Here is a 72,089-nt window from a genome sequence, read left to right as displayed (position 1 = left end):
ATATCACTATAACTTCATACCTAGGAGAAGCAGCCTGTTCCATTGCAAAACTCAATTCACATGAAATTTCACCACAAACTCTAGTTATTAAATGTCATATTATAGACAAACCTATAATATGACATAGAGCCTTAAACTAGTGTCCTCCCAATGTGATATTTACTGCATACTGTTATCACAAATCAAGTCTGCTTTAAAGTCCCACTCTGTGTGTAACAGGTAAAAACAACGCTTTTTTGGCTTGTTTCCAGATCATGGGTGAATGAAGTTTGTAATACTGTAAATCACTGCAAGCATATGGTATAACTCTCAGCAACATTAAGTAGCTTATGATTTATTATTACAATTATCAGATTGCTCCTCAGGCAGATCTCCTGTGTCCATGAGACTATCACAGCTGAAATGATGTCCATGTGTGCGCCATTAGTTGTCACACAGAGTTCAATGGGTGAAGCCCCCTTGAGTATTTTTACTCCTCCAATCCGCCCTTTAACCATCATTTACTGCATGTGCCTGTCATTATTTCAGCAAGACCTCTTAGTGGATATCGTTTTCTGGGAAAATGTCACTTGGTTTGTTCTGTTCTAGATGCTATTATTATTCTCATCCCCACTCATTGTAAAGCAAATGTGTCAGCAAGCAAATTCTTTAAACAAGTTGCTTCATTATTGTTTTCGGTGGCTGAAATTAAGTCCTACATATTTTACTTAGGTTAATCATGTTAATCATTTTATATATATATATATATATATATATATATTTATATATATTTATATATATAATTTACTATTTACCTTAGTATGAATAAGCATATCTGAATTGATGTTTTATGGTTTCTCTATCACAATATGCAGTATTTGCTTTCTCTTGGTTGTTCTCATCTGAAGTGTTTATAACGTTCTTGCCAACTTTGCCAGCATGATGGCCGGGGGAGGTAGCTCAATCATGGGGGCGTGGCCACGTGAATCGTGTTGGTAGGCCCTGCCCCATGTCAAGTATTATCAACATTGGTCTATCACAGCAATGTGTCATCCTGGACGCATTTCGCCTCCACTTCACCAACTAACAGGACAGGATTCGGGAGGTTGGTCTCCTCTCCAGAAAGTACAGGTGAACTCTCGAAAATTCGGGAGCCTCCCGGACATTTCAGGAGAGTAGGTAACTATGATTTATAAATGTGCACAAATACCTTTAGCACCCAATCAGATTCCAGCAGTTATGAGAGCAAATATCAAATTGGCAGCTAAGGGATACAGCAAATTTGTGTACATGACACCATTTTATCAATAAGCCCAACTTTCTTCAGAGGGATGGACTGGAAGTTTAAATAAATAAATAAATACTCCTGTTCTGTTCTTCACATTAAACTGCAGTTCCCTCCCAAAAGTGGCTCCTGACAGGATAATTCACTGACATAACCTTGCAAAATTGTATGATATAAACTCACTCTCCACTTGTCAGGTGTGTGTGCTTCTTAGGACAAGAGCTACCTCCTATCTTTCTCTTGTAATATATAACATAAACTGGGCTATAGTTATCCATGTCCTTCTAGACTGTGGATTGGCTGATTGTCCAGTATCATTCTTAGTTGAATACTCGTTCCCTAACCTTTGAAAAGCGAACTTCATAAAGTGCCAAATGACTATACTTCAGTACATCTTATCCCAACTAATATATAAACTCACAGGCTCCATACCTAATTCCTTGCATGTATTCCCTTGCACATCCTATGTATTATTCAACTATTACACACATTTAAGGTTTCTGTGTGCTGGGAATAGTGTTGTTACTGACATAAGCTTTTCACCCCCTGCACCTGTCAGAATGGTGGATGCCGGCAGCCACACTCCACTTTCATTCATCAATGTGATTACTGGATCCACGGTTACTTATTAAGACACTATTTCTGAGTTTGTAACGGATGGAAGAAGTAATGTTTTGACAAGAATACCAGGAGATCCCGTGGTCACATTAGTAAATAGAAGTGAAGTGTGTCAGCAGATTTTGATGGGTAGGAGGAGCCTCATTTACAGGATGAAGCAGTGGGGACCCGGGCCCTTAGTGTGGATAGCAGCCCATGTACCATAATGCCACTGATTACACTATTTTCAAACATATGACACTACACCTATTTAATATAAACTGAGCAGTGGGCATAATCATAATACAATTGTATTACACTCCGTAAATACATAAAATAGTGCACATACTCAACAGTAGCCAATGACTGGACATTATCATAATAACATACTATTATACTCTTTACAAATACAGGCAGCACAGTGGCCTAGTGGTTAGCACTTCTGCCTCACAGCGCTGGGGTCATGAGTTCGATTCCCGACCATGGCCTTATCTGTGTGGAGTTTGTATGTTCTCCCTGTGTTTGCGTGGGCTTCCTCCAAGTACTCCGGTTTCCTACCACACTCCAAAAACATACTAGTAGGTTAATTGGCTGCTAGCAAAAATTGACCCTAGTCTCTGTCTGTCTGTGTGTATGTTAGGGAATTTACACTGTAAGCTCCAATGGGGCAGGGACTGATGTGAATGAGTTCTCTGTACAGCGCTGCGGAATTAGTATATAAATAGATGATGATGATGATGAAATACCTACACAATATAATTCCACTGTGTGATCATAATACAATATTATTACACCAAACATAAGCAGAGGACACTACACCTAAACAACAGGATCTAACCAACGGACATGATCAGATCCACTTTTAGATACAACACTTTATTAAATATTAACTTATACAGCGTAGAGGATAAAAGCTAGACTTGAGAATTGCATCCGAAATATATCACTAGGCTATTAATAAATATGAAAAAAAACTACAGACTTTGTTAGGAACATAAATTCCCAGAAGAGGTATTGAAAAACCAGAGCTGTCCCTGGATGATGGAGACAATGTACACCAAGTAAAGTAAATGTAATGTAATTAAACGTAACAGAACAAGTTTAATAAACTTAAGCAATCCCTCCGCCTGCCAGTCATTACTGCTTCATCTATGTCAGCCTCTGTGGACAGCTCAGTGGCCTGAAAAAATGTTCTAATTGAGAAATAATGGAATAGTTGTTTGATACACATTGCAATATTATGTTCCCTGTGCTGTGGAAAAACATGTTTTCATTTATTATACTGTCCCATAAGGTAATCTATACTAACCTTAGATGAGGCTTTTCACTTTGGATCATGGTCCCTGAAAGCTTGTCAAGTCCTCCCAGAATTCAGATCAATACTAAGGAAATGGATGTTGTCAGTGCAACTTCTTTTATCAATACTACGTATCTTGGGGTATATATGTGGTTGTCCTTTGACCTGCGTGGGTTTTTCTCACTGTTTATACTTTATGTAAGAAGACATGGGGCCTGATTCATTAAGGATCTTAAATTAAGAAGTATCTTATTTAAGTCTCCTGGACAAAACCATGTTACAATGCAAGGGGTGCAAATTAGTTTTCTGTTTTGCACATAAGTTAAATACTGACTGTTTTTTCATGTAGCACACAAATATCAACTTTAAATTTCAGTGTACAAATAAGCTGTCAGGTATTTGTGTGCTACATGAAAAAACAGTCAGTATTTAACTTATGCGCAAACCAGAATACTAATTTGCACCCCTTGCATTGTAACATGGTTTTGTCCAGGAGACTGAAATAAGAAGTTTCTCAAGTTAAGATCCTTAATGAATCAGGCCCATTGTGTACAATGTGCTGCACAAGCATCCTGATTATTTATCACTCAGAGACTTTATTTTAAATAAAAGCTATAAAAATAGATGCCCTTCACTACAAGATATCATTGTTCTAGATCTATTGGAAACACAAGATAATCATAAGTTAACCTTTATGGGACAGAAATCAAATGCTGGAGCTCATTTTTTTCAGTTGCTGGAGCTACTGAATATAAAATAGGGGTCCATTGGGTCCCAAATTTTCCCAGAACAATTTTATTTATCTGTATCTATGAATAACTATTTTCCCAAGATGCATCTGGATTAGTGTACATTGGAATCTGTAACTTTTCTACTATCCTTTGAAAATAAAAGGAAGCAAGGAACAGCAATTTTAGACTGAGGCAATATTATTTATTTATTAACAGTACTTTATATAGTGCCTACTACTACACAAGGCTTTACAGAGAATATTCAGTCATTCACTCTATTCCCGGCCCTAGTGAAGCTTACAATGTATATTATTATATTACACACAGACACACATACTAGGGTTATTTTTGTCAGGAGCCATTTAACCTAGTAGTATGTCTTTGGAGTATGGGAACACGGGAAGAACATACAAACACCACACAGCTAGGGCTAGTTGGAACCCTTGACCCCAGTGGCGTCAGGCAGCAATGTTAACCACTATGGGTTTTTTCAGAAGAAGAAAAAAAAAAGAATACTGGAAATTCCCAGCATTCCTGTGAATGTTTAATATTCTTCAACTTGAAGTCTTTAGAAATGTGTGAAAGGTAAACAACAGGTGATGTAATTAGATCACGTCTATCTGTGCTGTCATGCACCAGATGTATAGTATCTATGGTTTACTGATCAAGACTCCATTCTGGAAATGCACAATGTAGAACAAGATCTACCATTATAATCGGATTACTGCTCTTGTCAATTTGGGTATTGAAATAGGTAAGATTTAAATATATATATATATATATATATATATATATATACACACACACACATATGTGTGCCTAGTTACACATTCTGCCCCCTAGGCAGGGTCTGTTAATGCTTGGTTATTACTATTTTTATTGGCCAGCTGCACAATCTACATTGCAGGAAAGGGACAGTGGCCCATACTCTGCTGACTTTGCATATGATTGATTTTTATTTGTTATTTTATTTTGTTTATTACTAGCTTAATATTTCTATATTATAACCATTTATTGGCCTAATTGTTTCTTCAACCAGTTTATTTTATACTTGCTGCTTCAGGCAGTGAAGGTTGGGTCCTTGAAGAGCTGCAGTGAATGGTGAGAGGATTTGCACTGGCAAATGAAAAGCGAGGAAAAGGAGGAAAAAGTCCAGGGTGTATATTTACTAAACTGCGGGTGTGAAAAAGTGGAGATGTTGCCTATAGCAACCAATCAGATTCTAGTTATCATTTATTTAGTACATGCTACAAAATGATAGCTGGAATCTGATTGGTTGCTATAGGCAACAGCACCACTTTTGCAAACTCGCAGTTTAGTAAATATACCCCCAGGTCTATGACTATAGGATACAATATTTCCACAGAGTACACTGCTCATGTCTTGGTTTGATTCACCTGCAGCAACGTGTCCTGGAAATAGTATTCAAAGTGTGACCACATATCACAAATTAGTGTTAAATAGCTCCTGATTCTTATTTTAAAGAATGAATAAACCTTATTTTTTATTTTACATAAAAAGCTACTAATACTATATATGTATATACACATAAATATATAAATAAATAAATATATATATATACATATATATATATATATGTATTCAAACTATTCAGTAACTAATTATAGTTGAGACAAGGCAGTATAAGGCTGTAATTGTAGGGTACGTATTATTTACAAGCAGCCTTCCTGTCTAAGCCTGTTCAACAAAGCATCGAGGACCATTGTTTTTCACTACGCTAAATACCAAAGATAAAGACAATTGCGAGATATTAAGTTCTGTCAAAGTATGAGAGTATTTACATATATATTGTAAAATGTTACACAATACCTTTTCATATAATATCTGAAAATACTGTGCCTCACGCCCCGTTAGATCTGTCTGTAACCTGCGCCTCACCTCGTCTCTGTTAACCAGCTCTCCCTCCAGCCTACAAGTCTCCCGCACTTATGGAATCTCCCATCACGCATGATAGACTCTTCCGCAACCTTAAATCTTTAAACCATCTTTGAAAACCTGTCTCTTTATTAGAGCTAACCCTGCTCCCACATATACTACTCACACTGGTACAATCTCCACTCTGAGACACACTCACTTCTCTTGTCTCAACATTAATAATTGTGTGTCATTTTGTATTTTATATTCAATGGCTTGTCAGTTTTACCTACGACAACTTGGGCTTCTTAGGTATATGGTAGACATTCCTTTTCTTTTGTTTGTTTCTTATGAATATATTTAAAGTTGTTCTCTAGCTAAACATTTTATTTTAAAAATCTTACCTGTAGAGTGTCCTCTCACCACAATTAGTTGCTCGCTGGCTGACCTCTTTCCTGGTGTAATCCTATGTTGTTTTGACCATTACATCCCTATTACAGCCACACATAACTGCTGCGGCTGGTCACTGGGAGCTGTACTCAACACTAAGCTTAGGATCACCCTTTAGCAGAGTAGTTCTAACTACACAGATGCTTTGAAATAGTTACCATGCAAAGTATAAGATACTATATAGGTGATTTATAAGGTAGGTATGGGCAGCACGGTGGCTAAGTGGTTGGCACTTCTGCCTCACAGCACTAGGGGCCTTGAGTTCAATTCCCGACCACGGCCTTATCTGAGTGGAGTTTAAATGTTCTCCCCGTGCTTTTGTGGGTTTCCTTTGGGTGCTCTGGTTTCCTCCCACACTCCAAAAATATACTAGTAGGTTAATTGGCTGCTATCAAAAATTGACCCTAGTCTCCCTCTCTCTCTCTCTCTGTCTGTCTGTGTGGTGTTAGGGAATTTAAACTGTAAGCTTCAATAGGGCAGGGACTGATGTGAATGAGTTCTCTGTACATCGCTGCGGAATCAGTGGCGCTATATAAATAAATGATGATGATGATGTAGGTAGAGGAAAGTAATGCTTTTGGGTTCCTGTGGGAGCCTGTACAAGACAAAAAATAAAACTAGGTGTGAGTGCAGAATTTACCAACTGATTTGCTTATCATTTTATGTAAGGGCATTCATCTAGAAAAGTGATTTATCTAGACAGCTTGACCTCATATTCAGTTACTATATAAGATAGTAGATTTATATAGTAGTCACTTGAGAGAACTTCAGAGTTTGGCATTACACAGTTGTACATCATTACAATGGTATGTTTGACCTCTGAGTTTGTGTACTAGTATTTTTATTTACCTGCCTTTGCTGGGACACTGGTAAGTACTTATCTTACCTGACCTATTAAAATATTATGGCATTTCTAAGGCAAGCATGAGTAACCTTTGACATTCCAACTATTGCTGAATTTTATATACCCATAATACTTAGCCAGTACATCGGCTGTTGAGTATTATGGGAGCACAGCTGGAGTACTGGAGGATACCCATCTCTTTTTAGTTTATAATTGTAAAGACATAAATTGGCCGGTTATGGCAGCAATAAGGGTATTTTACTGTTGTATCCCCATCTGGATTTTTAGACAATTGTGTGCAGTGGAATAAGGATTAATCAAACTTGTTAGGGCTCTGAGAGGGAAATATTATATGGCTATTTCCTCTGAAATGTTCTGTTCACAGGGATGATGAGCTAACTCAACTGGAACAATGATGGTTCATTGCAATTTGAAGTTTATCTGAGAATTAAATGGTCACAATTTCACGTTACAATTTCATTCAATGTCACACTGAGCTATACTGGATGGCTTCACAGCGTTTGTTGCTCACATAATATACAGTGACTGAAAGACATTGTTGGTCAGGTTTGTCTGATTTTTTCCTACCAAGCTCACAGGAGAGACCAATACTCATAGGGATCCCAAAGATAACAGAGTGAGCAGTGACTCAGGGTCTTCTTCAGGGTGTAAGCTGTGGAATTGTTTTTAGTTCCGTAGGATAGAACAAATTAGGGTAATAATGGACTCCAACTAGTTTTATCATTTTGAATATTCTTCTTTGAAAGAAGGTGATATTGTATGGGGCGCTGTACTTGGGGTACTCCAGATCTAGATATATATTCCTGGAATTACCAAAAGAGGTATATTAGGCTAGGGTCCTCATGTCGTGAAAGTTTAATAATGTTGTGCCCCTAAGTATGTATACATGCACCATATATGTCTATATATACATATATATATTTACATCTGTATTAACTCATGCTATTAAAAAATCTAGTAGAATTTTAATTGAGAAATATAGCATCATGATGCATGTGGTTACATCAAATGGAGTATATATTAGGAAATCCAACAGGGGTTGCAGTAGCTATTAGTGGATCTTGTGCCAACTTACCACCCACATCTAATAATTGTAAGACTGGACTTACTTATTTTGAGTGTAACAAGCAGTGGGTCATTAAGGGTATCCAAAATAACTGAGACAGCTGCCTAATAAGGTTCCTTTAACACTGTGAACTATGCTACCTCTCTTCATAGGTCACCCTGTTTTTATATCTCCTGTTTAATGTCACTACCCGCTGGCTTGCAGTAGCATTTTTTAATATTAGTAAAAATGCCACTGAAAACACACGTGAAACACAAATCTTTTTCTTAATAACATTTTCAATAGGTCCCGCTAGGTTTTCGCAGCAGATCATTGCTCTTGTTTCATCACACCCATGACCACTCTTAGTAGTATTGTAGCAGTGTAGAACTCATTTTGCCATCCAAACACGTTTACCATCGGATGACTTCTACAGTTCCACAATGTTAGTGGCTATAGTGACACTAGAAACAATGATGTAAAAAACCCTAGTAAAATGTATGTAATTAGCACCAGTGTGTATTAGGCCAATGCACAGTGGGAGATTTGTTTTTAGGAGTAGATTCATATGGTTGCTTGTAACAAGACCCACTCAAGGCCTGTGAAGTGTTCAGGAAAACGTCAATGTGCGTTGACATTATATCACTATAGTGCTCTGTGGTCTCTCTTTCGACTGTCACTCAAGATGATACTCAGGCTGGATGTACTACAGAGGCAAAGCAAGTACCCGTGTGTCTGAGCCCCAGTTGTGGAGTTTTCATGTGAGTGAATTCCATTATATTAGATTGTTCATTTGGCCAGGGCCTTCATGTGCAGTGCTACGCAGTATGTCAGGGCTTTATAAATAAATGATAACAATAATATTGTTAGCTGAGGAGAATGTGCGGTACAACACTAAAAACTCCTGGTGGTGAGTAGAGAGTTTAAACAACCACTTCAAAGCAATGTATTGGACTCTCCTTTGCCTATACTAGACACTTTCAATTTCAACAGTTTCCTGGAAAATACATACTTTGTAGGAAAAGCAGCAGATTTAGTTCTTTAAGGTTCTATGCTATCTGTAATAGCATTGATTATCTCTTTACAAAGGGGTTGCATATATTAGGCAGCATGTGGACAGTAAGTTCTTGAAGTTGATGTGTTGGAGGCAGGCACGATCGGCAATGGTAATGATCTGAGCAACTTTGGCAAGAGCCAAATTGTGATAGCTAGATAACTGGGTCAGAACATCTCCAAAACGGCAAATCTTGTAGGGAGATCCCAGTAAATTCCATATGCTTCCCCATAGCAAATGCTTTTGTACGTAATTTTGTACATAGCAAATGCAACCCATGACCTCAGTAATTAGAATAATTTTTATTAGGATGGAAGTTGACTATATGAATGAGGATGTGAATTCTGATCAGATTTGCTATTCCTTGCTACTCTCAATACTATGATACCAGATGATGAAATAAATTCTCTCTAAGCTTCAAGTGACATAAACAAGTACAGTCAGACGTCAATTGAATTTTATTTCAAGATTATTATTTTGTAGGCATGTTTTACTATAGGCATTCAATGCACTCAGCACTCTCCTGATCAGTCTGTCTGTCTATATGCACTCAATAAACATTTATTTTAGATTTTGTATCTAAAACTGGAATCCAAAACTATATCTTTGAAAATAGGCAGCGCCTACTAACCTGATTCCCTGTGACTGCCGCTAAGCCGCTCTTTGTGTATGCTCTGTATATATGGACATGTAGCGTACAGAGGACACGTCACATGTCCACACAGGAAATTGGCAAGCCTCCAGCTTATTCTGGGAGTTTGAATAATTTAATTCACATTACTGTATGTAGTACTAAAAAAGGATATTTTTTTGCTGTGACTAATTCTACAACTGCACCTCTTTATATATTTACTTCTGTTCCACTTTTCGGATCTACAGTTAAATCTGTATTTAACCTAATAATGTGCAGGTTAAGTTGGCTTATAAAATGTGCAAGGTGTAAATAAACTTACAGATCCACTAGGATAATTAATCTTTCTAGCCAAGCCACAGTTTCCTTCTTATAGTCCCCAATTGGTCTACTATAACAACTTATATCAGCCCACAGCTGCTGCTGTGTGTGAACAGGGTTTTTAGTTTAAACTACTACTGCCCCCAGTGTCCATTAAAGTTATTACCAACACTACAGTGATAATTGCAGTGCAAGCATTGAGAAAATGCAGGTGTTACAAATATAGAAAGACTCTAGAGATCATTTTCCAAGCACAAAGTGACCGCTATGAGCACAAATGCAGCTTTGGACTCGACGTGCACTTCTGTTTGCTCCACTGGATTAGATTTCCATCGAGGCGCATAAGTTTTGTTTGTTTTTTCTAACTTTTCTTTTATTCAGGCAGAATAGCAATACACATCAGTCACAGCATATGCAAACAAGCATAGACATATCAGTAATAATATGGGCCTGATTCATTTGGCATCTTAAATTAAGAAGTTTCTTATTTAAGTCTCCTGGACAAAACCATGTTACAATGCAAGGGGTGCAAATTAGTATTCCGTTTTGCACATAAGTTAAATACTGACTGTTTTTTCATGTAGCACACAAATATCAACTTCAATATCAAGTATTTGTGTGCTACATGAAAAAACAGTCAGTATTTAACTTATGTGCAAAACAGAAAACTAATTTGCACCCCTTGCATTGTAACATGGTTTTGTCCAGGAGACTTCAATAAGAAACTTCTAAATTTAAGATCCTTAATGAATCAGGCCCATAGTGTTTAAACATGTTATTATTAGAATGACTTCACAGCTGTACAGTCTACCAAGTTTGTGGAGTAAGGTGATCACATGTGCAGAACAGTAGTAGTTTGCACAGGGAGAGGGGGGAGTTGAGTAGAGTGACAGCATTCCTAGTCAAGTACAAAGTCAGTGCATCAGTGCGTTTCATCTTTATGGAGCAGTGCAGACACTAGATTTATGGTGTGCGATTATTGTAATGAGATGAAGAGCTGGAGGAGAAAAGATCTCATGCTGTACGTTTAATGAGACAAAACAGTCGCCATGCACACTGCACTTGTTAAAGGTTAAAAAAGAAATATAGAAAAAGTGGGGAGCATGCCCCCCATGCCAAATCATCATCCATTCCCAGTGCTGTTTCCACTATGACCACCAGCTTGGTGAACACCAGACCCAGGCTGGTCAATGACCAATTTGCCATCCATCCCAAAGGCTACTAGTCTTGTGATCAAAATAAATAATAATGAAACTGGATTTTGGAACCCCTGGAGTGGAACCTTTCCAACCTCAGTGGTTCCATTAAAATAGACACAGTTTGAAAATAAACTTTAATTGAATAAAAGGTTTGTTTGTGAAAATGATTCTTGTTAATTACTCAGGTCCCTACAATTCATAAAGGGGTCTGGAAGAGCCCCAGCACTTTATAGCACAGGGTTGGTAGACTATGGAAGAGGAGGATGCATTACCATTTTGCAGTACCTTCTCCTCTGTAGAGACACTAGTCCTGCTTTGACCAGTCTGGGGATGGGTTTCATTATGTTGGTCAAGCCCATGATCACAGTCTCCCTGATGTAGTGGAAACAGCCTAAACTGTCTAGCAATAGGGCTAGATGAGGATTTGTAAAAGGGGGGTAGGTATTTTGAAGAGTGTTGTCATGATTATGGCCTAATCAGGAATTAGAAAATTAATATGAAATGGTGGTCAAGATTGCTCCCACAGATATGAGTACAGGTGAAGCCCCTTTGTTTAAGGGGTTAATGAATACATCAAAACAATAGTATTTGTAATTCATTTTTGAGAAGGCTGACCCTCCAGCCTTCCCCAGTGACAGAATTACACAAAATGTTTGTGAGTATGCTATGACAATTTATATTGTTATTCTTTACTTTAAGAAAACTTTTTTGTATTTATATTGTCTGTATGTCAATTTGTTATCATGTTTTATATAATAAACGTTGTGACTTTTTTTGTCATATTAAACTCCATTTAATAATATTCTGTTTTTGTATTCTTAAGATATCAGTGTGCCAAATAGGCTTGCTTTCTTTATTTATAATGCTTCATTTATATGCAGGGAATTGTTTGGTGTACAGTATCTCTAATTAACTTAGGTTGAGACTGTAGTTTGAGATAAGTCGGAGAGTAACCGAAGATTCCCTTCAAGAGTTAACTGTTGAATTAAATCTTTGTTGTGGCAGAACTGGGTGCTTTATAGTTTGGGGGGAGTGTAGTCATTTTTAAACAGACTTGGTAGTTCTGTTTTTATAAACCCTTTCACACCCACACAACACATATACTTAGGTGAGGCTTGTGCCTTGGGTGAGCTTTGAAAAGGACCTTCTCTTGGTTACCTCAATGATTTATTTTAGAAAGTTATACAATTTCTCTGTAAATAGAAAGGAGAAAATTGTTGCACAATACACTTTCTATTACAGTTTTATAAAATGAATGTAGTGTAGTTTATATGTAGTTATTTTGGGAAAGTTAAAAAGCAGCCTTTGTGCTTCCTCCATTTCTATCCATTTTATTTAAAGGTATCAATCACTGCCACTTGTATCACATGACACATTGTTATAGTGTTCCATAATGGAATGCAAGTATTTCAGGGAAGGCAAAACATACCCGAATATGAGGATCACATCAGGCCAGCTTCTAATGTACAAAGTTTAGCAGGAAAGCTGCAATGTATACTCTTGCAGGGAAAAATCTGCCCACCCAAGATGCTTGCAACTATTCTGCTGTCCACATACAGAACAGAGCTGTTGAGTATTGCGTTTCTCTAATCAGAACGAATTGTATGGAGTAGAGATTTGCATGCGAACCACTACAAAGTGCTGCCAGTACTGTTTTCTTAGTTCATGAAAGCACTTCTTATGACGAATAAAAATGACTTTGCTTTTAGGTTTAGTACCCTAGAGATTTTCTGATACAATAAGATACATTACTTTTGGGCTTTGCAATGTCTTAGAAGACCCTGCGGCTGTCAGAGATACAGCAGATGTTTGCAGTTCAATTCACTTGTTCTGGTGTCACCCCCCAGCAATTTTCAGTTTAGTAGACATTTACATAGGGCCTCTTAATCAAACATGCCACAAATTGTGAATTTCCTAACCAGCATTGCTTGAGTCACAACTTAGCACAGTGTGATCCCTTAATTAGCTAGTAATGAAAACAGTATGTGTACACTGGAGGAGTTGGATATGTTGCATTGTGTCTAGAGGCTACAAAATAGGCTTGGATATAGATTGTTAGCCATCAAGGAGGCATGGCTGTGTGCAAATCATTAGTTATACTAGACATGTCTACACAAGCCAGGCATTTGTAATCGAGCACAGCTAAACTTTTTCTTCAATCTTCTGCAGGGCCTGCATAAAAAGTTCTCCATAAATGACCTTTCAGACCATCCACTTTGCATAGGGATTTAAGGTCAGAGGCCTTTCAAGGGTACATCACCAGAAATTAATATTATTATTCTTATTACAGTCAAAGTAATTAGTCAGCTGTCCACAGCATTTATGGGAATGTCTGAAACTATTTATATTTTTTTGGGGAAATCACTAATTTACAAATATTACTGTGTGTGGCCAGAATTAGGTTATTTTTTTAATTAATATTCCTATTATTAATTTTTTATGTTACTTACTTATTTTTGCCAAAAAATCAATTGATCAAAAATAAATGAACAAAATACTCAATACAGATATAATTGTTGACATTTTCAAAATGAAAGTTCATTTCATGTATAGCATCAACAAAGATTCCTTTCCCGCTTGATAACATTATACATGACTTCCTATTTTGTTTATTGAAAATTGTAAGAATTACAATCAGTTGTTAACATTTGGACATCTAATTTTTTTATGTATCTTGAATAGCTCTCATTACGGTGTTGTATAGGTTAAGAATGATGTATGACATATTCTAATAAGTAATTGCAGAATTCATTATTTCCAAGAGTTTTAGCAGGATTTTGCTTTTCTTAAAATGTCTAATATTCAGGTTTAAGACAGTAAATCCATATACTAATAATTAGCATTAATACATATCAAAGGCTGAATACTACATGCAAAATATTTGAGGTGTTTATGTATTCCATTAGGACACTAATAATTGAAAGATTGTTTATCCACTGCAATACTGAACTTGTGCAACAGTCTGAACAAAAGGCAGCAGTGCCACCATTTCCTTTTAGATAAAAGTCGACTTTTCCTTTTTATATTCAAAACTCTAACTTTTCACCTTTTATTTTCCTTACAATATTAGAGAGGAGCCTGTTAAAGAGTAATTTATTCAGTAGTTTCAAATTGCTCAAAATTGCCATGCACTTTAAAAGTGAAAAGTTTTTATTCCTAAATCAAGGAAATTAGGATTTTTTTTTTAACTGTGTCAAATTGGATTTAGCTACTTTTGTTTTGGAAACCTTGCCACTTGTCACATTCATTTCAATGGCCCATGCATTTCAATGGTAGAAGCAGTGGTAAATAAATAATTTAAAAAAAAAACAAAACATGACCCTCCCTAAATTCCTCATCCAGCTCCAGCACTAGTCAGCTTACACCGATTCCCACTAAAACATTCTGGTGATAATAAAGCATATATCAAAGTTCTTTCTAGTACATTTACTTGTGCACTTGCCCCTTCTCTATACTGTTTTGTTTTGCTTCTATGCTTTGTTGCAGCAGATAATGCTTAGAAGAAACTAAATATAAATGTTGTTTGTCAAACATAAGGCTACAGACACACTGACGTTTGCAATGCTTTTGTTACCGCATCTTAAAATGTAGGTAGAAATGCATGTAAAGTTCATTGTGTTTTATGTATTTTTTTAAAATATGTTCAATATGTTGTGTTTGTGCCCCATCTTCCCCATGGGTCACCGGCCTCGGGCTAGAGTTCACTGTAGCAGGTGGACCCCACACTCTTCTTCCTATTACAGTGGAGACCAGCTCATACTGTCCAGCTCCGAACGCCCGCTCTGGATCCGCTCCCTGAATCACTAGCTGATGCTACAATGCGACGGGCAGCTCGGTGATGGTGTCACAGGGGAAGATAGATAGGGTCCGATTCATTAAGGAACATGAATGCCGATATGTGCTGCATTTTGCGTAAAATTGCTCTTCACATGCCCAGAAATGGACGATGGGGGGAATTCAATTCCCCCCAAATTAGCACAGTGTTAAATCTATTACCGCTATTACAGTAAATGTAACCCGGCATTGAATCCACCGTAATAACGATAATAGTGCGCAGGCCGCGCTACTTTTTACAGTAACGGGGCCAATTGAATTCCCCCTATATGTCAGTGAACTCAAGTGCATGCAATTCATCTTCGATCACAAAGGACACTTCCGACTGCTTACAAGTTCAAAGGCAGAACGGGGGGGGAGCGTGTACACATAGTCAGTGTACAGTAAGGGTGTGCCAAGGTTTACCGCATGCCCATCTGTCTAATTCAAGATATGGATATCTCTGAGGTACGTGATTTTCAGTGGTTTCACTTGCACCAGCTACAGGGCAGGTGGTGAGTGATAATGATGACAGTTGCGTATAACATGCTAGAACAAGTGTCTGCAATCAATAATATCCTGATAAACGTATCTCATGTAAAAAAAAAACAACAACTTTTTTTATGTGTTTTTTTTTTCATAAATGATTATATTATTAACAGGTATTAATGTATGTAATAATTTAAGTTGTTTTTCTTTGCGTTCTGATTGGACTTTATATATACATAGGCATTGTGCGTATCCTACAGTGTGTGTGGTGTCTGTCTGCCTACAAGTGCTGTATAAGCAGAACATACCTATACCTGTATTCAACTAGAAATATTTCTTGAGATCCTCTTCTTGTTGAATATGGGCGCACCTGCTTGCATTTTCCATTAGTTTAAATAAAAAACACAAATTGTGTTAACTTTGAATTCCTTAATGAATCCGGCCCATGGGGTTTAATGCTGCAAAGTTAGTAGGCAAGATGACAGGTGTAGTCCACAGCACACAGACAGTGATGTTACTGTAGGCTTCTCCTTCCTCCCACCAACACTGCATTAAGATAAGATACAAAACCAGAAAACTGCTACTAGTATTCACAGAGGTGACTTCACAAGGTAATTCTAGGGTTACAATAATAAAACAGACATGTTTCTTGGGCAAATATTAGCTTTGTTACAGATATTATTTAAATATGGCATTATCATTTAAAGATAACCAGCCAGGTCTTCTCTCTATTAAGAGAGATCTGTAGCAGTGGGTTAAATAATGGGGCGCTAATTCTGAAAATACACAAAGCTGCCCCAAAAAGACACAGATATCTGTAGGAAATCAACCCTGAAGCAGTCTCTGGCAAGCCGGCCTGACCTCAGCAAATGAAAATAATCAAAAGCAATTAGAAGCGTGCTGGACTTCTCCTTAGAGATCTGTGGGGGAGAAAAAACATGCCTGAGCCCTAAGAACCCAGGCAAAGACCCTATATGTGAGCTGTGAGGTTGTCTGACCTTGTCCACATAAAGATGTGATTTATGAAGTGCAGGGCACAGCAGCAGGCTTCTGTCTTCTCCAAGAGAACCAAATTACTGAGGTGGAGATTAACATGCTTTCAGCTGGGCTCAATTCCAGACCAAGGGAAATTTTTTATTTACATTTTTGTTCTTGCGTTTAATTTCCTCCGCTCTTTTTTTTTCCCTTCTTAACAGATATTTAACTAAAAAATAAAAGCAGTTTCTTCAAAGTGAGGGAGAGGAAAAGCTCATAATGAAAATGAACAGTTTTCACAGAGCGATGTCAGTGTGACAGGCCTCAGGAAGGCAAGAATTGGCCGACACCTTCAGTGGAAAGGACCAATCCTGATGCTGTAGGGTTTATGTTAAGCGTGACATTCTATTGCGTTTACTTCTATAGCAGATTATTGCTTATTTCCTCTGTAGCTTCTTGTCATTGAGAATTATACTACTATGGTATACTTCTGTACTATACTTCAGCTACAGCAACTTTTTACAGGAAACATATCCACATAGTTTTCCTGTCACAATTATTTTTATGATATTTTATTATTTTTATATATATATATATATTTATTGCAGACAAAAACTAAGTAAAAACTAAGTATGAGAAAACTGGGTAGTTAATCATGTCTGTTTAGCCATGTAACAGGACTGGAGACGGCACACCAGGAAATAATCAATATGATAAATGATAAACATCTAGCAAGCAGTGGTTTTACATGATTAATTTGCATCAGTTTATGCTAATATAAAGATGTTGTATTGTTTACTATGATCATTTGAAATAGGCTATGCTCCTGTATGTGGTAAAGCTATTACAGTAAACTACAGTAATATATCTGGCATTTTTGAATAGTGCACCTATTCACACAAAAATAAACATGTTAGCAGGTAAAAGGGATTTTACTTCTATGTTTACAGTTTGAAACAAATAGTGTGTAAGCTATAGGCATGAGAGTGGGGTTTATATAGCAGGAGTGAAATTCTGCATTAAGCTATAGCTGCCAGTGCGCCATTTACTTGTATAGATCTAGTGCTATTAAAGTAAATGTCTGTGGTTACAATGAGTTCCTGGACATTTGCTCTATGTTAGTAATTAACTCCCAAAGTGTTCATTTTAGTCAGTTTTGGGGGAAAAAAGTGTAGTTGGTTAGTTCTGTTAAAAGTACCACAACTTCATAACAAAAGCTGTTTTCTAGATGCAATGAAATCAGCACATGTATGAGCAAGGTGTAAATGTTTTCTCGTTATCTGACTCTCTGGGTGTGATTCAGTTTAGCATGAGTTGCCGGCCAAACTTCTCCTCAATGTTCGGATGCGCATGTTCGCCTAGTAGGGTAAGAAATGTCCGCTCATTTATCTGCACACCTCTATGGGATACAAAGGAAATTGAGCGGAGAGTTCAGTCAGAACATGGAAGCAATGTTTCTCCGTGGACTGTTCCAGAGACACATCGCGCCTAATCTCCCCCACTGCATGTAGCGATATATTATGGGCAGCACGGTGGCTTAGTGGTTAGCACTTCTGCCTCACAGCACTGTGGTCATGAGTTCAATTCCCAACCATGGCCTTATCTGTGTGGAGTTTGTATGTTCTCCCCGTGTTTGCGTGGGTTTCCTTCAGGTGCTCCGGTTTCCTCCCACACTCCAAAAACATACTGGTAGGTTAATTGGCTGCTATCAAATTTGACCCTAGTCTCTCTCTCTCTGTCTCTGTATGTTAGGGAATTTAGACTGTAAGCTCCAATGGGGCAGGGACTGATGTGAGTGAGTTCTCTGTACAGCGCCGCGGAATCAGTGGCGCTATATAAATATATGGTAATGATGATGATGATTTTGTCAGTGTAAAAGCAATATGGGATTATACATAGAATTACTAGGGCCATCACCCACTAACTTATTTTCATTGGTACCTCATCAATGCTATGCTTCAGGCAAATGATATTACTTTATCTTAATTCTGTTAGATATTTTAACTCCTGTCAATCCTCACCTCCTCCAAACAAGTAAATACTAAGAGTCATTTCACTAGAATTCCTATGGTTATTGAGTACTCACCTGCAGAGGAACCATGAGGGATAATTTTCACATTGGCAAATTATCAAAATGTGTGGGATTTGTGTAGGGGGATAAGACATTGCTTGGAACTCTCCTGAATAGACAATAACGGCAATAAATGCTGCAATAACTGAGTCACCTTCCTGTGAACATAACGCAGGACAATGCACCATATTGCAGTCATTAGATATAGTATAGGAGAGCTGAAATCGATGATATCTGGGAAGACATGAATTATAAAATGGGTCTATAGGTAAGTGTGTGTGTGTGTGATACCCTGAAGGTGACTGCTATGTGGAGTATCACATTTGTTGACACTTGCAGGCATGCTGTTTGCTGACATACTGCAACAGGCATGCATTATATTGTAGGAATTCATCTCTTATGTTTTATATAACTTGCATTCACATGTGACTTTTATTTGATTTCCATGCATTATGAAAGTATGAAACGAACATGAAAAATAATAAAAAAAAAAAATTCACATTTTCACGTTGATTAGCTGCATTTGTCATTAAATAAAATTTTTTTTTTTTTTATTATAAAACCTATTGGCTTTTTTTTCCCATTCATTTGAAAACCTCAAATGTGTGAACTTGTACAATTACATGCAAATCAGATGAGAAAAAAGCATCCTCACAAGCATTTATTGGAAGTAATGCATGTCTGTTTGAGATGTTTGGGGATAGCATCCAAATGAAAAAAAAAAATAGAACATTATGTTCCCAATGCCACTGACCGTACTTTACGCTGAGTTTCTGAAACAGACTTCTCTATTATTTTTGTCCATTTGAACATGCATCTCAATGGCAGCACATGGAACAGATGGAGCATATTTACAAATGCATTCCCAATCCATACGTGCGTTCCGTTTAAAGTTCTTCAAACATCCATTGAGTACATAAACATAGAAGTGCAGAATATAACTAAAACTATACTGTAGAACTATACCCCTGAACCTCTTACATGCAAATTTGCTATATTTATACACACAGATATATATGAGTGTGTACACATATGTTTAAAATATATATATATATATATATATATATATATATATATATATATAATCTTCCAGGAATAGGGTCATACATTTGTGTAATTCATATTGTTAAATGTATGTATTTGCATTTTTTTTCTTTTCATTTGTACGGCAAGGTTAAAGTAGGATTTTTAAAAGTACTGGAATCCTTCAAACTCATAGGGTTTCCATTAGCAAACCTTAGTCCCACACTTCACATGTAGAGTTTTCATGAAGTTAAAGACTTAAAAGTGGAGTCACCTTACATGCAGCCTCTTGGGAATAGCTGGTGGATTGCATTACTAGCTCCTTGCTGCTTTTGCTAATATATTGACATATTTAAATAAACAAAACGAAATCCAGTGCTCCGCTATGCTGAGTGCTCTGTAGAAACATTGAGAGCTGTATCTATACACATGACATCAGTAAGAGGAGGCAGGAACCTTAAAGGGAAATTACCCTAGAAATTCAGGAATTCCAATCCATGTAATGATCTTGTCCTTGTCAATGGTGCACACAACAATACCTTCTTTCAGGGCCTAAAGAACTTTTGGAACTCTTTTATTTTCTATGTGTAAATAGCAATAATAAAATAATTAGGACCTTCTATAAATGTTCAGTTTTGTTGATTTTACTTTATTTCTCCCAAATTTTGGCTCCTGTAACAAAGAGCAGCGGGCTCAGCCAGATTAACCCCTTGGAACTAGTGGTACAGAAGCTAGTGCAGGAGATGGTAGCATGACGCTCACTAGCTGCTCGACTACAAAATACTAAGAGCTGTAGTTCAAGAACTAGAGTTATTGTTCTGGGGCCTGATTCATTAAGGATCTTAACTTGAGAAACTTCTTATTTCAGTCTCCTGGACAAAACCATGTTACAATGCAAGGTGTGCAAATTAGTTTTCTGTTTTGCACTTAAGTTAAATACTGACTGTTTTTTCATGTAGCACACAAATACTTGATAGCTTATTTGTACACTGAAATTTAAAGTTGATATTTGTGTGCTACATGAAAAAACTGGCAGCATTTTACTTATGTGCAAAACAGAATACTAATTTGCACCCCTTGCATTGTTACATGGTTTTGTCCAGGAGACTGATATAAGAAGTTTCTCAAGTTAAGATCCTTAATGAATCAGGCCCATGGTCTGTAAATCCTAAAGATAGCATTAGTCTTTGGGGCAGATGCAATTTGGCTGAGGTGCCGCTGAACATCGCGTCGATGTTCAGATGCGCGTGTTGCCAGTTATCTGTAAAATCTCCCACGCGGACTGTTCCAGAGACACATCGCATCACCTCGCGCAGAATTGGATCTGCCCCTTTAAATTCTTAAATATAGTCTTTTTATTAAATATCAACAATTCTTCAGCTGTGCAGAAAATCACTGCATTGGCCAATTTGCCAGTGATGTACAACATGTGAGTCGGGCGGACTACAAGTTGGGTAGTTGAATCTGTTTTGGGCTTAGATATAACGCGCCTGCAGTAAACTTATTACATGCTGGAATATGGACGTTCTGGCTTATCATAGAGATTTGCTGCTTAGTAAGGATGCTGAACTTTACTGCTGCCATGTATTATAGTAGTGAGCAGGCCCATGGTTGTTTTGCTATGTCCTAGTAGGTGTATAGGAATCATGATATTATTTATACACACTTGTTGCCATCTGAGTAAGGTTTACAAGGATTTTCCATGAGTGATGCTTGGCTGTTGGAGTGTGTGAGTGCTGATGAAAACAGACCCACTGATCAAGATACATATAGATATTAGTAAATTACCCATAAGTGGGAACATGATGGGATATTGAGAACCCCCCCCCCCCCACACACACACCTACTCCCCCATGATGATGGTGTTTGGTGCTTTAACATTATACATACAGGGTCTTATTTAGGTTTGGATGAAATTTACACTGAAATCGTAAGTGTAAATTGCATCCCGTAATTTACACAGTATATTTAGAGTGGCACGGATCTTTATCTGCCTTATGGGCCTTCGTGCAAGTGTATCATGCACAGCGCCCTGTAAAGCAGATAATTAAAATAATGTAAAAAAAAAAATTGTTCTTTTTCCCCCCAAATGGCACAAGGGTTGGTTTTGCTGTTTGGGAAGGGGTGCACACCCTTTTTTAAAAAAAATAAATTATTTTTTTTTACTATGTTTTTTATTTGTTATTTTAATACATCAAGGTCTCTTGCACCAGCTGAAAGTAAACTCAAAAGATAGGTCTCCTAGAGACCTATCTGTGGTTGCTTTCAACTCAAAATAGCATATAAAGAGCGTGAATGCGCCTTTACATTGCTAGACTCGCCCACTACCTTCCCCGTTCCACCTCTCTAAGCACAGAGAGGTGCAATGGGGAGATCCGTCTCAGTCAGAGTGCAAACTGAGACAGATGTTTGTCCAAAAGTGTGTCCCACTCTAAATGAAGCCCACAGTGTTCTCTGTGAACAATGAATGTAGAAAAAACAAGACTACGGAAGTTCTAGAAAAATTCCAGAAATATGACAATGAAATCAGACAAATTCTAGCCAAACATGCATCAATATCACTGGTGATATAGGGAAATTGGCCTGAAATTGGGACATATGTGGCACAAAAATGAGCTAATTGCCCGTAAATTATGCAACATCAACCAGATCATTTTCAGGGCTCCCTTTAGCTATCCGGTCGCCGTGTGTGTACAATCATTTCCTGACCACACTAGAAGGCTCCCATGTAATACAGCCACTTGGCTGATGAACCAAATAGCCCAATTTATTCAATTTGACCATTCATATGACTAGAGGGGCTGAACAGTAATTTTGGCCTGTGTGTTGCCAGCTTTATACAATGACCCCTTCCCATTCACCATTTCTCAATCTAGATGAATATCTCTGGGAGGAAATTTAACATGTTTGTATCATCTTCATATTTGTAGGAGAAATCCACTATCAGCAACAATAAGAGAAGATACATAGGAGGTGTAATGGGCTGAGTCCATAGTACTGATCAATTTAGGCTGGTCTAGGTATAAGCGGCAGAACAACATACTAGTAGGACTAGTAGGTAGATGTACCTAATAGAGTGGCCACTTCATGTATATACTACCTTGGCATATTGATTTTTGTAGGTCGTTGTGTAACATTGCCAAATATATATGGAAATTTGTATGTACATCTTACTTTATTTAGTTTGGTGTAATGATTTATCTCAGAACCTTTTCAGTATTACGTTATGGCATCAGCTCATTATATATTGCACTATGCTTTTTATTCATCTTATTCTTCTCTTGTTCAAAAACTCCCATATGATCCGTGTGCATCATAATTTTGCTACAGTAGAATTACAGTGAATATACTGCTGAAAGCATAGAAGTGTTACAGCCTGGTATAATTATACACTGTGTAATGATATGTTACTTGTCTTCCACTTAACTTTTCATTTAATTTTATACAGTGTGTTGATTATAATTTATTGAAATACAAATCTGAACTATCAATGTTTATTATTCTTTTCTTTAAATATTTTATTTAAAAATTGTGTCATTTATACGGCCAACTTGTAGCACAAAAGCACTTGTGAAGCTTCTTACTGGGTGATTTTAAACATACATAACAACAACAGCTAAACAATACTCAAATATAACATCTTCCTGCAGTCCCACAACACTCTATATAAACTAAAGGCCACCAATAGAACAGCTGAATATATATCTGTATTATAATACAGTAACAAGTACCCATTTTGCTAGGCTGCAGACTTTATTCAAGGTATAGTATCTTAATACACATAAGGGGTGTATTGTTATGATTAATGTCTATTATAATATACTTGTTTTAAATGTACATGCTAGACACTAATATTAAATACATAGCAATATTTTCTTGTCTACATTGCACACTACAAACCAGGTTAATGGTTAAAATATTTCTTGGGCTTCTTATTTAAGTGACTTTGTTGCTAAAAAAAACAACTATCAGAAAATTACAGCTGAGCAAATGGTAAATGGACTAAAAAATATTAATAATAATAAAAAATATACAGTAAATGTAGTAGCAGCTTAAAATACAAAAGAGGACTTGTCTGCGTGAAATATCATTCAAATAATCATATCGTTTGTAAAACTTATCTAGCAGTCACATTGTATCAGCTATGATGTGACAGAAGTTACTCTATAAAACAATGGTAGAAGTGAATAGTAGTGGAAGCGACTGGAGTCCAGTCTGTGAGCAGTATAAGGTGGGGGAGCAGGACTGTGTGTGTCTTGATGTGATGGACACAGACCCCTGATACTCCCATAGGATGAACTGAATTTAACACCGGAGCTGGGGCTCATTAACTGGCTCCAGGTTTCCTAAAAGCTCCTTCCTTTTCCTTTTCTCCTCGGGGCATTGGGGCAGAAGGATCCCTATCGGTTCACTGAGGGCATCCCCACACTAGCCACTCTAGCAGAACAGCCTGGTAAATTACACATATTGGTTGACTTGAGAATAATCACTATTGTGAAACATTTATTTATAGAGAAGAGTACCTTCTTAACACACAAGCATTGCATCACTGAGCTGAGGGAACAAAGCTGATCTATGATCGAAGACCTCAAGATAAATGAGCTTTCCTGAGTTTTATAATAATAAGCATCTCATACCAGGAGTAGGCAAGCACTGCAAGTCCCAGCATAACCTGTCTGGAAGCGTATGCTGGGACAAGTTGGCGAAGTCTGGGAAAAATTAACTCGCTCTTTGCCAGTGGAAATGTTCTCCCACTTTATGAGTCTCTAACAGAGTAGACCCTATTCCGTATATAGCAAAGGTGTAAACTATTAGATATTCACGGCAGGGGGGAGCAGGAAAGTGTGATTCCAGCATGGAAAGAGTTAGTGAAGGTCAGTTTACTAGATGTGTTATTGGGTGTTGTGTGACAGTTTACGAATATGTGATATTAGTAGTGCCACTGAAACTCAAGCGAGGTCATCTTTATTCCGGGGAGCAGCGCCACCTGCTGCAAGCACAGGAAATTGCATTAAACATTGATTTCACCACCAACTATGACAATTCTCCTCCCCACAGCGTATACAACCACAACTAAAGTGAGAAACAATCCATGCCCCCTTTCAAAAGATCCGGGGCCTGTTACTGATACCAAAAGTCCATTTGTTTAACCACCAACATTTCCTCCTTTTCAGTAGCAGTCCTGACAAAAGGGGGAGAGAGGTACCCTATCGGAATCCGTGATCAGACCTATGGACTCAAGCAATCAGTTTCCCAGATTACTTGTATTTAATACACAATGCATCATAAAACAAATCCCTCATCCTGACAGGAAGAAAATAGAACAGCTCATAGCGAGAGCTGCTCCAATTTATGGCTAAATAAAAAAAAATTAAAAAGAAACTCCAACAATGGACGCGCTAAGGAAGGGCAGGAAACCAATGAGCAGCAAACCGGGACCTCTTTAAGGTTCTCAAGCACCCAAGTCTATGGGAATCTCTGGCCAGTTTTAAGGTTATTTACAAAGGATTTTTCCTGTCCTACCTACCATTGCTGTGCGATTTTGCAGAAACAATGGCCATTATCTAAAGCAGCAGTTCAATGTCACAGATAACAGTCTGGTGAGACAAATTAATCACCATCCCTTGTCAAGAACGCTGCCCCCTCCTCTTAAATAAATAGGACTTTATAATGCGAGACACAGACTTGCACTTTTGAAGGAAAAAAATATATGTAGAATGTGTGTTGTTACTTAAGTGATATACAGAAAGTCATCGCCAAAAAAAACATAATTGAGATCAAACATAAGCGTTTTTATTATCTGATCTTCCGAGGGGTCGCGATCTCGTCTTAATCAAACAGGAAGGCGGTATTTCTTTCTGTAAGATATAAAAATATATTGTGAGCTTCTGCGATTTATCATGATAGTGCCCTGACACGTGTATCGTAATAACCACCAAGAAATACAATAATATTATTATAAACATTATTCTGTTGTCATAGACTGACAGGCACAGCAACTATGTTGCAGAACATAACAAAACACTGGTTAAAATAATTATTTTGGGCAAATTATACAAAGCAAGTAAAAAAACTGAGGCTATTTATTTATTTTAAAGCAATTATACACTCCCATAATTGTGAAGCCTCGCAGATTGTAAAGTTATAACGAAAAGAAGAAAAAAAAAAGATTGGACAATTTAAAGTTTATCTCAGAATTACGTTTGTTAGTTGACAAGTTTTTTCTTTTGTCTGTTAGTGAATAAATGTTTTAGTGCAGAAAGTTTGGTGTGACATCTAATTTACCTACCCACAATATTTATTCCAGCATTTTAAATAGTAGAAAGTAGACATTTTTGGAAAACCACGTTTGCACATTGGACAGTTTACATTGACCTGTGTATGGTATATTAGCGGTAATGGGACAGGATTCTCATCTGAACACTCACACAGACTTCTTCAAAGGCTAAATAGACGAGATTTCCCTGCTAGCATGAAATCCACCCACCCAAGATCTCCCCATTGGTTGCTGATTACATGGATGGATTCGACATGTTTAAGGGGATGGTGCATCTGTAATCAGTCTGTCCTATAGGACTCTTTAGCGACCTTTTAGTGACCTCTTCTTCCAGAGGAGGCTGCTGTCACTTTAAAAATGTCCTGAGAGAGGAGCCAGTGTCTGTGATTTGAGATAGCTGTAACCCCTCTCCTCCTCTTTCTGGATGGCCGCTCTGATCCTCTTTAAAGAGACACTTCGTGACATAAAGAACTTCACAGTTTAGATTGAAGACTTGGAAAGGGGATTGTCCCAGGAGGATCTGACTCAGAGAAAGCAGAGAAGCTGGGGCAGCAGCGGGGATCTGCAGTCTGGTACCCTGGGATACTTCTACTAAGGATATCATCCAAGGACAGGCAGGGGGAGTCACAGTGTGACATCTCTCGCAGACAGCAAGCGGGGGGATCTGTTACATTTAAAGCACAGACCCAACTGCAAGAAGATTTCCAGGGCAAACTGCTGTCATTAAACTGATCTGCAATCCGACATCCAGGACGAGCTGGGAGATATCCCAGGACAGGAGGGGATTTCAACTTGACTTCCAGCTTCACGATAGACAGTGGGTGAACTGGCATCTCTCTTCCAGACGGGCACCATGGGGGATCTGCTGTGTAGCCTCACTTTCCACCCGGGGCAGTGCTGATCGCTGGTGTCACCCGGCTGGCTGATAAGAGCAAAGAAAGTGAGAGAAAAGGGAGGTGTCCACCGCAGGGACACGAGCCCAGGATCACTTTGCTGACACTTTCAGTTTCTTCAGATGCACAGCACAGGTTGCTGTCAGTGGGCACTGCAAACAGCAATAATACTGATTAAGAGGAGCCTGGGACACTAGATTTGGATCTGCTGGCCTTCTTCTGGGGAGGGAATCTGTGGTTGCTTGCAGGAGCCAGGGCTTGTTCCATTGACCTGCTAGGACGATCCTCCCTTTCAGGTAAGTGAGCAGAAGAAATCCTCTACTTGTGTGCGTTCCTGGCAGTCGCTTTGGGTGTGATTTGTAAGCTTAGCTCTTGGCTGTCCTGTGGACTTGTGGTTAGAGCTGGAGTTTTCCTGTTAAGTTTCAGGGGCTGCCACAGTATCCTCCCTCCTGTTGCAGTAGTGTTTGTCGTGAGAGATGTGTGTGTTATTCTCCTATGCCTGGACTGCAGCTAATCCTGCCTCGATCACAGCCCAGGACTGCTGTGTGCCTGCTACATGGCAGTATATGGGGGCATATAGTTTCCTCTCCGCGTTGTGTGCCTGTGTGGTGAGTGCTTGTCAGGCTGTCTGTAGTGTTCTCTCCCTTTAGCTGATGACACAAGGTAAACAGTAAGTTGTCTGCGGGACACTCTCTGCAGACACATCGTACCAGTCCAACCACTTTCTCAGCAGGCTGCTTTTTAGCCAGGGTATTAATGCTAAATCCTCCTGTTGATCTGAAAAGATAATGTGATAGCCCACGGGAGACAACTCTACAGGAGGAAATCAGGTGGGGGGATTAAACACTTATTAATGTGACACATGTACTGGATGTAGTATAAGATTAGAACAAGTTACTAAGAAGAGGACACAGACCGAACTTTCCTCTCTCCAGCTAGGTAACTATACAATAATATCTCTAAATACATAACACCCCACTCGTGACCAGAAACTGCTTCTTACAGGGCTGATCTGCTTCCTTATCACTGGGGAAATAATCATTTTTGGACTTTAATATGCAGTATCCGCTCACAGATTACCTATATCTCTTCCATCTACGTTTATACTTATATATTAGTAATAATGATACTAATGTGGCATAAAACTATATCACACCGGCGGGCAAAAAAAATACATTTAACAAAAATAAAATAAAATGTTACATTTCGCGTCAATATATTTTATAAATATCTAACGCTTTTAATAACAATCACTGCACAGAAGGAAATTATAATGTCCCTTTATGAATTGTACGGCTATGACAACAATTGATTTGTTTTTCATAGACCCCACTTTCATTCATGAATTACGGTTTGTGCGTTTTAATAACCGTATAGTAAATAAATTCAGTGGGGTTGGTCGGTGTTTCTGTAGCTTTTCAGTGTGAGAAGTTGTTACTCGGGCCTACAACTCCGTGGAAGGGTAGACGTGTGATATAATAAAAGTGTGGATATTATAAGTTCCTCTACACAAATTCCCGGAAAAGACATCATGAAGGGGACAAGAATGGACAATTACACATTTTCTGAGCTGTGATATTAGTAGATAGTAACTCTCTTTTTCAACTATACAAATGTCACAAATTAGTGTTCTCCTACATTGAGCTGGGACTAATTAAATGGGGCCCTTTAAACCTTGAAATTAGGCTGATGCTGGAAACATGGCTTTGTATGTATAAAGAATGCTGTAATAGGGTTTTTGTAAGAGGTCTATTCGCTTGTTCGTCCAGTGCCCTTCAGACAAGCTCCAGGCTTGCCCTGGTTGAACTTGTGATACAGTTAATGACTTTCTACTGCTGCAGGATGTTCGCCTTGGCCCTGCCGAACTAGCAGTGATATCAGATATGCCCGTCTCACCCTTTACATGCAGCCTTTATTGCACCCAATAAAATAGTCTGCAATAGAATCTTTATTTAGCAATACACACTTTGTCTCTATATTGTTTTTGAAGTTTCATCCAATGTCTGTTAAATATTCACCCAGAGGAAAAAAAATAAATCATAATTTCAATTGTTAAAGCTACACTCCATTTAATACATTCGCGATGACACATCAGATTGAGCCACACATATAAATTATAGCGATGCGAGGGTAAATCCTTACTAGACAGGGGATAATAACACTGTCATTTGCAATGTGGATATTCATGAGATTTTCTAAACCTCTACATTTGGCTTATTGTTAAGTGCAATAAAAAACGACACGGGAGGAAATCTGGGGATCTGATCTGAATTCTTGCAAATTAAGGCTGGGATAATTACAAGACAGACAACTGTTTAACCCCTTCACTTCTGGGGGAAGGAGGGAGTCAGGACTGACTGGCAGCCAAGAGGTTAAGGTGTCTGAAAACAAAAGTGAGAAGTGTATCTTGTTATTGACAGGAGTTTATAGTGTGTTACAAAGCAGCCGAGTGATGCTTTTGTTGGGGTTAGTGGAGAAATGTATCAATTACTAGTAGCCCCCACGCTGCCTGTGTTCCTGTGCTCTCCGCAGCGTCCACGTCGCCTTGCTTTAAAATTCCTACACACAATAAAACTCTACTTGTAGCCATGAAAGCAAGATGTATATCTGTAAAAGCAGATGTGTGCTACATGCGATCGGATTTGTTGAAGAGGACGGATAGATCTAACCCTGCATTGATCATTTCCAGTCCAGCGAACAAATCGCAATTAAAACGTACTATTTTCTATGCGCTTCACAACAGTTTGTACTTGGTGCTCTTGCAATTATTCAGGACACAATGTAACCAGAATACAAATGTGTTTTTTTTTTGTCTCTAGGTCTTAGATGAACATTGTAATGTGAAATTCTGCATCGACGCCAGTCAACCAGATGTAGGCAACTGGCTGAAATTTATCAGGTTTGCTGGTTATTACGATCAGCACAATTTGGTGGCATATCAGCTACATGATCAGGTATGTAATATTTATTTTACTATTTAGTTGACTGCTCAGTGAGCACAAGCTGCATTTAAATCAGCCAGACTAATATAGTCTGGAATATGGCCCCTGATAAATGTTTCTTTCTCACCAGCCTGGGATAGGATGCACATTGCATGATAAATTATGTAATTTTCTATTGTTCAGAACATGAATCTATGGTAAAACAGATTATGTGTGCCAGCTCAATATATGACATAAGTTTCAGTTTAAAGTTAAATACCATATGGAGATTTGTCTAAGTATAACAAATTATATATATATATATATATATATATATATATATATATATATATATATATATACACACATATATTTTGTTATAAATACAATATATATATTTAAACATATTTGTTTAAATATTTATATATATATATATATATATATATATATATATATATATATATATTAAAAAAAACTTTTTTTGTTTGTTAAATCTGTGGTTATCAAAATTAATATGTTCTATCCATATATTGGAGTTGTCTATTTGAAATAGAAACAGACTCAGACACAGAATCTGAGGTTTAAAAATTGTTTTCAGGTATAATTTGTTTAGATCCTGCTAATAACATTCCAAATAAATATTACTGCAGTTGTAGATGACTGTCATGAAATAAAAATACATTGTTAAAATATATTCTAACCACCTATTTAAAATAAACATTTTCTCTGCTTTTATTAAGTTAAACATAAGCACATATTTATGTGTATTTTTAGTTACAGAATTTTTTTGTGTATGGAAGTTTTAGCTTTTTAGACATCTGTCATTGTGGTGTAGATTGTTGTGTAAAAAGTATATCATTTTTTATTTTGAGTTTTGGTTAAATAAAGCAAATATGTCCTATGTGTGCATTTAGGCATGGCTTACCAACTTTTTGTTTTGAAGATTGTGATTGCATGCATACGATCACAATATGACCAAGCCATTGTGGCTGGGTGCTCTCTGTCTAGTAGATATGATTCCATACAGTGTCACTTATTTATTCTTGTAATGTCCTGCTGTTGCCTTCTCCAGGAATTGAGAGGTTAAGGCGGTCTGGCCTGGTCCTGTTCAGCTTTGAGAAAGCTGTTCTTAGGAGCAGGATAAAAGGGCTTTCTTAAGAGGTTCTCCAGGAGCTTTCATTCTTTTCCATGAAGACAGATCTGCCAACTGGTGAACAAGCAGTACTCATCACATAATGAACACCCTTATTGTGCAAGAGATTATTCAATATCGCAGCATAGATGAGAGACACTTGATCAGCGGTAATTGTTAACCACTAATTACTTTAACTCACCTGTGAAACTCCCAAGCAAACATTATACTCCACCTGAAACTGAATAGGCATATTGCAAATAGCCAGATTCTCAGGCTGGATCCACTGTAGTAAGTACAGGGTTGACTGAAGGACAGGTCTGAAGCTTTAGACAGCTGGAGGTATGAGATTAACATGCACACACCCAGAACTTTTTTTCTTCCAGCTAAAGATTCTGTGGAAACAAAATCCACAATCACGTTCACAGTTCAAACTACCAAGGTTTAACCCTTTCAAAGGAGGAGAGGCTAATCTCACACTGCACTGCAATGCAATCATTAATTGTCAGATGGCCTTAAAATATAACCATTGCAATAATGTTAAACGAATCACATATAAAAAAAAAATGCTGTCAATTTTGTTGTAAAAGCATCAAATAAAAAATATTGTTTCACCAACAGAAATGTCTTCATTAATGTTGCTTTTCATGTTAAAGAAAAAAAAAAAAAGACATCTCCATAAATAATTAGGCCAAGTGCTAATATGTTTGGTAAAAACACACACAATCTAATGGATCAAATAAAGTGTAAATAGTATTACTATTTACACTTGTCACTTATACCAAAATTTCAACTTGGAGCACTTCCCTGACACAACTGATAAATGTTGATTGCACATTATATCCTAGTATATACATGACCTAATATTCTGTCCCTAATAGTTGCATAGTGTCTGGAAGCTCAGCATTAACTGCAGTAATTTGTCTCCTAACAGGATTTCTTGCCAAATATGCTTGTAAAAATGTGGCCACAGGTTTTTATAACCAAAGAGTGTTAAACTCTTTGCCATTTTTTCATGATAATTATTTTTAGTTGGATATGTTTTGGAAAACAATTTGTATTCACAAACTAGTTGCCTGAACCCTACATATCTAGGCTATTCTCTAATGATATCACCCATACACGACGTCTACAGTTTTGTTATGAAGGGCTGTAAAAAAGACTGTTAGCCAGATTACTAAATAAAAGAATTATATATATATATATATATATATATATATATATATATATATATATATATATATATATACACAATATTATGCATGCAATAAGACAAGACCATATTTCAGTCGCTTCATCCCCAGATTCACTTTTATCAAGGCAAACAATTTGGATATTATGGAAATAAAAATATACAGCGGATTTCTAATTTGGTGTGAATATGCTGGCACATGTTTTTAATATTCAGAATATAGTATGCGAAAGAAGAGCCGTCATTATCAAACAAAGGAAGAATATGTCCCCTCCTTTGATTCTAGAACAGCGCAGGTGGCTTATTCTGCCTGGAAATTCTAGAAAATAGCCATAGACGGAACTGAAGTGTAAAATAATTCCTATTATCGGAAACCTGTAATTCGATTGTTTCAAAGCAAAGCTGTTCACGTCTTTACAATGCTGAGCATCCTGTTTCATCTATCTTTTAAATATTTGACCTTAACCCATTTAATGCCAGTGGCACAATTGCACTGTAGTGTGTCTGTGAAGAAAAGGACCCACCGTTTGCTCTTTGTGTTTATATATTTAAATGTAGTTGTGTTATTATAGACATGTTTTCTACAGTTTAGCCCTTTTGAAGTACTGCATGCTTTTGGTTCTGTATAACAAAACTTTATATAGAGCACATGTCGACATCACTATGTAAATTGTAGGCCCTTGTGGCTGTAAAAAAGTCTCCTTGCTCATTTCCATTTTAATTATTGGAGTGGGGAAAATGTTTGAGTCTCATGCAAACCAATCTTCTTAGGCATCTTGTTAAAATTGTGGCCATGGACAAACAACCTGTGGGTCACGTTGCTTATGGTACTCTTGACCTCTTCATTGGTAAACTTTAAAACAAATTGCCGCAAATTACCCTTTATGCAGTAGCACCTTGTGTGCATAGGTTTGGCTCACTCTCTAATATTTCCTTGGATGTATTCATTTTGCAAAGTTACTCTACACAGCTCAGAGTGCAGGTTTTGACAAGAGCCCTGCATTTAAAGGGAGGTTCTGTCACCTTTCTGCTTCTCATTTTTAACAGTGATGCTTCTGTGTTAACACTAAGGCGACCTACGTTTTGTTGTTTCACTGATCACTCTCTAAAATCCTAATCAGTACCTAGAGAGCAATACATGCTTGCCCATATTTCTGTAAAGGCCACACAGGGCCAGATGTAAGGCAGCAAAGTTGCTGGTGTTGTATATGTCATTGTTTTTTGTAGTTTTTGTTTGTTTCTTTTATATGTTAATGTTGTATTATTTACCTGTTATAAATATTTCACCACAGGACCGTTCAGGAATAAGATAATGTATTTATTTAAAACTGATAGAATGCAGAGGGTGTTTGGCTCATGGAAAGCTGCAAAGGTGGTGGTAGGGGGTGGAACATGGGGTATCCCTAAAATAGTGGCTTAGACAGGCAAAATATGTATCAGTGCCTTCGTGTAGCAGAAGCATTCAAAACAACACAGAGTTAGTAAAAGAATGAAAGTGTCTTATAAAACTACTAATTTCCATTTGTATGTGATTTTACTAGATCAGTACACATTGTCCAAGAGTTTAAAATCCAGGCACTTTTTACAAACCAAAGTTGTTGGTCTTATAGCACTTGCCACATCATCTTAACAAGTAATATGCACAAATCATCCAAAAAACTACCAAAACCTTTATCCAAAGGGAAGCAGCAAACTAACGTTTCAAAAGCAAAGTCTTTTAATTGATTCCTGTAAACACTGATATTTGCTGGCTGTAGGGAGCTTGGAAGCTGGAAAAGAATATGGCCAGAAATATATTTAATAGAACGTGTCTATTGCTTATACTACATCTTTCAATTTATAATGGTTGTGAGTTTCTTTAGACATCTTTTAGGTTAAAACGTAAAATGTATTCTGCTGATAACACCCAATGATCTAGTAAATGACAGCAGATCTCTCTGACAACTTAGCGTTATTTCAGAGAGTAAAAGTAAAACGTAATAACTAAATAATAGCAATATTACTAATGTTTTATTTGTAATAATAATTAAAACGTCCATTCCTTGGCAAAGTCCTGGCATTTGTGTTTATTGTGATGTAGTGTGAGGCTCTGGCTTGCATTGTCTGTGTTGAAATGTATGCATTCACCATTCGTGCACAAGTGCATGACCCTTTCACTAGTGGCAATTGAATGTTTCACAGAGACCATCTTCTCTGCTGGAGAATGGAGCTAGTTTTATATAGCGTAGAATTGCTAAAGCTTAAGGTTCGCCTGTTTCACAACAGGAATCTTGGATGTCATTGTAGGGTAAAAAAGACAAACACCAGCACATATTTCTATGTATCTTGGGACAGATAAAGTCCTGCTGTGATGCACTAGGATGGGTTTGTTCTATAGTGTGCTATGTCCCATAGTGTAATACAGGCTGTATCATCAATGCTGTTTGTCCTATAAGGCTGCGTTACAGTGCACTTCTACCCGGGCTTATTTTATGGTCCATAAATTAAGCTGTATCGTACAAGGAGCATGTAATACTTCTCACTGAAGCTTGTCAAAAATCAACATTTTGCTTCAAAGAAAACTTCAGCCAGCAGTCTGCAAATTTGTTAGTGCAACACTGAGAAGAACATTTTCCTTTATTAGTTCAATTATTACAACTTCCTGAATAGGTCAAAGGTCATTCATAATTCACACTTCTGTCATTTTTAGAGATGGCAAATGGAGTCTATTAATCCTAAATGAAATGACCTGTGTATCACCAGACAGTAAAGATTTAACACTGAACATCAGGCTCTGCTTCACCTATTTCAAAAGTGAATCATTTTAGCCCTTCTACAGTGCTCTATAATTGATGATCTTTTTTTTCAGTCTAGTTTTGTGCATGTTTGGGATTTAATCTGATAGGTCAAAGTTTAAATTTGTAAGGCGGTAAATTTGAGCTTGTGTGCCTTGGAAAGCAATCAAAATAATTATTTAAAAAAAAAGAAAGATGTGAAGTTGTCGTTTCCTAAAACAAGTCAGTGACAGAACGGGCTGCTGCATTTCCTATTGGCAGCGAAAAGGTTATTTTACCCACGCTGAATAATAAATAAAGTCTTGTGTAGTGGGGCAGCGACTGGCTGCATAAAATGTATTTATGTGAACATAATTTATGAGGCATGTAGTTCAGCACTCATGTACTGCTGCTTTTTTAAACACTTTTGCTCTTCTGTCGCTGGCCTTCTGGTAGAACAGCAGTTAATTTATGTCTTATAAGAGAGCATTTCTTCCTTTCCCAAACTGGCAGGCGAATTTGAAACCAGACAAACATTACACCAGCATGTAAATATCAAAAGTTTTACAAGTCCCTCCCCTTTCAGAGCGTTGATTATGACATCACCGAGGCGCCAGCAGTTTCACATGTCAGCAGCTGCAGCTGAACTATTTATTTATTCATTTTTTTTTAAAATGGTTAAACGTAAATTATACTTAGGAGGGGCCACCTTATCAAATGGCACTGAGCTGTAAAAGATGCCTCTGAAAATCTGTTTGCTCTCTCCTTGAACAAACAGAAAAATATTTGGATAGCAAAACAGTTAACGTTTTTCTAATTTCTTTTCCGTGGTAAGACTGGAGGCAAAAATTTGTCTTTTATGTTTAGATATACATGTTAGTGTTGTTTAGGAGACTTGCCAGGTTCTTGTTTAACAAGGAACTTTAATAATACTGTACATTGGTATAAAGTACAGAAAGGAGTGCCACTGTCAAACAGTTTCTGAAACAAAAATAGGATAGTGACTGAGCAAAATAAAATACTGTTTGAAGATCTTTGATATAAATATTGTGTCTCTATGTTTCTTTGTCACCTAGAAATGTCTATATTCTAAGACAGCTTCTGGCATCAGGTTTCTGTCTAACCAGTCAATATAACTTTGACATAATCATTATAAGTATCACTGCGGCTATTTGTAGCTATCAATACCATAGATCAGAGGATTTTAAGGATTCTATTCCCAGAATATGTCCGTTTATATCCGTAACAACCCATTGTTAATTTTTTTCACACAAATTTTACTTCCTCTTAATTATTTTACACTTAAGTATATTATTGTTAATAAATATTATGAATAACCGAATTAAAAAAAACAAAACAATAATACTATTTGAATTGATAGCGCACATAGTATTTGCTGAGATAGGATTATGGGGAGCCATATTTTAGCTCTTGACCATAGGTTAAATAAGAATCCATACTACAAATAGTATACCTAATAATGTTACCATTGCTACATAGAAACCTTATAATACAGTGTATCATTCTGATATGTTAAATAAAACGTTGGAATACACTTCTAAACTTATTAGAACATGTAAGAGGTTTCTATTATATTTCCAATCTTATCAGCTCCAATCACGCCCCCCCCCAATGTAAGTTAGTTGCTTAGTAGTGTAGAGCATTAGCTATCTGTGTAGAGTCTATAGCACAGTATTAGTATTATAACTACAGATCCAAAAGTGCATTTTGTGCAGGGCAGGGAACTCCACATCACGAATTTCAGTAAAATTTACATATTATGCATGAATTAGCTTTAAGTAACCAGTTTAAAAAAATTGAGTGTGTGGAAATATACACATATGAGATAGTATTAATTTTTAAAACTGCTGGTATGTTTCCTTGTTCAGCGTATGACCTCTTGGTTATAGAACAGGTTATCACATTAATTGCTTTTTGTTGTAAATACAAATGTACATTCATGTCTCCCACGTTGCAGCGCACTATGTAACGCACAAACTGTAGACATTTACGCCAATAGCCACCACCAGAGTTTCAGCAGAAGTCAAAAGCATTCCTTTAATAGCAGTTTAAAAGTACTTGAGACGATCATGTTTACAATCACAGGGAAAAGGGAGTATTGCAAAACTTAACTGTCTTGGGGAGTATTGTCTTCTGAACCTGCCTGTTTCCGAGAAGCCAATGCAAAGTTCTAATATGTCACAATTCAAATGTCAACATGCTGCTGGAAAGGAAGCCAATAAGCTGAACCTGTGAAAGCTGCCAAAAGAGGTGATGTTAAGTGTTGAGAGAAGTTCATTGTTCCTAAAGGGAAGTACACTTCCAGTGTGAACCTTCTTCTCATTGACATCCATTAGATTTTTTTGCTCACATGAAAGTACTCGTCCATTTAGCACAGATGCACAAAGCGCTCTATGGTAGTTGATTTACTTCCAAATGCAAGTTTCAAAGCATAGTCAATGTACCAAACACTGTGTAAGGGCCACTATAAAGAAATAGTTCTTGTTTTTATTATATATTATAACATTACATTTCTAGGGCTTCTTTTGCTGAGACAGATAAGGGACTGACCATATCAACTTTGTTCAAAATCTCTTAATGAGTCCCGCCAAGTATTCTGCCATTTTTATGATCATGTGGTCAGTTGGGTCTAAGTTTGGAATCTGTTAGCTTTATTGTTACCTGGAAGCAGTATTAGATTTTACAGTTTTAAAAGGTATACACTTTTCTCTTCAGCAAACATATGTTTTAAAAAGCAATTAAATAAATTGGGTCTTTCACTTTGGTGGTCAAAGCTCTTCCATTTCAGTTTTTAATAGCCCCTATATTTAATGATACATGTATTTAATTTATGCCCAAGTAGTGATTAAATGATTTTCAAAAATTGTTTATTCTGCTGTCATATAGATGAAAAATAGTGTTTAACTTCTGTGCTGAACTAAGGGGTAATTATTGTAACAATGTTGCTGCATTCTGCAAATTAAAGTAAAAAATAAAAAAGCTCAGACCTCAGGCCTGATTCATTAAGGATCTTAACTTGAGAAACTTCTTATTTCAGTCTCCTGGACAAAACCATGTTACAATGCAAGGGCTGCAAATTAGTATTCTGTTTTGCACATAAGTTAAATACTGCCTGTTTTTTCATGTAACACACAAATATCAACTTTAAATTTCAGTGTACAAATAAGCTATCAAGTATTTGTGTGCTACATGAAAAAAACAGTCAGTATTTAACTTATGTGAAAAACAAAATGCTAATTTGCACCCCTTGCATTGTAACATGGTTTTGTCCAGAAGACTGAAATAAGAAGTTTCTCAAGTTAAGATCCTTAATGAATCAGGCCCCTCTTTCTTTTTAAACTCATCTGATTCATGTTGGATGATATATCACTCACATACAGTAGATTATAAAATATGCATATTTTTCAAGCAGAAGGCAGCAGAAATAGAACAATAAGTAATAATAAAAAAAATAACATGCCTAATAAATGGTGGATAAGAGTGCTTCATTGTGTGGCACACACTTATAAATACTAAATAAAAAAAATGCAACTGCATTTTTAAAATTAATAACCTTATTGAAATATGTGGCATTAACCCTGGCAAAATCCGAATAGAGAAAGGGCTGACCAAATATTTCATGCACACAGGGGGTAAATATAAAGCACTGTGTAACAACTTGAATCAGAATTAAAGTTTCAACTTCAAAATTTCTGCCTTCAATTAAAAATGTCCATCGTCCTGTAATAAGAATAATTTTCATCATATTTCATTCAGCACAGCATTAGACTGTAATGTATAGCTGGCTGTTAGAGCCATCTACTGGATCACTTTGCAAACTGCAGTGCTGGTCTATGGAATAAAGTTCTCTAAATTAATACTAATGCACTCCTATGTAACTGGAATCTGAGCTCCTCATTTATCCTTCACAAAATTGCCCAGGCAGCAAAATGCTCTTTAGTGACATCATGCACCTCATTTTGCACCGGCACGCTAAGATTTCACCAAATTGAACAGGTTTGTTGAGCAAAGTGGCAGCACCAGTCAATGAGAGGAGTTGGCTGGAGCTAGGACGTCCCTTGTTACGTGTGGAGTGGGCGTTCTGGTGCCTCTCATTTGGTATATAACAATGAGATACAGAATATGGGTAGGGGGGATAACCATTTTCACTCCACAAACACACTTACACCAGCACTGAACTGGTGGACATTGGGGTGTTATCGCATACTTCTAATGGGAGGCACCTTGCACCTTCAATATTCACTCCAGGAGGGGGGCACATTGTAGCAATTGTAAATCAAGCTTCCAACACACAGAAGTGACACAAATAATAAACATAGTCCCAGTGTCGGTAGTTCTCACGATTAATTTAAGACATAATGGGCCTGAGTTATTAAGGAGAGCAAAGCAAAAAAAGGGTAGGTTTGCGTCGGGACAAACCATATTACAATAAAAGGGGTGCAAATTAGTTTATTATTTTGCACATAAGTTAAATACTGGCTGATTTGTCATCTAGCATACAAATACTTGATATCTTTATTTTTACACTGAAATTTAAAGCTGATCTAGGAGATGTCCTACCCCAACTATAAATCTGGCCCCACAATTTACATTTACCTCCCCCACCAATGCAACATGGGTTTGCCCAGGTGCAAAGTCACTCCTTTGTTTGCTCAGACTCAATAAAACTAAAAGAACAATATTTATGGCGAAAACCATAAAATTTTAACATAATGAAAGTGGTGGTTCTAAGGTGGGAGAAGGGTGGAGGTCTGCCCAGGTTCACGTGTGCTGGGCAGACCGTCTGGACACACAATACCAAAGTGATATGCATTGCATATCTATATTTAAAGTTAGAAGCAAACCCAGGTAAAGACTGCATATTTGACAAACCATAATACAATGCAAATGCAGTTTTCTTTTTGCATGCAGGGAAATCACTGCCTGCTTCAGTACATAGCACACATATACTTGGCAATTTTATTTTAACACTGCACTTTAGAGTCATACTAGGATGTGCCCTTTTCACCTCCAAATCTGCACATTTTACATTTGCCCCTGGCAGCGCAACATGGTTATACGAAGGTGTAAAAGTAGCCTTCTAGCCGGATTTAATTCTACCTTTAAATGAGGCCCCTCATGTGCTTCATAAATGAGGTCTACAGTATCCTCATTCATTTGCAAAAAAAATGTCTATTTTGAAAGAAAAGAAAACAGGGCAAAAAAAAAAGAAGGACTTAAACATGTATACAACTGAAATGATGGTTAACCATTGTAAAACATATATACGCCTTGGACTTATGGGAACCTTATGGGAACTTCACATATCCCAGGCTTAGCATAGCAGAAAAGCAGGGAAGCCCTCTGCTCAGTTTGCACATCATTGCTTTTAATTTTGAATGTATATTGTGTATTTTAATTATTTAATAATTTGCATTAAAAAAATAGCGATGAGCTCCAGAAGTGCTGTATTACTCTAATTTTTTTTATATATATATATATATATATATAAGTAGGTTACAGTAGGGATGGAACCATGGTGAACTGCGGCATTGAGGGGGGAGGTTTTATTGTGTGGCACAGAAGTAATGGCCTAGCGGGGTCTAAAATGTAAATTCAGGCTTGATATCATTATGAAACCTGAAACATGTCTATTCTGGGCCACATATGTCATATGTTTTGTTTTCTTTTCCTTTACTTTCCCAGTAAACAATCCGGTTTAATTTATTTCTCATGCTTTGAATTGTCTTGCCGTGTTTTCTGTATTTAGGAAGTGTAACTCAGCAGGGAGTGAGATTTGCTAATCACTTTTTACTGCACAGTATAGTTAGTTATGGTCCTATTTGAAAAGGTAAGTGATTTCTTAAGCATTGAACACACAGTTAATGACATGCGGGCTCTTGCATTACCACTGATTATACAGTCTCTTTTCCATAGATATTCTACAGAGTTGTAGCTGACATTGAGCCAGGCGAAGAGCTCTTATTGTTCATGAAGAGTGAAGATTATACCCATGCAACAATGGCTCCTGACATCCATGGTAAGCTCCATACTATCCGCCATTGTTTGTCGCCTTCATGGTGTGACTGGGAGACTGAAAGAAGTTTTGTTAAGTCATAGAATAAATTCCTCAATGCGGAGGACGCATTTCCCCCTTATTTTTAGATCATTATTTTATTCTGGAATATATTTAGATGATTCCTGTTCTGGAGAGTGCACTATCTTTTTTTTTTTAAGTGTTTAGTTTCTGCTTTAGTTTCAGATGACTTAGTAATAACTTTTGGCTTTGTTAAACAGAGGAGTGTCAGTATCGTTGTGAGGAGTGTGACCAGCTGTTTGAGTCCAAAGCTGAGTTGAGCGACCATCAGAAGTTTCCCTGTGGTACACCTCACTCAGCCTTCTCAATGGTGGAGGACAACTTTCAGCAAAATCTGAATGACGACAGTGACCTCATCGAAATGCAACACTCCCACAGCCATGAGTGTAAAGAATGTGATCAGGTGTTCCCAGACATGCAAAGGTCAGAACTGCTGCTAGATCATGGATTCTATGCTTAGGGGCGTATTCAATTGTTAGCGTTAACACTAACAAATGAGCGCTCAAAAAATCTTACTGTTAATACGGTAATTACTCGCGGAATTTCAGCTCACAGCCCCCTGAGCAGCGAGCTGAAATTCCGCGAGTAAACTACCGTATTAACGCTTTTCGCGCGCAATATTACCGTATAAACGGTAATATTTTTTGAGCGCTCATTTTTCAGCGTTAACGCTGACAATTGAATACCCCCCTTAAAGTGTGTTCTTATTGTTGCTTAAACATGGATGGATGCCAATGCAGTCAGATGGGTTACCAATACAGTGGATTGAGCTTGGAAAGTCAGCTGATCAATTGAACCAGATCATCATCATCATTTATTAATATAGCGCCACTGATTCCGCAGCGCTGTACAGAGAACTCACTCACATCAGTCCCTGCCCCATTGGAGCTTACAGTCTAAATTCCCCAATATAGACACACACACACACACAGACACAGACAGAGAGGGAGACAGACAGACAGACAGAGAGGGAAACAGACAGAGAGGGATAGACTAGGGTCAATTTTGATAGCAGCCAATTAACCTACCAGTATGTTTTTGGAGTGTGGGAGGAAACCGGAGCACAGATCATAGTTAAAACTTTGTTACCAGCTGTAGCACCTCTGAAGAGGTAGACATACCATACTGGGGATTATTAGCACCGTTAAAAATAAGCTCACACCATAGATTAGTCTCTACAGCTGTCTTACATTTGCATCTACTTCGATGTGCGATTTGTATTCTGCATGTTTTGTCATTCTGAAAGACACAATGACGATAGTAATTGATACCCTCACTTCAAAATATTTACAGTGGCAAAAATATGTACGCACTGTTGTTGGATCATACTAATAATTTTATTGTAAGTAGATCTGTTTTTTGAGATCCTCTTTCTATGTTTGAGTTATTGGATAAGTTCATTATGTCATGCTCATATAATAATATTTGACATGCTTTCCTTATCACCTGTACACTATGTAATGGATTTCCAACATGTGCTGAATAAGGTAGGATTTTATATTTAACACGGGTCTCTTCTTCTTCAGCCTGGACAGGCACTTACTGTCTCACACAGAGGAGAGAGAATATAAATGTGACCAGTGTCCTAAAGCCTTCAACTGGAAGTCCAACCTAATCCGCCACCAAATGTCACATGATACTGGAAAACACTATGAATGTGAGAACTGCTCCAAGGTAATGTGAATTTCTGTTTGGTGGTTTCAAAGTAGTGGAGAAGCAAGTTGACTACTTGTAAAGTACAAACATGCTTGCTTAATGCATGTAGTGCGCACACATATACTGTAAGTCAGAGCAATCAACCAGATATGCTCTTCTAAACTGTATAATTAATATGACTGGTTGCAGTGGGTAATATAGCACATTTGTGCATTTAAAACCATGTTATTACATGACCCCCACTGTTGTCTGTGACACATGACTGTACTATCTAGGTATAGCCAGGCACGGGCTGGCAAATCTCAGCCCGGGGGCTGCACAGGCGGCCGCATCACATGACACGTGATGCGGCCACGTCATTGATGACGGGGCCGCATCGCGTGTTTTGCGATACAGCCGCGGATAATATTAACGAAATTTGACAACCACCAGGGGGGGGGCCACCCCGGCCCGGCCCAAACAGGGGTCAGACTGAGCCCCCCTGCACCCCAGCCCAGCCCGCCCCTGGGTATAGCTCTGTCAGAGGGTAATGTCAGAACACTGAGCTGCCCATCATATGTTTAGGAGAAGTATGTTATCTACAATGCCTGAAATAATGCCCAGAGCCAGTAACCACAGCACCACAAATCAATGTACTGCTGCTGTCTTATTTTTTTTTAAATCATTTCTACAGATTTAATAAGATTTTAATAAGTGGACCTATTCGCTGGCTTCTCAGTGTGACTCAACTCAGTCTGCATCATTTCCAAAGTTTCTCCATGCGAAATGCAGAATTCTACAGCAATAAGTTATTGTTTATACCATATTTTTTCCAGACCAAAAAAAATCTGCAAAAGGATCCAATCTATCTTATAGGCTGTATGCCTGGGCCTTTCCCCTTTACCTGAAATCTCAAGTTAATAATAATCATCATCATCATCAACAACATTTATTTATAAAGAGCCACAGATTCCATAACACCGGACAATCAACTTACAGATATCATCGTCATCATCCTCGTCATCTATTTATATAGCGCCACTAATTCTGCAGCGCCGTACAGAGAACTCACTCACATCAGTCCCTGCCGCATTGGGGCTTACAGTCTAAATTCCCTAACATACACACACACACAGACACACACACATACAGGGCCGCCATCAGGGGGGTACGGGGGGTACTGTTGTACCGGGCCCGGGCTCACCAGGGGGCCCGGTACAACAGCGCAACATATACTTACCTGGGGGCCCGCCGCTGGTCTCCGCTACTGTGTCTTCAGCCTGGCTCTCACCGTGACAGCCAGGCACCAGGATGCGATCGCAGGGGTGGAGGAATCATTCCCCCTGCGATCATGTGATCTGTCAAAGGCAGAGCACATGATCGCAGGGGGAATGAATCCTCCACCCCTGCGATCGCATCCTGGTGCCTGGCTGTCACGGTGACAGCCAGGCTGAAGACACAGTAGCAGAGACCAGCGGAGGGCCCCCAGGTAAGTATATGTTGCTGTTGCTCATGGGGGGGGGGCCCGGGGGACACGGGGGGCCCGTACTGGGCATGATTATTTCTGAAGGCGGCCCTGCACACATATACACACACTGAGACACTAAGGTCAATTTAAAGCAGCCAATTAACCTACTAGTATGTTTTTGGAGTGTGGGAGGGAACCGGAGCACCCAGAGGAAACCCACGCAAACACGGCGAGAACATACAAACTCCACACAGATAAGGCCATGGTCGGGAATTGAACTTATAACCACTAAGCCACTGTGCTTCCCCAAATGATATTCCTCAATACAATAATCAAAGCAGTTCTACCCAGTGATGCAGCACTCTCTTGTGTGTATAGCTGCACTTCCATATGTCACTATAGAGATTACCTGGGGATGTGACTCTTCATGCAAAATGCCATTAGATTGGACGCTGCATTGCTTGCTACAAAATGCACCATTTTCAGATAAAGAAGGATCTTGCAGGTGATGAGGCTGTTTTTTTTATCAGTCTTAACACTTCCCTTACATGTTGCTCTATACGCATCCTCTGTGTGGATATATACTGACTAATGTGTACTCATTTCCTAGCAGGTTTTCACGGATCCTAGCAACCTCCAAAGGCACATTCGGTCCCAGCACGTCGGCGCTCGGGCCCACGCATGTTCAGAGTGTGGCAAAACATTTGCAACTTCATCAGGTCTTAAGCAACACAAGCACATCCACAGCAGTGTGAAGCCATTTGTATGTAAGTAACATTGTTTGTCTTTACTTGTTTTTATTTTACTTAGTGTTTTTGTTTTATTTTTACATCAAAACATTTACAAATAAGAAGTGAATGATGTTAATTGCCCAAGTGCATCCTGTAGGAACAGCAATTAGGAATCAACAGAAGTCTAAGTTATTGTACCTGAAGTACAGATTCAGATAGTAAGTACCACAAACTTCTTATTCAGTACAGTGTATACTGAGAACAGATACGGGAACATATGTTTCTGGTGCAATTATGAGTTGTTAATATACTAACATATAGTTACAGATCGCAGACGAGCCACAGGACAGAAGCCATTGAGCAATCTATACCTTACAGGCATGTTCTCAAATCATTATATATATTATAGGATGAAACTAATATATACACAATTCCAAGCAGTACTCCTGTAATTGCAGACTTTGTAAGGTTCTTTAAGACATGCAATGGACATAATTTACATGTAAAGGTGCTGTCTGTGTCGGGCCAGAGCCCACACACCATGTACAGCACACCAGTCTGTTTATGGCAACTGTCTCTTATTACACTATTCTGCTCAAACTTGAGCGAAAGCTCACCAACACAAAGGTAATTACTCACTGCCTTCACAAACTATTCGGGTCCACCAAATAGAAACCACATGCTAAAATTGGTCCTGTATATTCACTGCACTACTTAATGTGTTTAATAAGCAGAAAATATGCAATTCTGACTGCTATCTTATTCCAGTCTTTCCAGAAGTTACAAATTGAGCACGCTAGATGTTGAGAGGATAATGCTCACGGGGGCTTGGGGGTTTGTGTTCAGCTGTAGGGGTTGTTGTAAAGTGATGAAAGATGCTACAGGATGTGTTTCTATGTAGTCAATCTGAACATCAGTGTCGTAGGTGCCAGGGTAGAAGAAAAGTGTCTTTTGTTGTTTAAGTGCACTGTATGGAAGCTATTATCCCATCTGGTTCACTTAAAGCTAGATATTATGTACATGGCGCTTTTGCAGAAAGACTTTCTGTTTCCTCAAATCTGCTCAAGGGCCACATTAATGCAGAAACTCCCTTCTTCAATGTGTGAGGCCAATCGGCACAGAGGAGTATAATGCATTGCTTGTCCTTACGTTATCCAAGGATTTAATCTTTTTAATTAGTATAATAGCATTTTTACTGTTCCGTCATTAGCAAGTAACCATTAAGGCTTTTTCTTGTATTGTCTCATTAGTCAATGTACAAAATAGGCTTCTAAGCAGTGATCATTTGAAAATAAAGGTGGGCACAATCAATTCCTGTCCATGGCTTAACATTTTTCATGTGTCCTTACTAAATTGGGAACTGTGGAGGTATTCTGTATCTCTGATTTTTTTTTCCATGGTAGCTGATCATTAAAAAAAAACTAAAACAATTAATGTTTCCTATCCCAAAATAGACTAGAATGGTGTAGGTGTACATTTGGTGTCATTTTATCGTATGTTTGTTATTTCACATGGGAAATATCTTTTATCTAAAATTAATACATACATACAATAATAACAATACAAGTCAATAAGTGTTTTCATTGTTTACTGTATTAGGGACAGTATTAGCTTTTTTATGGCAGGTTTTGAACGAAAGTAAATTAGAAACCCAGATGTCACCGTAATTCTGTGTTTTCTTATTGTGATACTTTGTTCATTTATAAAGCGAGGTAATGCCAGGGTAAATATTTGAAAGATGACAGCAAGTGTTCTGGATTGTCAAGGACAAGGGTTTTCCAAGTGCTGGAAGGTTAGCCCTGGTGTGAGTGGAAGTCAGGGACGTGATTACGGTTCATGGGAACCAACAATCCAGGATGAGATACATTCAATTTGGTTTCCTTTACATGCTTAAAATAGAGCTATTGTCAGTTTGGGCAGCCTGTCTCTAACCCTGCAAAAGGATTGTTGCAAATGACTCGGAATGCTCAGTGTTTACAGTTGTATGTCTTTGATGTGTGAATGATGAGAACATTATGATTTATAATACATCCTTTGCAGGTAGAGACAGAACGTAGTGACATCCTGCATGTACTTCAGTTCAGTGCTATGGACAAAGCTATTATCAAATCCTCCAAAGAAAAGTGTAAACCTTTTTCTGCTGGTAAACATTGCAATCTCATAACAAGTTTACAGTCTCATAGCAAATTGAAATATCAGTACAGAAGTCATTATAGTACTAAACGTGTGATGCAGACAGGCTGACAGAATACATATGTCATTCACAGTATTCCCAATTATGGTAGATTAGGTCAACATGCATATTGTGGAACTAAAAAGTCTATGCATGCTGTCTCTCAGAGCATCCCACACTTGCTATATAGTCAAATAATGTTAGTAATTCAGTGATATCAGTGATTTACGAGCTAAGATTACTGCAGATCTTTTTGGGAAGAAGACTTGTTTGACCTTATTACATACAGTATATTGATATTGATCTTTTTCTGAAGATGTTTAGGAGCTGCCAACATTTTTTATTTAATAGTCAGAATTCCGCTAGTAATTTTAATATATTTTATAAAACTTGTGTTTGAAAAGAATGGAATGTGGGATACTACTGATTTCTGGTAAGGTAATAACTGCCAGCTCTGGAATCTGCTATGTATGGTTTTGAGTATATATTGTTCACTAACTTCCTGATTTTGTACATGCATTAGTCAACAGATGGCTACACAAATTGCTGTAGAGGTACAAAATCCAGCCTTCCCAAGGTCAAGTGTTAGATGTGTAGGACCAAGAGTTGATGTCTTCCATCAATAGAACTATATGGGTTATGAATATATAGGTAGCATAAATAGATTTCTATATTCTGAGTAAAAAAGGGACATGTAACAGTTGAGACTTTTCTTTTTCTGCACAGGTGAAGTCTGTCATAAGTCATACACTCAGTTTTCAAACCTCTGCCGACACAAGCGCATGCACGCTGACTGCAGGACTCAGATCAAATGCAAAGACTGTGGACAAATGTTCAGCACTACATCATCACTTAATAAGCACAGGAGATTTTGTGAGGGGAAGAATCACTTTGCTGCTGGAGGATTATTTGGTCAAGGGATTTCACTTCCTGGGACGCCAACCTTGGACAAGGCTTCTATGATCAATATGAACCATGCAAACCCAGGGCTTGCAGATTACTTTGGTGCTAGCCGGCATACCGCTGGCCTTACTTTTCCAACGGCTCCTGGATTCTCTTTCAGCTTTCCTGGTCTGTTTCCCTCAGGTCTATACCATAGACCTCCGTTAATGCCTGCCTCGCCTATAAAAGGACTTCCAAATGTCGAACAGATGAACAAGAGTCAGGGTCCACATATGAATAGACCACAGATGTTACCAGCAACACAGGACATTTTGAAAGCACTGAGTAAGCACCCACCTGTGGGTGATACTAAATCTGTGGAATTCATAGGAGAAAATAATTCTGACCAAAGGCCACATGACAAATTAAGTGACCAGTCAGAGAGCAGCGACCTTGATGATATCAGCACACCTAGTGGTAGCGATTTGGAGACCACTTCTGGCTCTGATCTCGAGAGTGACATTGAAAGTGATAAAGAAAAAATTAAGGAAAATGGTAAAATATATAAGGAGAAAATGAGCCCATTGCAGAACCTTGCTGCATTAAATAGTAAAAGAGACTACAATAATTATTCAGTTTTCTCTCCATGCTTAGAGGAACAGACTGTTGTGTCCGGGGCTGTGAATGACTCCATAAAAGCTATTGCTTCCATTGCTGAGAAGTACTTTGGTTCAACAGGACTTGTAGGTCTACCGGATAAAAAAGGTGGATCTTTACCTTACCCATCTATGTTTCCTCTTCCTTTTTTCCCAACATTTTCTCAATCAATGTACCCGTTTCCCGATAGAGATGTCAGACCTGCTCCTCTTAAAGTTGAACCTGAGTCCCCAAAAGAAATAAAGAAAACACAAAAGGGGAATTCAGAGTCTCCTTTTGATCTAACTATAAAGCGTAAGGAGGAAAAGACTGTAGCAAATGTGCCCTCAAAGCCACTGAATCCAATGTCTTCCAGTCCTGATCAGCCTTTGGACTTGAGTATGGGTAGCAGAAGTCGAGCTGCTCCAACTAAACAGTTAGAACAACCCAGAAAGAATCATATATTCGGAGACAAAAAAGACATTGAGGCAGAACAGACCAAACGATCAGAACACTGTTTGCAGCATGCCAGACCTGCTCCTTTCTTCATGGATCCTATCTACAGGTAGGACCTTCATAACCATTGTGTGCTAGATAACATTGCATTACCTTCATGTATGACCTTGTTATGTTGTGTGAGAGATTTAAAGAATATAGATTATTTAATTTAATGCAATGTATTAAACAATTTATGCAATATTTTATTAATTTTTAAACATTAATAAGTATATGTGAGAGGCTGTAAGAAAATTGACCCCCCCCCCCCAGAAATAAAACCTGCCTCTATAGCTCTCAGTCTGCAGGCAGCAGATAGTACTCCTGTGACTTCTGATATTTATCATGAATCAGAAGTGACATCACACTTGAAATTCTCAAACGAGAACAAAACAATTAACAATTTGAGCATATTTGACCAGTTTGGCTATAACATGTATAGATTGTAACCTTTGGTGAACCTTGCTTTCTTTTTCCTGTGTGAACTGAATAGTTTAGCTAATTTTTTATGATTCTATGACGCAGACCAGGTGATCTATGCATTAAGTCGTCATGGAGCAGCTAATATAGTGACAAGGCAAATTGATTACACAGAATTAATAATCAGTAACTTATGTAGCTGATATTGACATCATCTGCTGTTGATGAAATTTTGCCGACCTTTTCATTCATAATGTATTGGCAGCTCTGCATATAGATTTCAGATTTAATAGTGAAATTAACAGTGAGTTTGCACATTGAAAATTTGTTTATACAATACTGCAATATATTGAATATTATGTAAAGTACATGTGTAAATATTTTTATTACTGACAATATTTATATTTGTTTAAAACCAGTCCCAGAATCACCTTTGATAATTTCAATATCTACAATCGCAGGGTAGAAAAGAGAAAACTAATGGATCCACTTGAGATTCTTAAAGAAAAATATTTAAGGCCTTCTCCTGGATTCTTATTTCATCCACAGGTATGTATAGAACTAACATTTGGGAATGTGCAGAAACGTTATGGATAAAATAGGTCTGTGACAATATTGACACAACTGTTCAAAAGGTTCAATTCGCTTAAAGTGTCACTCTTATTAATTAGTGTCTTTAAACACAAAATAAAGTTTTGAATTGCAGCTGAAAATTTGGTGTTAAATACTGAAAAAGGAATCAATCAATCAATTCCAATGCATAATAATGAATTAGGAGGGGACAAATTAAAATGGTTAATGATAACATTTCTAATCAAACGGTATATAAACATTAGGAGCCTGATTCATTAAGGTAAGTGAAGCAAAACCATGTTGCATTGGAGGGGGAGCTAAATTTAAAATGTGAGGACATATTTATAGTTGGGGTAGAGCATGTCCTTACTCAACTTTTAATGTCACTGTAAAAATAAAGCTATCAAGTATTTGCGTCCTACATAAAAAAACATGCAGTATTTTCCTTATGTACAAAAAAATAAACTCAATTGCACCCTTGCATTGGAACTTGGTTTTGTCAAGGTTCAAATTCACTCATCTTTTTGCTTTACCGTAATGAATCAGGCCCTAGGACTTCCCCTCTACCCAGGCCCGGAGCTCCCATTAGGCAAGGTTAGGCAGTTGCCTAGGGCGCCGGGCTCTGGAGGGCGCCACAGAAAAAAAATAACTTTAAAACTGTGCGGCAACCGCTGACCATACCTTCCACGGCCGCCGCACAGCTTCCGATAAATCCTCGGGGAGGGGGGAAGGGGCTATGGATCACCACCGCCGCCTCTCTGCTCCGTCTTCTCCCCTCCACTCACTGACTGTCGGGCAGGACATCATCATCATGGCCAGACAGTGTCAGTGAGTGGAGGGGAGGAGACAGAGCAGAGAGGAGCAGCTTTATGGCAGCAAGTAAAGGTAAGGAAAGACGTGGGGAGGGGGGGGGGGGCGCGGATTGTGAAAGTGTGCCTGGGGGGAGCGCGGATGTGAAAGGGTGCCTGGGGGTGGGGTGGGGGGCGCGGATGTGAAAGTGTGCCTGGGGTGCCAAGAACCCTAGGACCGGCCCTGCCTCTACCAGAGCCACCGCAGTTACAATAAATAGCAGTTCCTTACTCCATACGCTATAACCTTACCCTGCTCACACTGGTGGTCATTTCAAATTCAGTAGGTGGGATCCTTAAATGCTGAGCTCACCTCCTGTCCAATGAGCTGCATCTGGTTCACACCGCAAGTGCGCAAGTAGAACTTTCAGATTCATACACGGTTAAAAGTACACCTATGTATAGCCCTATATATGTACCCCTATGTGTATATAATATATTATAGCTACATCCTGGTGAGCGGTGGAAAATGAATGGATGGATTTTTAGATAATAAATCCACATTTATTTTCAAAGATTTCGTTTTCCTTCAACAAAAGATAACTTTTAAAACGTTGATCCTCTTATCGCTGTCTGAGTAAAATAGTCAATGAGCAGCGGGAAATAGATGAGATTGTTGAGAAACGGGAGTTGCCTGAATCAGCAATGGTTCATCAGCAAATGTTACCTTTATGGATGCAAAAGACACAACTGCGGAGGCCGTGAATAACAGCAAAGTGAGTTACGGCTTCTCTCTAATTAGTATAATGTATTGACATCTGCTAACAGGTGCACTCACTCTTCTCAACAAAGAGGCTTTTCTCCACCAGGGAGTAAATGCATCAGCCTGTTTTGTTTGTCAGGAGAAAATGTATTAACCTAATAGTGTGATATTGGAAGACTCTTGCAAGGACAGCTTTAAAAGTGTATTTGGTCCAAGTCCAAGAATGCACTCATTTAAAACAAAGGGACCACCTAGTATTATTGTGTATCTGATGAAATCTACACTGTCCTTAAATATGTATTTTCAGATGTATTTGCTGCTTCAATGTTTGTTTGGCTTTTATATCAAAGTATTCATCACAATGTCGTCCATAGGAATATGTTTCTGGGTTGTGTCATATTTACACATGAACATCTTTGCAGTGCTTCAGGATTATTTAAAAGAGAATCCTATACAAGTGGTTTCAATTAAGTATATTAGGCCCAAACAAATAGTACATATTTGCCAATAAAACATTGTACCTGTGAGTTTTAGTGTAGACTATCCAGCAATGTCTGGCCTCCTGTCGAGTAATATTGTATAGTTTGGTTGATTTGGGTAACATACAGTGCTATGCAGTCGTGTGGTGTTTGGTACTTCCTCTCTCACTTCATACTTCATTTCTTGTTACCTTCTCTGCAGATGTTCGCTATTATTGGGAAAATAATAGCCTTATTACAGATATTATTTAAAGAATAATTGTTTCATTGTCCAAATATCAGAATACAAATAGTATAGTAGTGTTTGTGTAAAATTCTTTTGAGTTGGTCAAATAAGGGGTGAATAAAATTATGTAGAATTTAAGAGCTGGATATATCTAGGATCCACCTGGATCTGGAAAAAGTGATCATTGTTGCCAACGTTTTAAAATATTTTTTGGGCACACTTTGCTACCTGAGAAAGTGCATCCAGGCATGTTACATGCAGTACTGGTTCAGTGTTTGTACACTTCAAACTTCACTATGATAGAGTTACCATTACTATTTATTTGTTTTTTTTGTTTTATACTGGGCTTATTTTTGCACTTTAAACATTACACTTCAATAAATGTTAATTGTTAAAGCACAGAGAATAAAGATAGATTGTGAAAATTGCCAATCACACGATAAGATGAATTTTATTGAGCACTTGGTCAGTACTGAAAAGTAGGGACATTTCCTGGATCTCAGTTGGATGATATGATAGAGATATACAGAACCAACCCATAAATGTTAGTCATCTATTTATGTACATAACTACTTATTTATGGCATTTTTAATTTTTGCAACCCGGTAATGAGAATACCACCTAAATGTTGTCACTTATCCTGAAATTTCCCCTAAGAGGGTAGCAGAAATGTTTGGTCCATCTCCTGTTACATCCACATTGGCACTGTTTTTTTCCCTCAGTACCAGAGTTCTCTGGCTACAAAAGGAACAAAGAACATGAATAAATTGAAATGGTTGTTGCTGTTGTAAAGCGTATGTGATTGGATGGCTGTAGAACCCATCCAATGAAGTGCTACCTGCACTGAAGCTCCTCCTTTAACAACCATTTGAATTTATCTATCCTCTCTCTGATCCTAGAGTCCTCAAACAGATGAAAGGGCAGAACACAGTTCTTATATGGAGATAATGGTGGATGCCCACCTATCTGGTATAGGAGGGGTAATCAGAAGAGGCGATTGTATTTGGGTCTAGTTCTTTTTAATGTATGAGGTTGGTCAAAACAAAACAGTGTAAAAATGTTGCTGTTTTTTTATTTGTTGCGTTTCAGTAGTTATTGTCATAGTTATTGCACAATCGTTTATATGGATTTCTGAAAACTGACTATTACAGTCCAATAATCTTTTTTTTTGTTTTTTTTTGTTTTTGTTTAAATTATTTTCACAGTTCCCATTGCCAGATCAGAGAACCTGGGTAAGTGATTTTAAGGTTTTATCACCTACTGTTTATGTTCTGACTGCTTTTAATTAGGTTAATTTATCTACTGTAAGTTATTAGGCACAAATATATAAAAATATTCAAGTGACAAAACTTTAACTTCTATTAGTGTACAATTGTTTTTATCATTTTATCATTATTCCCTTTGTCTCCTCTCAAAGCCCTCCTGTTTTATCCATGTGTGACAATTCTCTCATATAAGGGTGTAATTATGACCCTTCTCATTTTCTGTATGTTAATTATCATTTCTTACAAGCGATAAGAAATTAATTAACAGATTTATTTCTTGAAATTGGTTAGCCAGGACAGAGGCTCAGATAGAAGCCTGTCCTGGTAAATAGTCCTTAGTACAGGGTGTTATAGCGCGGCACAATTTGCGATGTGGAGGAACACGAAGCCTGCAAGGGAGGGATCTGAATATCCCTGTCCTGTTTTGTTCTCCACATAGACTAGAGTCTTCAGTTGGCGAAGGTTAATACATAGTCCCCATATATATATTAACCAATGGATGAAGCAGATCTGATGGGTGGTTCCTGCTGTTTGCCTACTGGAGTTGTTAAAACCTCACACACTTTCCAGGACATGTGTGGCCACAAATATGCTACACATATTACACTGTAACTGCAATTATTTTGCAATGAACCGATTTATAGTTTATTTTGTAACCCTTCTATTACTTTATTAGCAAGTTACAAAATGTAAAAAAAAAGTATTCAAAATCTTCCATTAATAAAAAAGATCAAAAAACTCACATTTCTCATGTTGTAAAAAAAAGTCATAAGCGCTCTTAAAATATTTCAGTGGTTTATTCTGATTTCCTTTGTCAAAAGTTGATTCTAATGGAAAAGTTATATCAATTATATTTTAATCTTAATATCATAGAGGCAATGAATCACTGTTAGTAAGCCAATGACCCTTTTGCTGAACTTTACTGTTTCCAAAACATTGCACTACTCATAATTTACATCATGCATTTCTTTTCTTGATAACACACAACAATAAATACATGTTTTATATTTAAGAAGTAGGACTCGAAACATCATCATTTTAGATTTCTCCTGCCGATAACATATATATAGAACTCAATGTTTCTCATGCAAATTAAAATAATTTAAATTGTTTTTATAAGAACTCTGAGGCTATTATTTCTTTAATTTATCTCGTTTTCTGCCTCAGTTGTGATCGTATATCTACTACCCCCTGAGCATACATTTGAAATGTATTTTAGAAGTGGACAATATTTTATTTTCTCCAAAGCAGAGTAAAGGACCCACGAATATCCATTTCCAGTGGGTTTGTAAATGTTCCAAAGCGGTTTCGGGATGAATACTCCCTGACCAAACTGCAATATTGATCACGATTGGCCGGGAGACATGAAAGCATTGGGTTGTATCTGGAAGAAGAGGTTGTTGCATGTTACACATCCAATCATGTGATGCCCTCTTCAGCCAGGTACGCTGGCAAAAGATATTGTTATTTGGCCTAAGATTTTCATCAGTCTTTAAGTAGACCACTGTTGTGGGAGAAGATGTTTTCTACCCAAGGCACATGAGCCTTTTCCCCAGGATGAAGTCAGCTCAGTGGACACATAAGGCCTCATTTAGAGTCGGACGCAAAGTCCGTTTCAGGCGCATCCTGGACATTTCCACTGATGGGCATGCAGTAAGTGGGAATGTGCAGTAAGCAACAGTTCCGTCTGCTTTTCAGATGCAGTGTACACTTGCGACTGCTTGAGTCTCAATACGAGGGAAAGGGTGGAACACGGAGTTATGTAGGAGTGACCATGAATATTTTAGATACTATGGGCGTCTACCCGCAAAAACTAGCCTAGTCGGATCAAGACGCAGGTGGAACACACTTCAAAAAAGACAGAAAAAGTGCGGCAGGAATTAGGTGGTGCAAGTATTTAGCTAGCTGTGGGAACTGATCGCAGCTTGGTAGGGTATTACGAGTGGCACACAACTGGGGGTTGCAAGCCAATCGTAATACTCTACCAAGCTGTGCCACACTCCCACTTCTGCTCTTTCTTGTACGTCTTAGACGCACATTACGTCCGACTCTAAATTAGGCCCATAGTGACATGGTATGGCCTCCATTATCTCTATGCTTTTTCAGGCAACCAGAAATAAAGTTGATAGAGAATTTAAAACAATTTGGAGTTCCATTGCTGCTCCTTCACATCAGAAGAACAATGGAGAGTGCTCAATGTTGGACTTACTCTACACCAGTGTTGGTTAACCTGTGACACTCCAGGTGAAACTACAAGTCCCAGCATGCTTTGACTTTATATAGCAGCTTATTGCTGGAAGGGTATGCTGGGACTTGTAGTTTCAAAACACCTGGAGTGTCACAGGTCAGCTAACACTGCCCTACATGAATCCAATACCGCAGGGCAGCTGCCTCTTCTGCCTACACTTTTTCTATATATGAAAACTCACTGATTGAGCAATAGAGCAAGGATATAGCAGCAGCCAATAAGACCTACTATTAAACTAGGTACAGAACTAATATAAAATTACTGTGCTCCTATACATAAAACCGACATACACAGGCCTGCCAAAGCATGTAATTTACATAAGTGGTTGATATTGATTGGAATATATTACCCATATAATGGTAACATAACACCCCCAGACTTAAATCGTTTGTTTTAAAGTGCTGATTTAATTTCAATGTAGAAAGCTTTGCAGGAAGTGGTTACAGTTCCTGGGCATAGCTGAGAATGAACTCTTGCAAAGACATCATTGGCAGTCACTTCTAGCTGCTTAATAATAACATAATGTTTCTAAGGGAATGCTGGTTCATTACAGTAATTACAATGTAAGAATGTAATCGCTCTGTGTATATTACATATGCACATGTGCGGTCAGTACTGTGCTGACAAGACTCGTCTGTTCTTATGAACTTCCTTATATGTAATGTTAATAATTGAAAATAAATTTGGCTCTGAAAAGGGCTTGCAGCTATGAATAGATATTACAGTAATAGGCTCTGTGTGCCATTTCCCATGTAAATGGACTATGATTTTAAAATCTCTCAGCGCACAAAAATGTCAAGTGATTTAATACCTCTAGATAATGAAACTGACCGGAATATTAAATGGATAGAAATAAAAAGATATTTATTGTCTTTAGTACGGTACTTATTATTCCTAACTATTATATATGCTATCATAACCTTTGTGCTTTTCTGTCACTGCTAATCAGCCCAAAGGGCAAAGGTCATTTTTCATTCACCAAACCTTTTCTCTGTGTAGTTATCCAAATATCAGATTGATTTGTTACCCAGAACAGACCAACTAGATTAAAAGCTGCAGAATTCAGATTGCATGTGATAAAAAATTGATTTTTAATAAATAAAAAATAGAAGGGTAAAATCCCCTCCCTGAAAATGCTAATTCTTCAGATGCTTGGGTTAGATAATGGCATTGCTCTGTGGGGATGGAATTACCTGCTTTGTGATCACCAGTAGCATTACAAAGCTGCCTGCCCTGTGATCAGTAGGTGTCAAGATCCTTCATGTTGACAAATGTGCTGTCTATAAGCATCTGTGGAGAATGTTTTAGCAGCGGAATGATTATGAATCAAACCTATGTGAGCCTGCAGCCCTCACCGCATCCCTAGCCTTTCGTATTTGTTGCATGACAAGTAAATGCATCTTGACTTCCCTAGGAGATTTTTTTCCTGCTCTGTGTTTGAAAGACACGGAGCAAATTGGGAATGGTATTCTGTACACTGCAATTTGTAACTACCATTAAAAGCTCTAAGCAAGGAACGGGAGGGCAAGTCTGTAGGTCACAGGGAAAAACAAAGGATATAATATAGAAAAACAATACGAAAAAAAGAGGACATGACTTGAAAAAAGTCGATGATCTGCTGGGCTCTGCTATAAGGTCCAGCTACACTATAACAAATAGTAGAACAATTTGATCAGAATGACATTTGACACCAATGTTTTGTCTTATTTTGCTTTTACATTTTTTCACTTTCCTTTCTGCACATTTACACAATGGAATGGGTCCTTTTATTGTCACTGCAGAGGACAATAGCAATTAAGTGTGTGTTAGTTTTTGGGGCAAAAGCTCATGCCTGTCTATATATATATATATATATATATAAATATCATAAAATTAATGAATACACTTTTCCAGATTTTGGTTGAGTCTATTATTTAGAATGCTTGGGATTTAAAAGTTTTCAGAATAAAGGGTTTATTTCCATAATTATTAGTATGATACGTAAATGTATGAAGTTATTTTTAAATGCTACTCCTGTATTTCTAACACATTCACACTGGAATTATCCTCTGTATAAAATGAGCCAGTTCCCTCTACAGTAACTCTAGGAAGCAGCACTTAGTGGTCAAGGAGTCTATTTATGATTTAAGGAAGATTTTCTACCGCTGCGATAGAATATCATCTTTTCGCCCAATTTATGATGAAAGGTTAATCGGGTCACTGAACGATGCTCAGTTCCCCCGCGATACTGGTTGGCAGCGGTAGGAGGAGTCTTACCACTCGCCAGGGTAGGGCAGGGCTCCTCTGTACATGCGTGAGTCATTATATAAAGTCATCTGTTGTTATATGACGTAGAAAAAAACAGAGTTTTTTATTAAATTGTATCATATACAATTAACTGGGAAAGCATTATAATTTTCTGTAAATACAATTCTCAAAAAAGATCCATATCTCCCAACATTTCCAAAAGCAATATCTGGGCACAAGTAAACAAACCACAGGCTTCACTCACACCACACCCAGTCCCTCCAAAAACTCTCCAAATTATTACAAGGTGAATCGGGCAATCCCACCAAACTAAATGCTGTTGGGAAGTATGCCAAAAAATGATTGTTTATACATTGTAGTGCATTAGATAAGTGTAAAGCAACAGGACATCGGAGCTAATGAGTTTGCTCATGGACCCCTTTGACAAATCACAGCTACTGCTTAGAAAGTGATCACACATCTAGGTAGACTCCTCTTGCCTTTAGAAACAAAATATCCCCATAGAGTGCGACTATAATATGACCGCATAAGGCAGCTGTTTCCAGCAGCAAGTTTTGGGGCAGCAAAATGTAGGCTATTAATTTAAAACTGCAATTTTCTTCTTACAAAATTAGTGGCAAGTTACCTTGTTAATATATCCAATAGTATTTAAAAATGGCAATATTTGTCTTTTAAAGTATACACAACACTTGTAGAAATAAATGATAACAAGGCTGCCACAACAAGTACAATCTAAGGCAGCAGGACAGCTAGGCACACTACAGGTAGCCGACAGCAACATTTCAAAGAAGTAAACACTGTCAAGCACACTAATGATCCCTTCCCTTTAAATTCACCAATTAGCCGTGTGTGCTTAAATAAGCAAACAGCAACTGGCTCATGTCTTTTCATTCACTTGTACTTAGCAGCATGTATGGGGTTAACCCAACAGTTTACAGTGAGTTCGTACGGGAATAAAACACATTTTCTAAATCAATTTTTTCAATATGGAATCTATCATTATATAGGATTTTATGAACAAGGCAAAGCAGATGGAATTTTTTTGTCTTGTTAATAGTATTTTGGGATACATCTGTTATTCAACAGACCACCTGTGTGGAAAGAAAATGAGCTGGCACCCGAACAGTTATATAAATGGTTGTTAAACATAAAATATATCTCATCAGAGATACAAAGAAATAAATGCTAACGTACAAGCAAATTTAATTGGGTGTCTGAGTTTCTTTTCAACTTTTTTTTATTGACTTTGGGTTTAAATATATGTTACATTATGTTGTAGAAATGCACACAATGTTTTTATTGTGTGTGCCATAAAGTGCAGATATTTTATCATTACAAAAGGCTTGGTGTTGTGTTTTGGAAGAGTTTTTATATTACTATGGTACAGCTCTACTATTGTGTTATTATACTGCTTTACTATTAGATTAATATATATATTGGATATAGTCACAGATTTAACTTAGTCTTACGATTCCATAAAAAGGGTAAATCTCTATAATTTATTTGAAACCGTATGTGGTTCATTTTAATGGAGAATTCAAGGCAATGATTAAATGCATATTTGATTTTTCTTATGCTAACCATTCAGATATGTATGCTTTACTAGCCATTGCCTGTATTTTCTGTAGGTCCTTTAATGCTTTGTATTTTTTGGTCATTTCATTTCAGATGTCAGCAATAGAAAACATGGCGGAAAAGTTGGAGAGTTTTAATGCCCTTAAACCTGAAGCCAATGAACTTATACAGTCTGTTCCTTCCATGTTCAATTTTCGAACTTCACCAACTGCCCTTCCAGAAAACATTCTTCGAAAAGGCAAAGAACGATATACCTGCAGGTACAGAACTGTGAAAAGATTAAGCTGCTACTGAAGTAAGACATCAGGGGGTAAATGTATCAAGCTGAGAGTTTTCTGGCGGGTTTGAAAAGTGGAGATGTTGCCTATAGCAACCAATCAGATTCTAGCTATCATTTTGTAGAATGTACTAAATAAATGATAGCTAGAATCTGATTGGTTTTTCAAACCCGAAGGAAAAATCTCAGCTTGATACTTTTACCCCCAGGAGACATGGAGACATAGGGTAGAAAATTATATGAATTGATAAAAGATGATTAGCGATGATGAGTATGTGAAAAAAGTTATGGACAGAAAACAATATATGGAGGGAGGAAAGATAAATATCAGAGGACCATTTGTAATGATGATATGAAGGTAAAGTAAAAAAAAATGTAGAGTTAAGGGAAGCAGAGCGGACGAGAAGCTGATATGTAGATTGTCAACATGTACAGAGTGAAGATAGTGCAAGACAATGACATGGAAGGTGTAAGCTAATGATATTGCAAAGTAATATTAGCGAATGTTGTTTTAATTTCGGGAGGCAGGCTGGGTATAGATGCTGAATTGAATGGTTTGTCAGATTAGGAAAATACCAAATTTTGGAGCAGATAGACTGATGTAAGCTGGGTAATGGTGATGATGTATGGAATATAGGTGTGTGTTGGTGTTATTGATGGAGAAATGTTGGGTAGACATATGGATATAGACTGAATGAATAGAGGGACACACATGATAGTTTGATGGATTTAGAGGTAAGGTAATATGAAACATTGGGAAGAGAAGTGGGAATACTTTAGTTAATAGAATATGATGAGCAATGATTACATGATTTGATGATGGTAATTGATGATGCCATAATAATAATAATAATAATCGCTCTTTCACTGTTAATTTCTCTGGAGCCACATCTGCTCCGCTTCCCCTATCAGTTGGAGTACCACAAGGCTCGGTGCTAGGTCCTCTGCTGTTCTCTATCTATACCGCTTCTCTTGGAAATCTAATAAGTTCCTTTGGCTTTCAGTATCATCTCTATGCGGATGATACCCAAATCTATCTATCCTCTCCTGATATCTCGACATCTGTGTTGTCCCGTGTAACTGACTGTCTTTCTGCCATTTCATCTTGGATGTCCTCTCGTCAACTCAAACTTAATCTTTCTAAAACAGAGTTAATAATATTCCCACCCGCCAACAAGAGCATACCTGACATTTCTATCTCTGTTGATAACATGACCATAAATCCCACCCCACAAGCTCGCTGCCTAGGTGTAATCCTTGATTCACGCCTATCCTTTGTTCCCCACATTGACTCTATATCTAAATCATGTTACATACATCTAAAGAACATTTCCAGAATCCGCACATATCTCACACAAGACACTGCTAAAACCTTAATTCATGCACTAATCATCTCCCGCATTGACTATTGCAATTCCCTCCTTACTGGTCTTCCCAAAAACAGACTCAAACCCCTAAAATCTATTTTGCATGCTTCGGCAAGACTGATTTTTCTTGCAAATAGCTATTCCTCTGTTGAATCACTCTGTATGTCTCTACACTGGCTGCCTGTCTTCTACCGAATCCAATATAAAATACTTTTACTAACCTACAAGGCCATCAACAAGGCTGCACCAACATACATCTCCTCTCTTGTCTCAAAATATCTCCCAACTCGGCAACTCCGTTCTGCAAAAGATCTGCGTCTCTCATCCACCCTCATTACATCCTCCCATTCCCGGTTACAGGACTTTTTTCGGGCTGCACCCACTCTATGGAACTCTCTCCCTCGCACAATAAGACTCTCCTCTGTTCTACAAACTTTCAAGCGTTCTCTGAAAACCTACCTATTCAGACAAGCGTATAATATTCCTCAACCACCATCTTAACCTCACTACCTTTAGCCTGTTACACAATTTCACACAAGACAACTACCCCCGGACCAACATTATTGTGTGACAGGATCATTTAGCTTATGAGTCACCTTACCTTTACAGTCTGGCTGGGCCAAGATGCAAAATGTATACTTAACCTCATGTGTCAATCTCCCATTGTCCCATAGATTGTAAGCTTGCGAGCAGGGCCTTCTCACCTCTTTGTCTGTTTTACCCAGTTTGTTTATTAGTTTATTACGTTTGTCCCCAATTGTAAAGCGCTACGGAATATGTTGGCGCTATATAAATAACTGATGATGATGATGATGATGATGATGCCATGATGTGAAGACACACGGACATAGACTGAGAGGACCTGGGAAGATGAAATGTTGGTACAACGTGCTGGAAAGTTTATTTCCACAAGTGAGCACCTATTTCATCACAGGCAACCTAGTAATGTGTTATAGGGAAATGAGAAAGGGATGTAAGTAAAATAACAGGAGGCAGGTGTGAGGAATATGGTGAAGAGCTAATGACGTGAGCAAGTGGTGTGAATACTTCTACAAATGTTTTCTTTGTTATCTATTCCCTCAGGTACTGTGGAAAGATCTTTCCCAGATCTGCAAACTTAACCCGGCATCTGCGGACCCACACAGGCGAACAGCCTTATCGGTATGAAATATTTGATGTTATTGTTCTGTACAGCGGAATATGAAAAAGATAAAAATAATTACATATGTTATTCTTTAAAAACATTCCTGTTGCTCAATGGGATCTTGGATTAACATTTGTAGCTACACTAATACCAAAGAGGATAGGTTAGTTCTCTTGAGCAGATCAGGGGGTCAATGCTAAGATGTATATTACACACATATATGCTTTTCCATTAAAAACAACCATGTTAGATTATTATTTTGTATAAATTATTCATTTATTTTGGGCTGATTCTTCGCTCTGTGGAAGGAGACCATTCATTCTTTAGATTAAATCCGTGTAGTAAATAAAAATATAATGATATGTTCTTGAAGAGCTGGCTTCAATGAATTGGGTGGGATTTCCATGGAGGATTGTCGTTCATTCTTTACCGTAATCTGCTGCAGAGTCTTTCTCTAACACATGTTATTCATTCTAGTCTTACAATGCAAACCACCTTGGGCAATATTTGTTCATTGCAATAACTCACCAAACAGCCGTTTTCTAACAATTGCATTTATCCTAGAATTATATTAGAAGCAGGATACAGAAAAAAGGCGAAACAATTAGGAAGTGTTTATATTTACTGAGGATGTTTGATGCCGTCTGTTCTGATAGTTCTCATGTTGAACAATGCCTCGCTCACACCTGTTTGTTGGCTTTAGATGTAAATACTGTGACCGATCCTTCAGCATCTCTTCCAACCTGCAGCGGCATGTCCGCAACATTCACAACAAAGAAAAGCCCTTTAAATGTCACTTGTGTGATAGATGTTTTGGTCAGCAAACCAACCTGGATAGACACTTAAAGAAGCATGAGAATGGCAACATATCTGGTAAGACATGGTGTTTTGTATGTGAGTATATGGGTGTCATGATTTATGGAAGAAAACCATCATTGTTTCTATGCATCTTGTGGGAACTGACAAAAAAGAAATTCTGAAAAGTGAGCAGTAGTTCATGCAAGTGCACATAAAATACGTTACACACTTCAGCTTGTTAGTCCAACCTCTCAACACGGAAGACCCCGCAATTCATACTTGTGGGAGGTTGTGAGACTGTGTTATTGCGATATTTACTGTAGGATTCTTCTGTTTGTAAAAGCGGTGGTAAACATTATTTAGGCTACAATAATGCAGATAAAACGTACACCGACGTAAAAATTCTGATTAGTATAAAAGCAACAAGCAAGAAATAGAGACTTACCTTATAACAGGCAGACAACATTCCCCATACGCTTCATTCCCAGCACATGTAAATTGCAACTCTATAAAACGTCTATAGTGCGAATGACGTAACTTACAATGGGCAGAGTGAGATTGCCGGTTTTAAGGCGGCAATGGGCGGACCCATTGCCGCTTTAAAACTAGAGATGTTCACTGACCACCGTGTTCTGGTTTTGGTTTTGGTTTGAATCAGCATTAACTTCGTGTTTTGGTTTTGCAAAACCGCCCTTGCGTCTTTTGGTTTACATTTTTTTTTCTAAAATCCCTATTTTATTTTGCTAAAATCCAATATATTTGCTTTTTTCCCCCTATATTATTATTAACCTCAACACTAATTTCAAGTTATTAGCAGTCAATTTTGACCACCTCACAGGTCACAATATTATTTTCTTACTCTTTCAAACAAAGACTGCAGATTTAGAAGACCAAGCCTGCCAAACCTATTATTTCAATTTCAGCAATGACAATTAGCAGTGGAGCAATGGAGCTCTCCTGAATGTCAATGGAGACTTTGAAGAACACTGCTACCCCTCCTCTTTCTTTTCTACCTATGACGCTGCCCAACTGCACTAGAGACTGCCAAGAACTGTGCTACCCCTTCTGTGTCCCTCTGTGGCGCTGGATCACCATGGAGGGCGGTTCTTATAGAATCCAAAGCTCGCAAGATCCGACGATGTAACAATGATGTTTTGCCTCCTTTTCAATTCTGAGGGCGCGCGAAAGTACTGAGCCGGCTCGGCTCAGTACTCGGATCTGCTAAGTTTGGGTGTGTTTGGTTCTCAGGGAACCGAACCGAGCATTTCTATTTAAAACCAGAAATCTCACTCTGTCCATTGTAAGTTACGTCATTCGATAATGGAGACATTTTATAGAGTCGCAATTTACATGTGCAGGGAATGAAGTGTATGGGGAATGTTGTCTGCCTGTTATAGGGTAAGTCTCTATTTCCTCCCTATCTCTTTTATATTAATTGGAATTTTCACATCGTTGTATGTTTTGTCAGCATTATTGTAGCTGGAAAACCGTACCCCACCCTATAGAAAGAGGTCTGTTTACTGACAGTAAAAAATTGAGTTTACACATGGATTTCATATTTTCTACTCATTGACCTTGAAGACCTTTTTCCGACAATAGTGCTTTTCCCACATCTCGGAGTGCCTGAAACAGACCGCAGTCCTTACACTCGCAATGTGTACAATGTGTTCTCACACTGTGTTGCTACTAAGCTTCTCCTTCCCCGCTCCAGGTACGGCTGCATCCTCCCCTCACTCGGAGTCTGAAGGCACAGGGGCTATTTTAGACGACAAAGAGGATTCATATTTCACCGAAATAAGAAATTTCATTGGGAACAGTAGTCATAGCAAGCAGTCACCTTTACACTCAGAAGACAGGTAAGACAATAACCCACACTTCTGCTGCCCAAGCATGCAGCAATTTTCTGAATATTATTGAAATGATCATTAACATTTTTGCAATGTAAATATTATATACTGGAGATTTTGAGCATGTGGCGAAAATAGATTGTTCAGTCATGACTGTTCAATATGTAGCAATACAATTTTTTTTTTGAGTAATGAGGAATGTAAGTGATCATAGCACTGCCTGTTTTTTTGGGTAGATTGCATTGTGTGAGAGTGTTCCTGTCCCGCATACACATAAATTAATTATTATATGATCTCATCAGATACAAATCTCATCAAATCACAAGGAAAAAATCTTTGCATGAGTGGACAACGTATGAATTAAAAATTTAACATGTACTTGTTAAAAGCTGATGTTATTATTCATATGAACAAACCCATAAGGATGTGTACACATAGCCATCTCTCACTATCTGCTTGCATAATTAATGCAAGAAAAATATCTGTATCACATGCAATTCCCCAATGGTGAAATGCATGGCCTGCCGTATTTTTGGCAATAATAATTACATGTTCTTTATCCTAAAAAATACTCCATGGACAGAGCAGAAACAGGAAAATATGCAAAGGATAATAGAATATAGCTTCTATTACAGTAATATATTGTGAATGTGTGAAAATGCTTCAATGATCCTTATTGGTGAAACTTCTCCATGTATTTCATCATTTTGCTTTGCCTTGTGATTGGTGACTTAGATTTAACATCTGGCCACAACATGTCCCTAAACAGGAAGTTAATAAAGAGAGAGGGTCACGGGGTCAGTCAGTGTTTCCTTTTCAGAATTCTGCATTCTGACTGCGCTTGATGGATATTTTATCCCTGGCAAATTACTGAACTCGGAGACGTAATTAGCAAATCTGTTTATTCAATCATAAAGCTTTCCTTTCTGTAGGTCCAGTTCATGAAACATTCATCCATGAGAAATGTGATGTAGCATAAACTAGAACCATTATTTTTCCAGTGCCTCCTACTTATTTTTTTTTCAATTCCTGCTGGTGGTCCAAATGTACCATCATTGTACTCAGATAAAAGATACAAGTGGTCACTGTGTGATTTGAGATTGCCAGTAATGATCCTGTTTTCAGGCCAATGGACTCATTGCTTATTCAGCTTTTCTGTTTTAAATATATAATTTCCTGACTTTTTACATTGATTCCTTTGAGTGTTGACTTTCATGTTTCCTGGTTGGGGTATTTTAGAGGAGAGCTGGTAAGACAAACTAGACCCAGATAAATGATGTCTTAATATAGCGAGGAAGCCTATTGTCTAGGAAGTGTGATACATGATTAGGAGAATTACTGACTCATTTGTAGTGTTATTACCTCTGATTAAGTAAACAGATTATTTCCTGATAAAAGGCCTAATCTTTATGTTTGATAGAAGCTGTTCTGTACTGTGGCTGCATAATAACCTAGAAGTAATCTAAATATTCTGTTTCCAAATTCACTACATAAATATTGTATACAGACTACATTACAATTTTGTTGGCAAAATGTTTACACTAGGGCAAGTTTTTATTTGTAAGCTAGGTACAAAAAATGAATGCTTTTTTTTCAGACAGGGGGAAAAAAGATACAGATGTGTAGTCAAGTAGACAACTGCCTTTAATTATATTGTTTTACGCTAGACCACTTTAGATGATGGTGAAACATCCCTTAGATTCCACTGTAGTCTACAATGAATCAGCACTAAAACCTTATAACTATATGTATAATACTATGTACAATGCTGCTTACCCAGGGGCAGTTTATAATCTTATACTTTTTTATATCATTATATCATCTTTTTTGTATAGTAAGATGAACAAAGCTAAATTATTTATCCAAAATCAATGTTATATAGGTAAGTTGCTACAACTGCTTGATCTACATAGTTCTGTACACATCTACTTATTTGGCTTTCTGCCTTTTTCTTTGATTGCAACTAAGTCAAACATACCCTTTTGTCTGATCTGATTTGTTTATCTAGGGAAGAAAACAAAACGTCATCACCCATATAACTCTTTATGTATTGTTTATAAGAGGACAATGTGATTTGTCTTAATACTGAGGAACTTCTTGTCTCTTTTCAGGATGAATGGCAGTCATGATAAAATTATGCTGACTGGTCAGAATTCAGATATCCTGGATGAAGATGAGATAGAGGATGACGCTATCCTGGATGATGATGATGAAGAGAGTGACATTGCTGGGAAATCAGTGAAGGAACCCAACACAAGTCTGCTTGAAAATGACAACGATTATGAAGAAACAAGTAAAGTTGAATTAAATTGCAAAGTCTCCCCCAGCGGGTTAGTGTACTTTCTCTAATTCCTACATTTTGCTTTATGATGCTGTATGATCACTCCTGTATTGCTCAACCCTGAACTACTTCCTTGTACTACATAGGTATGACGATGAAGATTTTAAGACTGGTCTATCTGCTTTGGACCACATTAGGCACTTCACCGATAGTCTCAAGATGAGAAAAATGGATGAGAGTCAATATAATGATGATGACCTCTCTACTTTCACTGCTTCTCATTTGCCAGAGGACTTAAAACAGCCACTATATAGAAAAAACAAATCCCAGGTAATTTTTTTTATTTTGTCGTGACAAGTGTATCCAAAAATGGTTTAGCAAAAGAATTTACTTCCAAATACATCTTCCTTTCAATTGTAATACAATAGTTTAAAGAGATGTGAGGTGCTGGGGATTTACTCAACCCTTTCCTTTCCCCAACACTAATGCGTTAGTTGGGACCTGTGTTGGAAGGCTTTGTTAATGATGTATGGGCACTAGAGCTGAGAAGGGATCAGATGCATGGGTAGAAGTGACAGCAAGCTCCTGATTGGATGGCTTCGGTACTCATCCTGCAATGATGAAACGTTGGGGGTACAAGGTAGATGTTCCAGTATGGGAGAGGGAGATTATTAATTGAAAACTCCTTTAAAAGGGTTGAAATCCTTTTATTGTATTCCAATGGATTGCAGGATTTCCCTATTCTGCAGATGTTATCTGCATAGAACATAAATTTACACTGTAGAAATACTAGATGTGTTTATTATTATCAATTTCATAGCTTTGCTTGTAAAGGCTTTTTTGTATATCTGTGCATATCATATATTCTTTAGTAAAAAGAAGTCTTAGTTAGCTAATTAAAATATTAGACACCTTTTCAGAGCCGTGTACAGAATTAGGTGTTTTGTGTTTACTTATTGGTGTATTGCTCGGAGCAATTTCTTATTTCGGTTCAAGCATTTTATCCACCTTCTCCTCATGATCATATAAATGATAGTTGCTGATCTTTGTCAACCGAACTAATGATGGCAGGCTTATAACAGTGAACATTGAATTTTTAATTCTTAGTAAAATAAAGTTACTGACGTACTCCATGGAGACTTGGTGAGGAAGGATGAAGTGTAAAAACACACATTAAGGAAACTATATTGCCATATATTGCCAAATATCCATAGCTGTTCTTTATCTTACCTAAATAAGTTAGAAGACAATGCTAGTAATGTGAAGGACATCTAGTTAAAATGCATAAAAGGTCATACCATGCATTAGTGTAACCTTGTTCTCTGTATTTTTTTTTAAGGCCTATGCAATGATGCTCTCTCTGTCTGACCAGGAACCGCTCCATACCACAACCCACAGTTCTTCCAGTATGTGGCACAACATGGCCAGGGCAGCTGCGGAATCCACCGCACTACACTCCATTAGTCATGTATGACATTTTGACGGCACCTCCATGGGACCAAGTCCAACATCTAGCATGGCTCTTCCATACTTGACTGTTTAGGGAAAAAGAACGATTCAGAGAAAAAGACTGAAGAGCAGGATGCCTTATTACCTGCAGGGTCACCTCAAAGTCTGGTGACCTTAAATGGAATAATTTTAAAAAATAAACTATTTATTCTCCTTGTTTTGATTTGCACAGCAAAGGCAGCTGCTGATTTCCTGAGCAAAAAAATAAAGACAGACTATGAAGACTATGGACTTTGGTGGACGAGTCTTCCAGCTCATAATGTGTTATCTTGACACACATACAAGCACTCAATAAAAAAAACTAAAACAAAAAAAAAAACAGAATAATTTTTTATACACACTGATTTACTACAAGTGTGGTAGACAGAGTTGCTCCAATATAGACAATTTCTATAACACAAGCTTCATGTATTTAAACACTTTGAAAGCAAAAGTAGTTATTTACAAATGTACATTATCACTTAATGTAGAAAATAACAGGGAATAATTTGTTCTTTCCTTAATTATGTCTTAATTGTTTTGTGGGGGAAAGAAATTATGTGTATATTGTGAATTTTACAATGTTCAGTAAGAGAGCTTAAGTCATTAAAGGTCCTTTTTAATCGCCGATACCACTAATATATCTTACAGTTAATTCTTTGCCAAATCAATGTGTTGACATTTTAATTTTAGACAATCATGTCAGTGTTTTGACTTTTTTTTACCCATATAATTGTATTTATTTCTTTTTTATTGTCAACTTACGATAGCACTGTTACACTTCTTATGTTGTCAGAGGCACTCACACATTTCAGTTGTGTCTGGAAACAGATTTATGTATGTGTGTGCTGATTGTGTTGATCTTTCTAGCACACCCTTTCTTCTACGATGAAAATAGATGCAATTTGCATTTTTCTTTTTGTCATTCAATTTTTGTTCTCTTGTACAAAATTGTTTTTTTTAATTTCTTTCATGAATGCATGATTCTTCTGATTAAAATTGTACCCGTTATTTTATGCTGTTTGTCTGCAAGCTTGTGTCTTGTTATGTTCTTGTTAAATCTGTTTGTAAAATGAAGTGTTTCAATCCTGTTTAAAAGCAAGAGTGTATTTTGTTTTTTGTTTGTTTTGTTTTATTTTTCCATTTTTGAGGGACCAGATTCTTTTGCATATTTTTTTTTCCATAATCTCATTTTGAAATAATTGAGGTACTTTCTTTAATTGTTTTGTATAATTGTAATTGTTACACATTCGAGTACATTATTTTGGGAGGAGTAAGTACATGAAAATAAAGAACTACATTGTTGGAGGTCAGTGTTAATTCAATTGGGTCTGTGTATAAGAAATATTTATTAATTTATTAATGGAATAATGATTTTATTGACAGACGGATATTATCATTTTAATTTACATTACATTTATTGGTATAAGAAGATATAATTAGTTCAGTTCAAAGTGTTGATATTTGTCACTTGACATCTTGGAAGGGGTTGGCTACATATAAAATATTTTTGTTTTCTCTAATGAATATTCCCATAACTAGACATAAATGTTTATAGTATACATAATTTATCATTCCAAATGTCTACAACTGATTTCAGAGCTGACACTTCACAACGTTTCCTCTTCAAACTTAATCTAAAGTACTGACAAACATCTCTCTTCATTCACTAAACATTTATTTAGTTCAAATTCATGTTAGTAGAAGCTCTGTTAAGACAAGAATTAGGTTGCATCACACATGCAACAAAAAATGAAAAAGCATTGAGACAGCTACCAGGTGCACAATATTCAGAAAAGGTCATTTTTCTTTACCTCTACACAACATAAACAGCTAAAGAAGTGATATTGTGAAACCTTAATAATACGTATATATTTACAAATGACAGTGTAAGGCAAAATAATGCATTTAAGTACACATGTTCAGGGCTCTAATTAGGGATTTTGTTCTCCAGTGCAGCTAAACCTTCAACATCTTCTTCCCCCAACCCTGGATTGTGCCACCACTTACCCTCTATTATCAGAGGAACCCTGAGAAGATTTTCCTGTGGATTCTCAGCTGTTGTGTGAAATGTTGTATGCTGACTGGGGGCTGATTTCATGAGCCAATAGAAAACTACAATCTCTATGTTATAGGTCTGACTAGTGACCTGCCCCAATTTTGCCACTATCTAATGAGCCAATAAAGCCCTCACCTCTAATTCGGTCTTCACATTTCTAGAGCAGATGGTGCTGAAACCAAGCCACCCTCCCTCTCAATGTTTTAGGCCCTGTGTGTTCACCCTACCTGCTCCCTCTATAATGCTCTACTGCTGGATACCCAAAGCAGGCCTAGGCACAGGAAATTTTCACCCTCTACCTTACCTCTTGCGCCATAGGTAAATCTCCATCCAAAATCAAATGGACTTACATTGATATGACCAAAATATGGTGGTAATGGAGCAGAGTTGATGCACTTTATTTATGCTTCTCATATGTGTGTATTTCCACTTCGATGTGATTTAGGTTAAAAATCCACTGTGTGTATCAATCTAGTGAATCCATACAACATACATTCAAAATTACTTAATGACATCATGAATTAGTAGCAATGACGTAATTTCCTGCACATTGTGCAAGCTCTACAATCATGCACACTGCAAAGTTAGACCTATACATGTCAGATGGACACACTCATAATAGATTCCCATGTCCTTCCTGCATTGCATGCAAATAAAGTGCTGTTTCACACAGGACAGCCTAACATGCCCATTGTAGACTCTATCATTGAACAGCTGCAATTGTGGCCACCTTGACCACAGTACATAGTATATTAGTCACACTCAGAGTCACTGTCATTTAAAAGGTACAATGATGTCAAACATTGGCAACCATGGTAATAGTACATGCATTTGTGCTGTCCTTAAAAGAACATCTTACGCTACACCTAAAAAAGAGACCATAATTATATCTACATATTCAATTTTTATATAATCTCATTGTCATTTATGATGTGCACCCAATTCATACTGTGAAAATCCTTGGTTTTTTACACATTCACCTATATGGTCCATGGTGGCCTAGTGGTTAGCACTTCTGCCTCACAGCACTGGGGTCATGAGTTCAATTCCTGACCATGGCCTTATCTGTGTGGAGTTTGTATGTTCTCCCCATGTTTGCGTGGGTTTCCTCTGGGTGCTCTGATTTCCTCCCACACTTCAAAAACCTACTAGTAGATTAATTGGCTGCTATCAAATTGACCCTAGTCTCTCTTGGTCTGTCTGTGTGTGTGTCTGTCTGTGTATGTATGCTAGAAAGTTTAGACTGTAGGCTTCAATGG

The 72,089-nt window shown here is 37.6% G+C and overlaps 1 protein-coding gene across 4 annotated transcripts; it reads left to right on the top strand.

Moving 5' to 3' along the window:
* The first annotated feature begins 26,280 nt into the window (after positions 1 to 26,280).
* MECOM (MDS1 and EVI1 complex locus) lies at positions 26,281 to 69,988 on the top strand. Of its 4 annotated transcripts, none has more exons than XM_075202092.1 (16): positions 26,281 to 27,166; positions 29,690 to 29,824; positions 40,806 to 40,908; positions 41,166 to 41,388; positions 42,492 to 42,639; positions 44,682 to 44,835; positions 47,699 to 49,055; positions 49,825 to 49,954; positions 53,440 to 53,466; positions 59,663 to 59,829; positions 62,297 to 62,374; positions 63,061 to 63,230; positions 64,867 to 65,011; positions 67,114 to 67,332; positions 67,430 to 67,613; positions 68,623 to 69,988. In XM_075202092.1, exons 3-16 carry the CDS (start codon positions 40,860 to 40,862, stop codon positions 68,755 to 68,757), a joined length of 3,186 nt encoding a protein of 1,061 aa, XP_075058193.1. In that variant the 5' UTR covers positions 26,281 to 27,166; positions 29,690 to 29,824; positions 40,806 to 40,859; the 3' UTR covers positions 68,758 to 69,988. The 4 variants fall into 4 exon arrangements, with proteins under 4 accessions (XP_075058193.1, XP_075058195.1, XP_075058191.1 ...); XM_075202094.1 differs by having other exon boundaries at positions 26,282 to 27,166; positions 49,867 to 49,954; XM_075202090.1 differs by having other exon boundaries at positions 26,282 to 27,166; positions 44,679 to 44,835.
* The last annotated feature ends 2,101 nt before the right edge of the window (positions 69,989 to 72,089 follow it).

The sequence above is a fragment of the Mixophyes fleayi genome, chromosome 3 (genome assembly GCF_038048845.1).
Source record: "Mixophyes fleayi isolate aMixFle1 chromosome 3, aMixFle1.hap1, whole genome shotgun sequence".
In the NCBI taxonomy this organism is placed as follows: Eukaryota; Metazoa; Chordata; class Amphibia; order Anura; family Limnodynastidae; genus Mixophyes; species Mixophyes fleayi.
This window is presented reverse-complemented; position numbering and strand designations above follow the sequence as displayed.

Bases quoted from the DNA above. Each gene is read 5' to 3' on its own strand.
- MECOM (XM_075202090.1), top strand. From the start codon at position 40,860: ATGAAGAGTGAAGATTATACCCATGCAACAATGGCTCCTGACATCCAT. The intron at 49,955-53,439 runs GTATGTATAGAA...TTATTTTCACAG, and splicing joins GATTCTTATTTCATCCACAG to TTCCCATTGCCAGATCAGAG. The intron at 67,333-67,429 runs GTTAGTGTACTT...TGTACTACATAG, and splicing joins TGCAAAGTCTCCCCCAGCGG to GTATGACGATGAAGATTTTA.